At 39.8% G+C, this 72,089-nt stretch overlaps 1 protein-coding gene and 2 long non-coding RNA genes across 3 annotated transcripts; 2 read left to right on the top strand and 1 right to left on the bottom strand.

Annotated features, from left to right (window-relative positions):
- Window positions 1-23,802: 23,802 nt before the first annotated feature.
- LOC129632437 (uncharacterized) lies at window positions 23,803-45,673 on the bottom strand. The gene is made up of 3 exons (XR_008704513.1): window positions 45,389-45,673; window positions 28,326-28,429; window positions 23,803-24,898 (listed from the first exon to the last, which is right to left on the bottom strand). It is a non-coding gene; the product is annotated as an uncharacterized LOC129632437 (long non-coding RNA).
- An 18-nt stretch (window positions 45,674-45,691) lies between these two features.
- Window positions 45,692-57,572, top strand: MPHOSPH6 (M-phase phosphoprotein 6). Its single transcript, XM_055554065.1, has 5 exons — window positions 45,692-45,861; window positions 48,089-48,201; window positions 53,943-54,033; window positions 56,347-56,441; window positions 56,878-57,572. The coding sequence occupies exons 1-5, from the start codon at window positions 45,763-45,765 to the stop codon at window positions 57,008-57,010; spliced, it is 531 nt and encodes a 176-aa protein (XP_055410040.1). The 5' UTR covers window positions 45,692-45,762; the 3' UTR covers window positions 57,011-57,572.
- A 10,693-nt stretch (window positions 57,573-68,265) lies between these two features.
- On the top strand, window positions 68,266-71,566 carry LOC129632438 (uncharacterized). The gene is made up of 3 exons (XR_008704514.1): window positions 68,266-68,350; window positions 69,358-69,471; window positions 71,141-71,566. It is a non-coding gene; the product is annotated as an uncharacterized LOC129632438 (long non-coding RNA).
- The last annotated feature ends 523 nt before the right edge of the window (window positions 71,567-72,089 follow it).

Here is a 72,089-nt window from a genome sequence, read left to right as displayed (position 1 = left end):
TGCAGCCTTTATTTTCTTCAGATGTATTACTTCCTTAGAATATATACCCAAGAATGGAATTGCAGATATGAAGATAGGAGCAGTTTTAAGATTCTAGTCCTAGTCATATTGTATCTCAAAATGATTTTACCAATGTATTCTTAGAATCTTGTCAGCATTGGACATTACTGTTTTTGGTTCAAAAATAAGTGTAAGAATTTGCCTGGTTTAAATGATGGTTAATTTTCTTTTTTGTAAGAAATACACATATTAAACTTTCTTAAACACCTATTGGCTTTCTTCTACAAATTGTTAAATATTTCATTAATCAAATGAGGTACTAATTTTATTTCTTACATTTGAATAAGTTTTATACAGGATAGATATTTACTACAATAGGTATTCATTAAAACCTGTCTCAGAATAAGTGCAAATATCTCCCCTAATCTGTTGGGTGCCCTTTTTCAATGATAATTTTGAATTTTTCATTATTCTAAAAGTTTTCTATGTTATAATGGTAAATCTACCAACATTTTCCTTTGATTTTCTTCCTCCTCAAAACTATGTAAACCATCATTCATACAAATTCTTCTGATAAATATTTTAAACTTTTCTGATCATATGGAGTTGATTTTGGATGGATCATTAGATATGGACAGATGCCCCCGCCCCACCCCATACACTCTGGAAATTCATCCTCAAATACAGAATTAAACTCAGTCAGTACCACTCTCTACAATAGATAAAGAATATTTCGTGATGTCCAACACTGTAGCCACCTAGCCACATGGTTGCTGAGAGCCTAAAATGTGGCTAGTCCAAAATGAAATGTGCTCTAAAAAAGTAAAATACATATCAGATTTTGAAGACCAGGTATGAAAAGAAGAATGTAGAATAGCTCATCAATAATTTTATATTTATTACATATATTGGATTAAATATATTTATATATTAAAATAATCTCATCAGATTTATTTTACTTTTTTAATGTGGCTACGAGGAAATCTTAAATTGCCGATGTGGCTTGTGTACATGGCTTGCATTATGTTTCTACTGGAAAGAACTACTCCAACAACTACATTTTCTGTCATAGCTCTTGATAAGAAGCAGAGCTAAGCCCAGAGGATGATGGCAACTGACACAGTTCTCTTAAAGGAGAGAAAACTTGCTTTACAATTTAATGAACATGAGAGGGGACAAAAGTTTCATTAACCACTGTTGGCATTTTCTGTGTCAAGACAACCCCTGTGCTCATCTTTGAGGAAGATCCCCAAATTGATTCCTTGTTGAAAAATCTCTGGAGGCCCTGAAGAAGGGCAAGACCACAACACGAGGATTAGTCCAACTTTTAGAGTCATATAGTTCCAGCTTATCCTTGAAAACTTTCTTAAAACACAAACCAGACTGGAATTCACCTTTCAGGTTTCCACACCTAAACTTTTCCCGTTCTTCAAGGTCTTTGTATAGCTCCCTCTAATTATTCCACTTCTCACGAACTGCCCTTCATGACCAAGTTCCTGCTCACTTGGTATCTGTAACACAATTCAGCAATTGTGCTTTTTGCTAACTATTTCTGGTGACACCCAGACGCCACATGGGGCATTTTAATGCCTGTCATAACTCCAGGACAGGTTTTTCTGTTTCAGCTTATGTGGCTATTAGTGTCTATTCCATTCTCTGGCCTAAATTACCTAAAAATTTAAAGTAACAATAACCCTATATTCTACTAGTATTCTCCCAAAGTATTTTCACTCTAACGATCTCATTTAAGTCCAAATAGGACTCAGATCTAACTGGCCAATTTTATACCTCTCTGTTCCATGAAATATAATAATGCAGAGACAAAGTGAGGGATTCCAGTCACTGCTCCTCTATAGTGTACACGCCATGAGAAGTCCAGAATTAAGTTCTCTTTTTAAAGCATTTGCTAGGCTGTCATTATACAGTTGCATTTTTTTTGCTATTACTAACTTTTCACCACTTTGCCTGGCAGTATGTATTTATATGACAGTAAAAGTGATTAAATAACTAAGTGGACCTTGAAGTAAATGAGTTATTTCTTTTCTGCCATTATGTCTAATTCACCATACATTATTCAGTCTGAAGGCTTTTCAGAATCACAAGTAGCCAAGATCATTTTTCACCTCATCATCCCATTATCCGTAATGAGAAGATTTCTAAATGTCAAGATTACTCTTTACAAAGATCCCTGGTGAACACTCCTATAGACATTAGTGAAATCTATTAAATTTTTTTTTTTCACAGCAGAAGGAAGATGTAGGGGCTGCTCTCAAGAATCAGGTTCCTTCCAGAGTATAAATGGGCCCTTCAGGATGACCCTACTAAGGTGGCGACCGACGACCTCACCACAGCTCATTGCATGAGATATTAGCGGGCTTCGATTCATACCCAAGGTTTTCAGGAGGAAGGCAAGTCTAGGTCTATCATGAAATTTCCTAGGGGATGTCAGTGGATCTAACCAGACTTAGTTTGATCCCTCAGCTCTAATAACTTCTCTATGCACTTTACAGTTCACAAAGGGCTTCTAAGCATATTATCCCATTTAATCCACTACATCCTAAAAGGTATTAATACTCACATTTTTCAGGTGGAGGAAAGGAGTTTCAGTGACAATCAGTGATTTACCCAAGATCACAGTTGCAGTTAACATTACAGCCAGACTCATGCCAAGGTCTTCTGAATTCAGATGTCAGGGGAAAAGACATTTAAGGAATAACTTAAGAGAACAAAATTCCAGCACCTACTTAGCCAGTGGCAATTTGGGGACTTTGCATGAGTCACTTTCCCCAAAATGAGCTGGACCAGAATATCACTACAATTCCACAACACTTTTAATATTCTAAGGATTCTAGGAATCCAAATGTATTAGGCTGACCAAAAAGTTCATTGGGATTTTTCCATAATACCTTACAGAAAAAACCAAACAAACTTTTTGGCCAACACAATAATCCCCACTTTACGTCTGTTCATCCTGGTTCTCGTGCCGCACCTTTGACATACATTGTTTTCAAAGTTGGATTGGTTCTTTGGATTTCTGATCCATTTTCTCCTGCATCCAACAGGATTCCAGTAACTCCACTGGACCCAGTCCAGAGAAAAAGTTCTATCCAGGCCAAAAAAGCCCATTCATACCTAAGTTTCTAAGTCTGCATGGAAGGTAATATGGGAGGTAGAGCACTTCCTCTATTCGGGGATTCCCAGAACCCTGTGGTTAAAAGCTAAAGCCAAGTTCCTCCCTCCTTATTTCATAAATTGGATTTGAAATAGATTAAAATTATTTCAAGAATAATCTTTATTATTATTGACTTAATAAATTGTAGAGATTTCAGGAAACACTTGCAGGGTGGGACAGTCATGCCCTTTTCTTAAAAATAAGCTTAGGACCATCAGTCATGCATCAGATGATATAGGCTGGGTATCTAAGTACATCTACTTGTGATGAAAAGTGAATGCTCAGGTCAGGATAGATATCTGTCCTTGGTTGATTTTAACACAGTTCATTTATTTTTATAGTGTTAAAAATGTCTTTTTCTTCAGCTGCTTCCACAAAACTCTAACCAATAATTCATGGAATTTCTTACCACCCCCCCATCCAACTCCCGCAAGGGAGATACTCTATCACTTGAGAAACAAACCCATGAAAAATTTAGGTGATAGATTAAAACCAACTGCAACATTCTCCCTCTTTATTTTCTCCCTTCTTCTCTCCCTCTCTCTCTCTCCTCCAAGCTGAAGAAAAATTTCAGTAGCAAGCCTTGACTGTAGTAGACAAAAGAAACACACTGCTTTATAGTACTTAATCTAAATCTGTTTGTTTTATTCTCTTCTTTTCTGTAGCACTGGAGGTGCAAGCAGAAATTTGCTCAGGATTCTGAGTTGAATTTAGATATCATTTCAAACACTAGAATTAACATAAAAAAATTTAATCGTATCCATAAAAATGAATATAACCCAGAACTTGAGGGGAAATTTTTTTTTGAATAATCATTTGGTATGGTCCTATGCCTCTAAGCAAGAGAATTCAGTCTTCCTAAAAGAGATAAATACATCTCATGTGCCTAGGGATGAAACACTGATCTTCCCATTACTTAATAATGCAAATTCTGCAGAAGCAATATGGTATAAAAAGCATATAGGACTTGCATTTATTAGACAATGGTTCCAGGCCTGGCTAGATGTTTTACTCGCTGGCTGTATTGCCTTAGGAAAGTCACTTAACCTCTCTAAGCCTCATTTTATTCAACTTCATTACAGAATTTTCATTGCACATTTTTATTATAATGTTTATTACAGTAGAAGAAAGGCTTTTAAAAGGCCCTAATGAATTAACAGAGCTAGACATTGAATATCAATAGCTAATAACATGACATACAAATACCTAGATTATGAATTATTAAAGAAAAATAAACCTAATTCTGATAAAACCTCAAGATATAACTATGAGTTTATAGGAGACAGAGCACCATACTAAACCACATCTCAGAGATGCAATCAGCAAAATTAAGACTGGCGGAAGCTCTGTAAGATAGACAGGCCCAGTGTCTTTGATGACATAACAGAAAAAAAGTAGCAAGGGAAAGAAAAAAGAGAAAGGGGGGAAGAAAATATAAATCAAAAAGGACTTAAGAGATATATAAACATTATGTTGTATAAATTTTATTTGGATTCTGACTAAAATAAACAATTGTGGGAAAAAAGTTGTGGCGCTTCCAGTTTCCAATTAGGGATTTAGAGAGCTGGACGGAGCACTCCTCTCACCCTTACAGCAGCAACAACAGAGAAAAAAGAAGGTCAGACAACTGCAAATTCATGACTTTTTTTCAAACCTCTTAGAGAACTGAGGTCTCAGGAAAACCAACAGATCCAAAATACAAGTAGATACCTATAGGGAGAGAAGAGATGTGACCACACACTTATCTGGGGTAGATGCCACTAAATGGACCCTTCTAAGAAGAGCTCAACTAAAATAGTCGACGTACCATTAGCAAATCAGATTGAGCAGTATATAAAAAGAATAATAAATATCTCACAATCAAGTTTATCCCGGGAGTGTTGATTTGAAAATCAACCAGTGTAATTCACTACGCTAACAGAAAAAAGGAAAAACATGTCTCATGGTAAAAACCTGAATGTCCCCATTAAGAGCAAGCCAGGAATGTCCTCTCTCACCATTTCTATCCTACATCCTACTGGATGCACCATGCTGGGTACATTCTAGCCAATACAAGAAAACAAGAAAAGGAAGTCAAAGGCGTACAGATTGGAGAGGAAGAAAGAAAGTGGTCTCCATTCACACATGACATGATTGTCTACATAGAAAATTCCAAAATATATACCAAAAATATGTCTTAGAACTAGTATGTGAGTTTGGCAAGTTTACTGGATATAAAGTCAATTTTTGGTGACGAATTAATTTTTTTAAATACCACTTATAATAGTATACCAAAAATGAAATTTAGTTTCATATGTGTGCAAGAATGTGGCTTGCAAAATTTATAAAATATATATGGCGAAATTTATATAAATATATATATATAAAATATATATGGTGAAATTTATAAAACACTGAAGAAAGAAACCAAAGAAGAACCAGATAGTCAAATTCATGGATTGGAAGGTTCAATATTGTTAAGCTGTCAATTCTTTCCAATATGATCTATATATTTAACACAAAGTCATTGGTATACAGTAACCTTCTACACTGCTTTTGAAATTCTTCTATAAATCTAAAATTATCTCAAAACAAAATATTTTTAATTTATAATATAATCAGGACAATTAAGGAATTATTGTTCATTAGGGGTGAGATGAAGGTATTAAGGTTATGTCTTTAAAATCCTTACTTCTTAGAGACATAAATTTGAATTTTAAATAATTAGAAAATCACTAAATGGCAACCTCCAGTTACTTATTTCATGCAAGATTCATAAATGCTAAAATTAATGAGTGAAATTGTTATGAGAAACAAGATACATATATTGTCTCAAAATATCTCTCCACAAGACACTTACTAAATATAAACAGAATGGTAATTTTACAGTGAAGTAATATGGCAAACATCTTAACCAAGTACCTCCTGATATGATACACAGAGAAGGACACAGTACCATTTCTTGTATTCCTGTCCAAAATGCATCCTCTGACTCTTAATCATTTCAAAAGCATTACACAAAACCAAACTGAAGGACATTCTACAAAAGGACTGGGCTGTAGTCTCTGGCTGAATTACTGCTCCAAATTAAAGGAGACAAATGCAGTATGTGGTCCTGGGTTAGGGCCCGGAACAGAGAAAAATATGCTCTTTGCTGTTAAGGACATTAATGTGGCGATTGGCAACATTTAAACAGGTTTTCAGGTTGGTTAACAGTGTTGTGTCATTTTAACTTACTGATTTTGTCTTCTATATATGGTTGTGCTATTATAGGGATCACACAATGAAGTATTTGGGGAATAAGGGCATTATATCATCAACTTATTCTCAACTTATATTATATATGTAAGTATGTATTATTTTATTCTTGAATTGTTTGAGAATAAGTATATAATAGTATAATTATATTATATATAAGTATATAATATTATATAATATATAATATAGTTTTATATTATATATTATATTATAATTTATATATCATATATTACATATGTAATATATAACATATATTATATATTATATCATATAATAAATATATTATATTTTATACTATAATAATTATTCTATATTATAATAATAATTATATAATAATATATACTATATAATTATATAATATAGCAATAATATAATTTATAAATTATAAATATTTATAATATATAATTATATCACTATACATTATATATTATATAATAATAATTGATTATTACATATATTATTATATATTACATAATTATACATAATATATTATATACTATAATATGTATATAATAATATATTATATAACATTATATAATATATGTTATATATAAGATATATAATATATATTATATTATATATTATTATATTATATATCATATATGATACATATTATATTATATATTATATACATTATATCATATAATATATATTATATATTATAATACAATAATATATTATTAAATATAATATATAATAATAATATATGTAATAATTTATTATTATATAATATAATACATGCAATTATATATTGTTTATATTTATAATTTATAAATTTATATATAAATATAATATATAAATTCATAATTATTTATAATTATATATAATATATATTATATATATTTTAATATATTATTAAAATTATATTATATATAATATAATATATATAATATATTATATGTATACACAGAAATTAGAATATTTATTATACAGATAAAGCAATGTGTTGAAATGTTAACCTTTAGGAGACCTATGTGAATTCTTTTGTACTATTTTTGTAACTTTTCCAAAAAGTCTGAAATTAATACAAAATTTAAAGTTTTAAAAATTAACAAAAGAGGTTAATAACAACATCTTGAGTCTATGGCCTCCCCTACTTCCACCTTCTGTCTATGCCAGAAGAAAACCGACTCTATGACTACCATTCATTAGACCACCTCAGCCACTGTTTCATTTTCTGTGGCTGATATAACATATTACCACAAACTTAGTGGCTTAAAACAACACAAATTTTTTATCTTACAATCCTCAGGTCAGAAGTCCAAAAGAACTCCACTGAGCTATGACCAAGGTGTCAAGAGAGCTGACCCTTCCTTTCTGGAGGCTCTAGAAGAGAATTTGCTGCCTTGACTTTCCCAGCTTCTAGAAAGTGACTGCATTCCTTGCTTCACGGCTCTTACCTCCATCTTCAAAACCAGCAGCATGGCCTCTTCAAATCTTTCTCTGACTCCCTCTCCTGTCTTCTTCCACTAAAGTACCCTATGGTTTACAATGGGGCCTACCAGGATAATCCAGAATAATTTCCCTATGTTAAAGTCAGCCGATTAATGATCTTAATTTTATCTACAACCTAAAATCTTCCATGCCATGCAACATAATATATTCACAGGTTCTAGGAATTGGGATGCAGACATTTTTAGGGGCCATGTTTATCTGCCTATCACTGTTATCCTCTACCGGGAATGCCTGGAAAGTGTGCCCTATCCTAAAACCCAGATCCCTAAATCGTACTCCTCTAGAAACATGTCCCTAGGTAATTGGAAGTGTTGAGGTGATTGCTCCCAATGTAACTTCCTCATCCCCAATAAACTTTACAGATTTTAGTTATTTCTGTTTTCTGTTTGCTTGTTAGTTGTACAGTCTTCCTTTCTTCGACTGTTATCCATTGTCTGACTGAGCCTATAAATTGGAAGACTGATGCAGACAAGTAAAATAAATGTCACTGATTAGAAAACACTTCCTCAAGTCAGAAAGAGAAACACCAATAGTATATTAATGCATATATATGGAATTTAGAAAGACGGTAACGATGACCCTATATGCAGGACAGCAAAAGAGACACAGATGTAAAGAACAGACTTTTGTACTATGTGAAGGTGAGGGTGGGATGATTTGAGAGAATAGCATTGAAACATGAGTATAACCATATGTAAAATAGATGACCAGTGCAAGTCTGATGCAAGGAGCAGGGCACTGAAAGCCAGTGCTCTGGGACAACCCAGAGGGATGGGGTGGGGAGGGAGGTGGGAGAGGGGTTCAGGATGGGGGACACCCATGGCTGATTCATGTTGATATATGGCAAAAAAACACCACAATATTATAAAGGAATTAGTCTCCAATTAAAATGGATTAATTTTTAAAAATAAATAAATAATTTAAGGAAAAAAAAAAACACTTCCTAATGTCTAATTTAAATCACCTTTGTTGAAACATGACCACAGTTCTTCTTGTCCTCACTTTGGAAGTAACAGTAAGCAATAAGTCATTATTAACCTGATAAAACCTTTTAATTTAGAGTCTTTCTAATGGAAAACACACACATGCATATATAAACATACACACACAGAGATCATATGTTGACCAACCAGCCAATCCAGGATAAAAGTCAGTCAAGCTGCTTTTCAAATGTTGGAGTGATCACTCCAGGGATGGAGTGATACAGTTAAACCCTCAGATAAATAACCATCCACAAACATAACCTATTGATGCCTCCAGCTTTTCTCCCTTCACCAACATAACCCTACTCAGTCCTTGCCTGTTTCCTAAAGTGCTTATAGTTTCGGTTACCCTCTCTTAGTTCTGATTCCGTTCAAATTGGACCTGGGGCTTTTTCCTTCTCCAACTGGCAGCATCTTTTTCATCTTTCAAGGCTTATCACATGATCCCTTTCTCCCCCAAGAACAATTCACCAATCTCTTCTTCGTGCTCCCATTCGATGTGCTGGGGGGTTCATACCTCCAATACAACATGTAACTTGTGGTGAAATTCTCCTCATTACCTTCAGTTTTGAACTCATGTCTCATTTCCGGACTATGAACTCCAAAAAAAGCAGCTACTGCTGTTACCTGTTGCTGCTGCCTGTTACTATTTATTAAACAAGTCCAGGATTTCTTACTACCTCTCTGGCTATTTCTTTTTCTATTTTCAGATTAATTTTCCTTTACCTAGAGGAATTCCAACTCAGTGTTGGCATCCTTCAATACTTGGTCCTCGAGCCTCTTCCCTTCTCATTGTATATTCCTCCCTCTAGCTGACTATCCATTCCCTTAGTTTCAGTGAGTACTTTGGTTCAGATTACTCCCAAGGTATACCCAGCCCAGAACCCTCCTCTGAGACTAAACCCACACATCCATCATCTACTGAAGGCTTCAAACACAAGTTCAAGACAAAAGTCAGGAACTTTTCCATGGTAATGAGCACTTTGGTGGACATAATGAATCACAGTGATACCTTAGCTGGGGCTTCTAGAGAGAAAATTCCTCTTTCTATTTGATGGTTTGAGTATGTGATCATCTTGCTTCCCTAAGTTGTCAAAGGTACCCAAGAGACTGATTCTTATTCCACTGGTCCCAAGACAAGCCACTCTTAAGGCCAGTTTACCCTATTTTTTAATTTATATAAGTCAACTAATTATCTTTCTGGTTAAGCAAGTTCGTATTGGGTTTTCTATCAGGAGAACCACATAGAAATGGATACTTCCTCTGGTATACCTGACCTTCCAGACTGCCCCAATTCAGTGAGCAGCAGCAGCATTCATGGGCTTCCCTGGTGGCCCAGATGGTAAAGAATCTGCCCGCAATGCAGAAGACCTGGGTTCAATCCCTGGGTCAGAAAGATCCCCTAGGGGAGGGCATGGCAACCCACTCCAGTATTTTTGCCTGGAGAATCCCATGAACAGAGGAGTCTATCAGATTACAATCTGTGGGGTCAGACACAACTGAAGCAACAGAGTCAGACAACTGAAGCACAGAGTCAGACACAACTGAAGCAACTTAGCACACATGCATGCATCATTATCCACATGGCTTTAAAAGTCAGACACTAAGGAGTCATTTCCAGTATCTCCTCCCTTACCTGCCATATCCAATCTGTCACCACATCCTGTCAATTATAAGTCCTAAATATTTCTCAAATCTGTCTGTATCTTTCTACCTTTACTGTTCCCACTCTGTTCTAACTATTTTTGCCTGTACTACTACAAAGCACTAACTGCTCTACCCTCCAATCCATTTTCCACACTGCAGCCAAAATGATCTCTTTTAAGTGCTAAACTGCTAATTTCACCATTCTGTTCAAAACACTCAATCATTTTTCGTGGCTTTTAAGACAAAGACAAAACATCATTTGGGGAGTGACCCCAAGAAGCCTGAATTATGAGTATTGGAAAGTGAGTGAAACAGAGGAGGAGGAAATTAATGAGCCAGTTGACCACTGCCATGAGCAACTGTGATCAATTCCTTGAGGAACTTCTGAGGACTGTGGAGAATGTATTTTAGAACTGTCCACAAGAGACAAAGAGGGGAGCATTTACCCATAGACTTTCATCTGCCAATGGTTGAGAGTTGCCCTATGGTGCTAACTCATTGACATTTCCAAGTTGCTCACATGTGACTGCCAGTGGTTGCCTGCAAGAGCCTCAGACATGGGGACCAGAAAAGGCCCAGGCATACTTAGAATGAGGTCAGCACAGGATCAGTGGGAACTGGAATAGCACTGTCCCTCATAGCCCTGGCTGGAATCAGACTGAGGCATGAAGTGGTACAGTAAAGGTGTCTGATACTACGCATGGTCCAGCTTCTACCTTTCTCTTCCAGCCCCCTCTCATTCTCTGACTTCATATAAACCATACAAGTATTACAGCCCCTGGACTCCACATGTTCCCACCCACCAAAGGGCCCTTGAACATGTTGTTCCCTGCACCTGGAATACTCTCTCCTTCCCTCTTTGTCTAGTGCCCTCAACTTACTCATCGGGACTCAAGTCTAACATTACTCTCTGGGAAGCCTTCCCTGACTGTCAAAACCATGGTAATGGGCACTCACAGCTCCCTGTGCTTCTCCTTTGAGGCACATGTGAAAGTTGCAATTATCTACTTGTGTGATTATTCAAAACTGTCTGACTCCCTCAGGATTATAAGTAACCTGAGGAAAACTATAGAATTTCTAGCATTAGGACAGTACTTGGCATGTGCCAGGTGAACTCAATAAATCGCAACTGAAACCATAAGCAAATGTATCTTTCTATTTCCACTAGTTGGAGACAGAAATGGCAACACACTCCAGTATTCTTGCCTGGAGAATTCTATGGACAGAGGAGCCTGGTGGACTTCAGTCCATGGGGTCACAAAGAGTCGGACACAACAGCACACAGTACATTCCCACTAGTATCTGGAACAAATAGGTGCTCAAATATTTTTAACATAAGTAATTGATTAATTAATGCAGCTAATATTTTAAGAAGCAGAAGTGTTACATTCTGGCAGAATGTATCTAACTTTCACTTAATTGCTAATAAGACTTCTCTGGGAAGCCCTAGAGCAGACATTGTTTTGTTTTTGCTTTTTTTTTTTTTTAATATGTAATACCTGTAGACAGCAAATGAATTCCCCCGGAAAGAATAGTTGAGAAAGAGAAAACAGAAATCATCAATGCAGGTAAGAAAGCTACACTGTGGACTAAGTGATGCAATCTAAAACAAACGGGTAGAGGTTATTGACCACAGGAAGAATAAAATTCACTGGTATGTGAAAACAAACTCCTGGGGTCACTATGAGCTCTCCCTGTTAGCCAGCACCATCAATTATGATTATTAAGTGCCTGTTCAGCTGCTGTGCAGTGGAAGAGGCAGGGAGGTTTGGTAGCTAGGCAACAGCCTGGAAACTCTAAGGGTAGGAGTTGTGATTCTGGCTCCTCCATAAAAGTGATAAGTGGCCTTGGGTAAACTCCCTGTGCCTTGTTTTCTTCATCTGAAAAATAGCATCACCAGTCTGCCTTTCTCTTTTGAGGGAAGAAAAACAGCAAACAATACCCTGCAATTGTAGAAAAGCGAACTAATAGGGCCCAGGGAGTGAGGAACTCATCAGGGGACCAAACTTCTCAACCAAAGTCACCACTTTATTACAAATCATTTGAGCCTGAGGCATCACTGACGCGATGGACATGAGTTTGAGTAAGTTCCAGGAGTTGGGGATGGACAGGGAAGCCTGGCGTGCTGAAGTCCATGGGGTTACAAAGAGTCGGACACAACTGAGCGACTGAACTGAACTGAATCTGTGCCTCAGTTTAGCCACCTTGAATGATTCAGGATAATAGTCAGGTTCTGACTTATAATACTAATTAAAATATGTGGTCTTTATTTCTATAGATCTAGGGGAAAACTTGGGTGAAGGAATCTCTCCCCAGTAAGTGTCCTCAGAATTCCTCAAGTATCTCTAACCTGTAAGCATCTCAAAAGAAAGGTCACAGCTGCCTGGTTCACCACACAAATCCCAGTATCTGGCCAAGGGTCTAAGACACAGTTAGCACTCAATTGTGTTTACTGAATGAGTACATTAGTTATTTAAATAATATCAACTCTTTAAATAGGGAAAAGACAATATATAACTAACTTCAAGTGAAACATAACTAATCTTAAAGGAAAAAAAAATCTATTAAACAATCTTGGAGGATGTGGCCTTGATCTATACTCCAGGGTAAAGATATTCCATGTCAGGTCATGAATAGCCATGACACAAGACTATACTTTGACTAATTCTTTTGTTATTTTTACTATTATTTAGAGCAGAACCAAAAATACAGTTACAGCTCAACTGCATTCCTAACTCCAAATATAACTGTCATTCCTGTAGAGTAAGTTTCAGAAATGTTTATATATTATCAAAATTAAGTTTCAAAATGAGCTACAGTATCTGGAAAAAGGGGATAATAATATTTCACAGAAACTAATTGGAAACTTGTTTTGAAATAAAGTAGTTATTATTTCCATCATGGAGAGATGAAAGTACAGAGATTTCCTTTTATCTCACAGCCTAGTATCTTACATTATTTATTCAAACTAAAATTAAAACCTGGCCAAATCCTACTGAGGCACTGCATATCAGTTAGAGATTATTCTTCTGGAAATGAACTTTTGTTCTCAAATTTCATTATGCAGTTACAAATGACTATTATTAAAATGTAACATATAAAACTAAATCGTCTTTTTTTCCTGGCCATGCACAAAGTTCAATTTCCTATGCAGTATTATTCTTTTCTTCTGGACTTAGTGGCATGCTGTCCCTCTGCCCATTGCCTCAGCATCCAGAGAATCTCAAAACACCTACTCCACTCTCCCGGAGCCCCCATCAATGCCACTTTTTATTGCACTATCTGATGCATCCCAACAGACAGACACCAAAGAACATTCTCCACCTGGTGACCTTGCCAAGGCCCATTTTTATTTTTTCTGCAGACTCAAACCTCAGGAAAAGTGACTACCTACAAAGAAGTACCTGGAGCATGATGTTGAACCACTTGCAGCTTTCTCAGCCTAACTCTGAAGCTCTTTCTCACCCATCCCCTAGGCCTTGACCTAACCACCTCCTACTCACTTTGTCTTCCTTGATCACCTAACTCTGACTTACCTAACTCTGACTTACCTAACTCTGACTTGCCTTTCAGGTCTCAGCTCATATGGAACTTTCTCCAGAAAGATGTTCCTGCCCTACCTCCCAGCTATGAGATGAGGTACAGCCTCTGTGTTGCCATGGTACCCTGTACTGTGTAGCACTTGCAACATCTTAATTGGCTCTATGACTCACCGCCTAAATTCTAAGCCCCATGACAACAAGAATTAGGTCGTGTTGGTTCACCTTTTTTTTTCACCAGTTCTCAGCACAGTGATGGGCATATAGCAATTGAACAATAAATAGCTCATGAATTCTGGATTTAAATTCAACTCTGATATCTGGCCTCTAGGAAAATCAATCTTCCATTCAAATTCCATTCACTCTCTCTGGGCTTTCCTAGAATTGAAGTGGAAATAATTTGTGGTTCTCCTTGGTTCTTCACCTTCAGAACTCTAACTTCTCCTCTCTTCATTTCCTTCCACTCCTGGAAGGTCCTGTATAGCACTCCCAGGGTTTTCTCCTCTGGTCAATCTGTTTGAATTGTGCTCATTAACTAGCTTTTAAACCTGGTCCTATTTCTTAGTTCTTCAGTCATATCTATCCAATTTCCTGTATACCTAGGCCACCTTTTGCTTTATTTCCACTCTCTGGTCTACTCTCTAACTCTCTCTAACTCAGCAAGGATGAAGCTTAGTACGTGCACTAGTTAAGGAGAGACCTAAAGATACATCTAGGCACTGCATGGATTTTTATATGGACAACAATTTTAAGAAACTTCCAATGTGAGTTTTGTGCATCTAAACATGACCTATGCCCTTCATGCTACTCAAACTGTCCCTTGCCCCCTGGACAGTGACACTCCACTACCTCCTCGTCTAAAAAAAAAAAATAGCCTCCCACCACAGCTGCTCTGAAAGTCATTTTCCAATCAGCTCAGTCTAGCTTTCCTCTCTGGCTAGGTGCTATCAATAGCTCCTTTTTCATCACAGGCTTCTAGGCTTATTTGTTTGTCTGTTTGACCCTGATGAAAGGTAGAAATAAGGGCAGGTTTTCCCAGAGAATTGGAGCTTCCCTGATAGCTCAGTTGGTAAAGAATCCACCTGCAGTGCAGGAGACACCCAGTTCAATTCCTGGGTCAGGAAGATTCGCTGGACAAGGGACAGGCTACCCACTCCAGTATTCTTCGTCTTCCCTTGTGGCTCAGCTGGTAAAGAATCTGCCTGCAATGCAGAAGACCTGGGTTCAATCCCTGGGTTGGGAAGATCCCCTGGAGAAGGGAAAGGCTACCCACTCCAGTATTCTGGCCTGGAGAATTCCATGGACTGTATAGTCCATGGGGTCACAAAGAGTCGGACAAGACTGGGCAACTTTAACTTCCCAGGAAATAGTCAATTCCAGTTATTTTTGCACAAGCTACTTAAAGACAATCTTGGTTCATATCTTGGCTACATTTGAAGAAAGGAAGGAAAGAGTATTGCTTGCTTCACTCTTATTGTGTGCATCATTGGAGGTATGAGCAGATCAATAAATAATATCAAGTTCTAAGAATGTAGTAGGAAATAAGACAAGGAAGACAAACAAATAGGATCAAAATACCAGCATTATCATTATTACTGATAAAAACTGATTTGAGAATTTGGCTTGATGTTTGGGTACAAATGGACTTGCTAATATTACTTCTCAATTAGGCAAATTTATCCACCAATCACAGGCATCAATACACCACTGTACAACCCTCTAGAACCCTACCCACCCAGGCAGGGGCTGCTTCTGTAAGTTTGCAACATGTGTCAGTATCCTGTAGAATTGAGACCGCCAAGAAAGATGTGAGTTAAGTAGCTTTAGTTCTTTCTCCTATCAGAAAATGCGAAGAATGTGATGATTGTTATGACAAAGGAAATCTGCCACAAAAACACAAAGGCAGGGGAATGGAGAGTCTCTCCTTAGGGCAACCATTCAAATCTGTCAAAGCATCCACCAAAGTCCCTATTTATGGTCCAAAGATCTGATAGCTCAGGATGAGTGAGTGACTGCGAGTTTACCTTTTCATATTGTTATGAAACCATATTTGAGGACTCGTCCAAGGAGCGGCAGCTGCACGGGGAGGGTCAGAGGAGCTACTCCACATTCCAGGTCAGGAGGGGCGGCCATGAGGCTACCCTTCACGTGAGGCTACCCCTCGTCCAAGGTAAGAGAAACCCAAGAAAGATGGTAGGTGTTGCGAGAGGGCATCAGAGGGCAGACACACTGAAAGCTTAATCACAGAAAACTAGCCAATCTGATCACACTAACCACAGCCTGTCTAACTCAATGAAACTAAGCCATGCCGTGTGGGGCCACCCAAGACAGGAGGGTCATGGTGGAGAGGTCTGACAGAATGTGGTCCACTGGAGAAGGGAATGGCAAACCACTTCAGTATTCTTGCCTTGAGAACCCCATGAACAGTATGAAAAGGCAAAATGATAAGATGCTGAGAGAGGAACTCCCCAGGTCAGTAGGTGCCCAATATGCTACTGGAGATCAGTGGAGAAATAACTCCAGAAAGAATGAAGGGATGGAGCCAAAGCAAAAACAATACCCAGTTGTGGATGTGACTGGTGATAGAAGCAAGGTCTGATGCTGTAAAGAGCAATATTGCATAGGAACCTGGAATGTCAGGTCCATGAATCAAGGCAAATTGGAAGTGGTCAAACAGGAGATGGCAAGAGTGAATGTCAACATTCTAGGAATCAGCAAACTAAAATGGACTGGAATGGGTGAATTTAACTCAGATGACCATTATATCTACTCCTGTGGGCACGAATCCCTTAGAAGAAATGGAGTAGCCATCATGGTCAACAAAAGAGTCTGAAATGCAGTACTTGGATGCAATCTCAAAAACGACAGAATGATCTCTGTTCATTTCCAAGGCAAACCATTCAGTATCACGGTAATCCAAGCCTATGCTCCAACCAGTAATGCTGAAGAAGCTGAAGTTGAATGGTTCTATGAAGACCTACAAGACCTTTTAGAACTAACACCCAAAAAAGATGTCCTTTTCATTATAGGGGACTGGAATGCAAAAGTAGAAAATCAAGAAACACCTAGAGTAACAGGCAAATTTGGCCTTGGAGTACAGAATGAAGCAGGGCAAAGACTAATAGAGTTTTGCCAAGAGAATGCACTGGTCATAGCAAACACCCTCTTCCAACAACACAAGAGAAGACTCTACACATGGACATCACCAGATGGTCAACACCGAAATCACACTGATTATATTCTTTGCAGCCAAAGATGGAGAAGCTCTATACAGTCAGCAAAAACAAGACCGGGAGCTGACTGTGGCTCAGATCATGAACTCCTTATTGCCAAATTCAGACTTAAATTGAAGAAAGCAGGGAAAACCACTAGCCCATTCAGGTATGACCTAAATCAAATCCCTTATGATTATACAGTGGAAGTGAGAAATAGATTTAAGGGCCTAGATCTGATAGACAGCGTGCCTGATGAACTATGGACAGAGGTTCGTGACACTGTACAGGAGACAGGGAACAAGACCATCCCCATGGAAAAGAAATGCAAAAAAGCAAAGTGGCTGTCTGAGGAGGCCTTACAAATAGCTGTGAAAAGAAGAGAAGTGAAAAGCAAAGGAGAAAAGGAAAGATATTCCCATTTGAATGCAGAGTTCCAAAGAATAGCAAGGAGAGATAAGAAAGCCTTCCTCAGTGATCAATGCAAAGAAATAGAGGGAAACAACAGAATGGGAAAGACTAGAGATCTCTTCAAAAAAAATTAGAGATACCAAGAGAACATTTCATGCAAAGATGGGCTCGATAAAGGACAGAAATGGTATGGACCTAACAGAAGCAGAAGATATTAAGAAGAGGTGGCAAGAATACACAAAAGAACTGTACAAAAAAGATCTTCACAACCCAGATAATCACGATGGTATTATCACTCACCTGGAGCCAGACATCCTGGAATGTGAAGTCAAGTGGGCCTTAGAAAGCATCACTACGAACAAAGCTAGTGGAGGTGATGGAATTTCAGTTGAACTATTTCAAATCCTGAAAGATGATGCTGTGAAAGTGCTGCACTCAATATGTCAGCAAATTTGGAAAACTCAGCAGTGGCCACAGGACTGGAAAAGGTCAGTTTTCATTCCAATCCCAAAGAAAGGCAATCCCAAAGAATGCTCAAACTACCACACAATTGCACTCATATCACATGCTAGTAAAGTAATGCTCAAAATTCTCCAAGCCAGGATTCAGCAATACGTGAACCATGAACTTCCAGATGTTCAAGCTGGTTTTAGGAAAGGCAGAGGAACCAGAGATCAAATTGCCAACATCTGCTGGATTATTGAAAAAGCAAGAGATTTCCAGAAAAACATTTACTTTTGCTTTATTGACTATGCCAAAGCCTTTGACTGTGTGGATCACAATAAACTGTGGAAAATCCTAAAAGAGATGGGAATACCAGACCACCTGACCTGCCTCTTGAGAAACCTATATGCAGGTCAGGAGGCAACAGTTAGAACTGGACATGGAACAACAGACTGGTTCCAAATAGGAAAAGCAGTACATCAAGGCTGTATATTGCACCCTGCTTATTTAACTTATATGCAGAGTACATCATGAGAAACGCTGGGCTGGAAGAAGCACAAGCTGGAATCAAGATTGCCGGGAGAAATATCAATAACCTCAGATATGCAGATGACACCACCCTTATGGCAGAAAATGAAGAGGAACTAAAAAGCCTCTTGATGAAAGTGAAAGAGGAAAATGAAAAAGTTGGCTTAAAGCTCAACATTCACAAAACTAAGCTTATGGCATGTGGTCCCATCACTTAATGGGAAATAGATGGGGAAACAGTGGAAACAGTGTCAGACTTTATTTTGGGGGGCTCCAAAATCACCACAGATGGTGATTGCAGCCATGAAATTAAAAGACGCTTACTCCTTGGAAGGAAAGTTATGAGCAACCTAGATAGCATATTCAAAAGCAGAGACATTACTTTGCCAACAAGGTCCATCTAGTCAAGCTATGGTTTTTCCAGTGGTCATGTATGGATGTGAGAGTTGGACTGTGAAGAAAGCTGAGCACTGAAGAATTGATGCTTTTGAACAGTGGTTTGGAGAAGACTCTTGAGAATCCCTGGGACTGCAAGGAGGTCCAACCAGTCCATCCTAAAGGAGATCAGTCCTGGGTGTTCATTGGAAGGACTGATGCTAAAGCTGAAACTCCAATACTTTGGCCACCTCAAGAGAAAAGCTGACTCATTGGAAAAGACCCTGATGCTGGGAGGGATTGGGGGCAGGAGGAGAAGGGGACAACAGAGGATGAGATGGCTGGATGGCATCACCGACTCGATGGGCATGAGTTTGACTAGACTCCAGGAGTTGGTGATGGACAGGGAGGCCTGGTGTGCTGCGATTCATGGGGTCACAAAGAGCCGGACATGACTGAGCGACTGAACTGAACTGAACTGACTGATGAGGTATTGTGGATTTGTTTAGCTTCATCTGGGATCAAGACAAGCTTTCCTTTAGCATTTAAATTAAGTCAGAAGGCTTGGAAGTGAGTGTACTGGTTTACTTGGATTCCCTGATTAGGAAGAAATTCTTTTTAAAAAATTTCAAGCCAGATTCAAATGACAGACTTTATAAAGAATTCATCCATTTATTTTGCTGCTGCCATAAGCACACTAAGCATAATTTAATCTTTATTTGATGATTCATGGTCTTTGAATCATTATTTACATCAATTCTAACTGTTCGGTACTGGATACACAGAAACACAAGATACAAAAATCGGATTGAAGGGCCCCTAACCACAAGACAAACTGTGGCTGACCAGAAACCTCTCTGATGAGGTCAGTCTCTTTAAAATACATTTGAAAGATGATAGGAATGCATTAGAAATGATGACAGTGGTGCTGGCTGTGATAAGCACTTACTAGGCACCAAACAGAATCCTAAGCACTCGATGTGTATTAAATCATTGACTCTCAAGTCCTAGGAGGCAAGCATTATTATCTCCATTGTACAGGTGAGGCAAATCAGGATTAAAGAAGTTAACTAACCTGCCCGTGGTCTCAGTGCTATAGGAAATAGAACAGCCAGGATTTGCCCTCGGACTACGTAGTTCTGCCTGCAATGTGGGAGACTCAGGTTTGATCTGTGATTTGGGAAGATCCCCTGGAGAAGGAAATGGCAACCCACTGCAGTATTCTTGCCTGGAGAATTCCAAGGACAGGACAGTCCATGGGGGTCACAAAGAGTTGGACACAAGTGAGCGACTAACACACTGTGTAGTTCCAGAGCCTTCACTCATAACTGACGCTAAAACAAGGGAAAATGCGGACAGGAGTACTGAACTGGAAGAACATGACAGGAGTTAGGCCCTCACTGCACTGTAGTGAAATATGCTCAAACCTTCCATCCACAAACTCAGAAACACACACACACACCCTTATCAGCTATAATCAAAGTAAAAAGGATGAATCGAAGAAACACACTTACTGCTTGGGGCACATTATACAACATTAACCAACAGCAAAGAGAAAGTCATGTATCTCAACTTCTGTTGTATTTCCATCTTGCTTTATCAAGGAGAATGATCTTTAAACTCAGGAGGGTTGAATAAATGTAGTTTAGAAGGAATTGAAGTATGAGATAAGTAAGGTGATAGCAAGAGACCATCTTGCTGTTTTAAATGAGTTCAAGTCTGTAGGCCTAAACAAATAACATCCCAGAGTATGGAGAGACTTCGCAGATGTAATCTAAGAGTCACTGTCAGTAATCTTTAAGGGATCACAGAGACAAGAAAAGGCATCAGGGCAATGGAGCTAGAAAAATAGCATTCTAATCTTTCAACATGAGAAAAAAGGTGTATTCCATGATGTATACAGATTTTCTCCAATCATGTAAGATACTGTTTTCCCCTATTGTACTCTGAGTACCTTGCTTTATTTTTCTACATAGTTCTTGCAATTAGTTGATGTCACATTATACATTGGGCTTTCTTTGTGGCTCAGCTGGTGAAGAATCCGCCTGTAATATGGGAGACCTGGGTTCGGTCCCTGGGTTGGGAAGATCTCCTGGAGAAGGGAAAGGCTACTCACTCCAGTATTCTGGCCAGGAGAATTCCATGGACTGTCTAGTCCATGGGGTTGCAAAGTCAGACACATTATACATTACAGCTCTTACTATTATCTGACATTGTATTATACACACTGACACTGTATTTTACATACATATGAGGTGTCTCTATGTGTGTATGTATGTATTTATGTACATATGTCTATCTTCTCCTCTTGCAGAGTCAACAAATTCTATGTGAATGAGGTCCTGATGTTTTATGGTAGCCCTGCCCTTTTGAATGACAGCTCCATGAGAGCAAGGATTTCACTGCCTTTTTTTTTTTAACCACTATAACCCCAATCACTAGAATAGTACTAAAACACAGTCATCCGCAATAAATATTCATTTCTCAATAATATTTGATTAATTAATGGATGTCAGGCTACAGAATGGTCTCTAGAAGCTATATGGCTCTGTTCTTAGCCCTATCCAAAATATTAAATTTGACTCAGATGAGGAGAGAGAAAATAAGAGAATTGGTTCCAAGTCCAGTCACAAATAATTTATTATTATTAATACCAAAACCATCGCCTACTCAACAATAGGTACTTATATTATTGTAAATGCTCACAATAAACCTAAGAGGTAGAATTTATTATCATCTTCATTTTAATATGAGAACACTGGGCTTGGGAAATTCAACATGCCAACATGAGACAGCAGGTACAGGAAGCTGGGATTAAAAACCCAGATTGTCTCAGTGCAAAGCACATGCTTTTTTACAATAATATGATAATGCTTATGAAAACATAGGGAAAAAACTACCTAAATTTGTAGCTGACAGGAAAGCCGGTATTAGATGAAAAAAATCAAGATTTTACAAGAGTTTGACATATTTGAATGGCAGGTCAGAATTCAAAAAACATGCAAAGGTGAAGTCCCCTGTGCCAACTTTACGAATCTAGCGCACATGCACAGGGCACCGGGAGGAAGGGATGGGGAGCGCTCATTTATCTGAAACAGACCAAGAGGCACCAACTGACCACAAGCGTGAGGCAAACCAACATTAAGATGTGGCCATCGAATGAACTACAACAGTATTAAACTTTATTATTTGAGACTTTTTAAAGCAAGGGGGACCCAGTTCTATTCTGCAGAAGTTAGACTAGGAAAGCCACAGTCAAAGTAAGGTATTAAGGCTGCTAGAATGGTGAAAATCTTGTTATGAACAGAAAGATCAAGGGGTTTGATGAAGTCTGGGAGAAAAGAGACTTGTGGGGATAAAATAACAATTTGCCTATCTGAAAAGGACCATCACAATAAACAGGAGGACCTTTTCTGTTGATCTGATGAACCAGGTTTGACTAAAGATACAAAGAAGTTTACTAATAATGAGATGCCTTCTGAGCTATGAACTGCCACTCTGTCAGGGGAGATATTCAAGCAGAGGCCATCTGACAACCTGGCCCAGATACTTTAGTATCTACTCAGTGAGGTATGAAATTTAGTTGGCTTTCTGTATTACCATTCATTCACCTCCTTCTGCATACAGTGACATTATTTTCTTAACCCCAAACCAAGACCTGTGGTCCTAAGAAGACTGTGTTTCAAAGACAGTCCTGCAGATATAGAGCTATTGGCTACCAAAATATTGAGTTTCTAGGATATATCAGTGATTGAAACAATGGGGAAAATATCTGAAATGAGAACTTTCCTGGGGAAAGGGATTTATAGAACCACTCTAGGGCAGGCATTTTCCTCTCCTGGAGTTTAGTTCAGTTCAGTTCAGTTGCTCAGTCGTGTCCGACTCTTTGCAACCCCATGGACTGCAGCACACCAGGCTTCCCTGTCCATCACCAACTCCCGGAGCTAACTCAAACTCATGTCCATTAAGTCAGTGATGCCATCCAACCATCTCAAGCTCTGTCACCCCCTTCTCCTCCCACCTTCAATCTTTCCCAGCATCAGGGTTTTTTCAAATGAGTTAGTTCTTCACATCAGGTAGCCAAAGTATTGGAGTTTCAGTTTCAGCATCAATCCTCCCAATGAATATTCAGGACTGATTTCCTTTAGGATGGACTGGTTTTATCTCCTTGCAGTCCAATGGACTCTCGAGAGTCTTCTCCAACACCACAGTTCAAAAGCATCAATTCTTCGGTGCTCAGCTTTCTTTATAGTCCAACTCTCACATCCATACATCACTACTGGAAAAACTCCTAGAGTACTCATTTTTCAATCAGATAGGCAGAAACTCTTGGTTAGCATTCACTTGCTTTTTTCTTAGTACAGCAAGTTTTCTTGAACTATGGCCTCTTCTTCCAAAAACTGAGAACAAAAATATGTATTCAGAAAATCAAGAAGCTCTCAGAAAAGTTTCTTGGAATATAGTAAAAGTCCAGGCCCTCCTATAGAAGCTATGCCAGTGTTAGGGGAAACACTGACTGAAACCACTCATCCAGGCCACATAATATTCAGCAATGTAGTTATTTTATAGCAGGAGGTCCTAGTAAGGAACCCAGAACTAACAAGCTACCCCCAACCAGAAGAATTCGGGAAAAATCAAAAGGAGATACCACATGTCCTACTATACTCCCAGAGTCCTCCTCAATGGAATCCCTCTTGGCTTAGCAAGGCGTGTACCACCAGGAAGGACTCTGAGTCAGAATGACTGGCCAGAGACAACCCAGAAACTAATCCCATCACCATAAAACCCAAGACTGTGAGCCACGTGGCAGAGCAGTTCTCCTGGTTTCCCTTACCCTCCTGCTGTCTGCCCAGGCTCCCTTTCCCAATAAAGTCTCTTGCTTTGTCAGCATGTGTGTCTCCTCGGATAATTCATTTCCGAGTGTTAGACAAGAGCATGCGCTCAGACCCTGGAAGGGGTCTCCCTTCCTGCAATACCAAACCTTCCCTCATGGCATCACTTCTGCCTTTGTGGGGATTCTCTATTCTGTGCAGCTACTCAAAGTTGCAAACTATCCTGGTTCCTCCAGCCTGGACCAAAGAGCCTCCCAACCAACTCTCCACCTTTGGATTCTTGCTCCAGACGCAGGTGGGTCAAAAGAACTCCCACCCCAACCCTTGGCCAAATCTGGACTCTCTATCTTGGAATTACAATACTATCTTTTAATACCAGATAGCATTCACTGAGCTGGTATCAGCCGTTTCCTATTAGACACAATGTTCTTTTCAATAGACTACTTTGTTTCACACTGACAGTCATTTTTCACCCTGCATAGCAGAATTTCAAAGCCAAGAATCCTGTATTACACAGTAAACAAACAAAATTAGACTCAAAATTGCCTTTTTTGATTTTGATATATTAATCAACTCTTTAGGAAAGCTTCTAAACATTTTCAATTACATCAAAAACAGGCTGGCAACATTTTCCAACTTTAAAAAAAAACAAACAGGCTTGTTAAAGGTTTGTTTTCTATCCCACAGATACTGTATATTACATATTTGCAACTATTTCTGTTTTAGGACAGATTGATTAATAGCATCAGCTCTAAAATCCCAGCATGTCCACAGGGGGTAAAAAGTATTTCCGTCTGTGATCCTTATGAACCAAGGCAGATATATCTATTTTGCTGTGTTTGCTTCTTCCTTTAGCAGCAGCCTCAGATACCGGCACCTCTCCGAGACTATAGGCTTCACTGTTGCCATTAAATGCTAATCGTTGGCCAGGTGCACAATAGTGGGTTAAATGAGCCCAGGGCAAAGAAGTCTTGATATGCCGAAGGCCTGGCCTCCCTCCTGTACTTGACATCTACCTTGACTGCGCAGGAAAGCTGGCATTTGAACTAACAATGAAAACATCCTAAAAAAACAAAACAGGAAATATGGTATAGTTGACAGGGATAAATAAAAGAAAATGTATACTGGGCAATTATGTGTTTAATAAATTCGATGACAACAATAGCTGCTGCTGCTGCTGCTAAGTCGCTGCAGTCGTGTCCAACTCTGTGCGACCCCAGAGACGGCAGCCCACCAGGCTCCCCCGTCCCTGGGATTCTCCAGGCAAGAACACTGGAGTGGGTTGCCATTTCCTCCTCCAATGCATGAAAGTGAAAAGTGAAAGTGAAGTTGCTCAGTCATGTCTAACTCTCCGCGACCTCATGGACTGCAGCCTACCAGGCTCCTCCGTCCATGGGATTTTCCAGGCAAGAGTACTGGAGTGGGTGCCACTGCCTTCTCCCACCAATACCTAAAGTGCTAAAATTATGTCTGTTACTTAAAGAAGTGGAAATCATAGGAAGAATGCTACCAAGACAACTGAAATGTTTACACATTCTTCCTAAATGTATTCGTTAAGAAAAGAGCTTAAGACTACTCCTGCTGCTAATTGCCAAAGTTTTTTTTGTAACCTTTAGAGGACTATCTTGGTGGTGGTGGTGTAGTTGCTAAGTCATGTCCGACTCTTGCGACCCCATGGACTATAGCCCTCCAGGCTCCTCTGTCCATGGGATTCTCCAGGCAAGAATACTGGAGTGGGCTGCCATTTCCTTCTCCAGGGGATCTTCCCAACCCAGGGATCGAACCCAGGTCTCCTGCATCACAGGCAGACTCTTTACCAACTGAGCTACAAGGGAAGCCTCAGAGGACTATCTTATCTACTAGTTAAAACTTGCAAGTTATCAGGATTTACTGAATCCCCGCAGTTTGCAGAGTGTGTCACATGCAAGAATACAAAAGAATTAGAATACAGATGATCTGCTGATAAAGGGGGCCCACATTATAGGGTAGAAACCAGACAAAAAATTTGCAAAATACATAAGAATACTCTGAAATGTGAAAATGAATATAATCTGTTATGTAATTACTTAGGGCTTTATGTGACCCATAAAGCCTTGGGGATTTCACCTCCCTTACTGGCTCAGGCTGTAAAGAATCCATCTGCAATGCAGGAGTCTGCCTACAGGAGAACCGGGTTTGATTCCTGGGTCAGGAAGATCCCCTGGAGAAGGAAATGGCAACCCACTCCAGTATTCTTGCCTGGAAAATCCCATGGACACAGGAGCCTGGTGGGCTACAGTCCATGGGGGTCACAAGAGTCAGACATGACTTAGTGACTAAACCACACCTCTGAAATGAAACACAGAACTTGAAAGCTTTCAGCACTTGAAGGAGTTTCTCCCAGAGGATGTAGGGGCTATACAAGTAATCACTGCTCTGTCCTGTGATTTTTCTTACACACACACACACACGAGTTTTCTTGGTACTCCTTAATACAAATGAGACGTACTAAGATTTTCAAAAAGACTTATTTCACTTTGTGTAAGATTCTTGAAAAAGCAGTCAAGTTTATGGAGTCCAGCACAACAGCTACCCAAACCCCTTGACCCCAACAAATATTCACATTCTTACTCCCCAAAGGAGCTCAACATGAGGCTGGGGCCTCATAGACGCCATTAAAGACAATTTTTAGGGCCTGTCCCAATATTCTCCCAAATTTGAGATGCCTCTCATCTCCAGCAAAAACTGCACTTTAATTCTTTATAGCAAGATGGGGAGGAAATTTCAGGAGGCCAGAAGATTGAGATCACATGCTTTTCACTTCCAATCAAATGATACACCAAATAATATCTCAGTATTACTCATACTACTTCCTGAATTCTACTTAAAAGTGAAAGAATTTTAATTATCCAAGGCTGGTTTCTTTAGGGGCTGAACTGGAGGAAGGTTTCCCAGAAAGTAGACAGAGTCCTAAAAAAGGTTTTGAATTGTCTATGGACAAAAATTAAAAACCCAAAGTGACATCCTTTACATCTTCATTTTGCCTTGCATGGGACAGGAAAAAACAATTTCTTCCCAGTCTCTCTTGGAGAAGGCAATGGCACCCCACTCCAGTACTCTTGCCTGGAAAATCCCGTGGACGGAGGAGCCTGGTAGGCTGCAGTCCATGGGGTCGCTAAGAGTCAGACACGACTGAGCGACTTCACTTTGACTTTTCACTTTCATGCACTGGAGGAGGAAATGGCAACTCACTCCAGTGTTCTTGCCTGGAGAATCCATGGACAGAGGAGCCTGGTGGGGGGCCGTCTATGGGGTTGCACGGAGTTGGACACGACTGAAGCGACTTAGCAGGAGCAACAGCAGCCCAGTCTCTCCCTACAGACGTACCTACTAAAATGTACTAGTAAGCAGGTGTTCTCAATTAACAGGCTTTAAGCAGGTATTTCTTAAGCTGTATGCAAATTTTCTCTTTTTCTTCCTTATTCTAAATATACAGCAGCCTGTCTACCAGAAAAGGGGATGGGGGTTTTGTTCTTTAATTAAGAACACTTATCATCCTCTATTAGTCTATTTAACACCAAGAAAAGAAGCCATGCCAAGGGCCCAGGCCCCACCTGGGCACTTTCCTACCGGTCTTTCTGAACAGGCCCATCTGTGCAGCTCACAGATGGCTTTGCCGAGATGACTGATGAAATACCTAAGGGGACACTGTCACACTTTACTGAGACCCTCTATAATCTACATTCATGGTCTGGTAACTGATAACAAATCTCTTGATGAAGCCATATGAAAACTGACTCCCCCTTTACTATTATAGAACAGGCATACTACTCTGTCAGTAACTCTACACAGTAAGAGTGTGTGAAGAGACAGTAGCCAAAACACAGTGTCTTATTCAGTAGTGAAATTAACCGAGGAGACTTTCTTAAAGGTGGTAAGATCTCCCTGTAGACTTGATCATTCTCCAATTAACCAAATGCATTTATTTTATAAGTCTCCTATAAATTGTAACCCTGGTAATTTACATGAATCAATTAATGCCTATGTCTAGTAATCATCCAAAAGAAAAATTAAATATATTGAAATATATGTAAGTTAATTTTTTGTTTCACTTATCACAACATGAATCTTTCCTCACATATGTTCAGTCTTATCAATCTACAGCTGCTATTGCATGATTCTGTGCTCATGACTTTTAAAAAAGGAGGAAAGTTAATTTTAAGACACCCAAATTAAGCATTTTTGGTAGGAAAACACTATGTCAATTCAAAAGAGATTGCTATGTTAATGTAACAAAAGATCTAAAGCATTCCTCACACTGACAAAAGTAATCCCCCATTCAAGTTGGCCCCCAAATGATGGGGTACCCAAAAGGAAATGAAATTGCAGCAAAATGGGACCCTATGAGGATTAATAATTTTACAATTTCACAATATTTACATGATTATAACTAAAACATTAACTCCAGGTATAAAGACATGTAACTGGTTAGTACAAGTTTAAATACTTACAGTTATCAAGACAGCAGTCATTGGCAAGCGAAACCACGAGAAGAGAGGCCCCTGCTATGCCTGATCCTGCTGAGCAATTTTCAGACCTCAGCTCATTCTGGCAGCTATGAGCAAAGAATATACAGAAACCAGAATTATAATTACATGATTTTACATTGTATCAATTAGCATGCTTCCATTGAAAATAGTAAAAGGCTGAGTAAAATTGGTTTCAACAATGCCTTTTATTATATTACAAAACAAGAGGTCCACAGGTAGAGTAGCTCCAGGGCGAGTTCACTAGGTAACTCAACAACGTCAACTAGGAACCAGGCCTTTCTATCTGTCTCCTCTGCCAATGAAAGCATGCTGGCTTGTCCCCTGAGGCTGGTCCTCCTCAAAGTCCTAAGACAGTGTCTGCAATTCCAGGCACTACATAAAGATGACAACATTAAGAGACAGAAATGTTTGCTTCTACGCATAAATTTTATCCAGAAGCACCCTCCTTCCCAAAGACTCCTCTCAACTCTCATTGGTCAAAACTATGTCACAAACTCACGTCTAAATCAACTACTGGAAGGGTAATAATGAGATTTAGAATGTCTGGTTTCGACTACTCAAGATTTACCTCCCCGTCAGGTTGAGGGTTACTCCAACTTTCCCTAAAGCCTAATATCTGAGGAAAAAATAGGATTCTAATAGCAAGAAACCGTGTTCCTCCAAGGAGATGTATTTTAGGTTAGTGGAGTAGGCAGCCTAAAGTATCTGCTACATACATCTAATAAGAATAGAAATAGACCTTAACTCACTACACATGGCTCAATGCATGAAGCTGACATGAATGGTTTAACTGACAGTATCGTAGATCTAAGATTAGCCATTGTTGCTGCAGAGGTATATCTTCATAGAAACTTACAAAGACATGAATCTCTGTTTAAAAGGCAGTAATTATAATTGAAGAACAAATCATGGCTAAATCCATATTATCTATATGAACCCAGAAAAGATATTTCCTCTTTTATTGAAAAATCAAGGATTCCCTTTACGGGAAATTTCTCTTCCAATGAGTTTCCTGTAATAGTTTCACATTCCAGATGTGCATTTGTAATAAGCTTGTGTTGGTTAGTTGGGCTCAATTTATCTAATGAGCCACTGAAGTGGACAATTCTTGATGTAAATTAGGAATTGTGGCTGCATTAAAAAGTAATTTATTATATAAAGTACTATCTGAATATACTCAGACATACATCATTTAATTTTTTCCTTTCCATTCATTTATTACATGGCCATCTCACACATGGAAAAAATAGCTAGGATACTTGTTAAATATGCTCTTTTCTAAAATATTTTATCAATTCTAATGAGAAATAACAGTGATGAAATATTTTTAATGCCATATCAAATATATTTAAGTGATGTCAGGAGCGACAATGTGGCACAACCATAAAGCAATCCACTGTGAGGGAAGAAACATGAATTCTAACAGCATTTCTTCAGTATTCACTATGTACCAGGCACTGTGCTAAGCATTTAACTCGCATTCATTTATTTAATCTTCCTAATACCCCAACAAACTATGTACCATGGCTATCCCTTTTTCAGGTGTGGAAAGTGAGGCACAGAGAGATGACACAGCTGGCACAAAGTCACAAAACTAGTAAGTGGCAGGGGCAGGCTGCAGAACTTCAGAGGCAAAGCACTTACCATAGTTCAATATGACCTCTCTAGTCCCAGAACTGCCACTAGTTGCTTAACTTTGTTGGAACCATTGTTTCCTAATGAGTTAAATAAAGAGTTGGGTGGAGATCTTTAAGAAAATTTCTAGCTCTAACACTTAAAATATCATGAAAACTGTAACCTTACAGAATCATCCTCTGTCAAACTCTTTATATTAAAGTTGCATTTATCACAAAACCAAACACCCATGTCTGGATATTTACTTTCTAGTAACAATTGGAAGATAATACAGAGGAAGAAATAACTAAAAAGCCAATCATGGCATATAAGTCACAGGAAAAATACATCTCCTTGGAGAAATACAGTTGCAGCTTATCAGACCTAAATTCATGAATTTCTTCAGACGCTGGGTGTGAGACCTACCTAGAGGAAAGGTTACATAACTGGGTTTTCTACAATATGGCCTGTAAATTACCTAAAAGCTTCCAAAGCATGTACAACATTTTCTGACATTAGGCAGTGGAAAACTCTTCACCCTTCAGAGCAATAAGCCCCCTTCTGTCTGGACCTCCAAACTTTCACTTTCAAAGGAATTAGAATTGAATTATTTTAAAATATCTTAACAAACATAATTACAAGTACTTGTAAGATTCCTCAAAATAACCTCTTTGGAGTATCCAGACAGAGACACAGAGTAGAGCTATATATTTGCAGAAGAATTAATATTAAATTATTTCTCCAAGCACTGTGAACTACCCACTAGAGTGACCATTCAGCTTTTCTGAAGAGCAAAATTTTAAATCTAAATGATTAAAGTCTCAAATTTTATTTCAATAACACAACCAGGATTGGACAGTATCTTCTTTCACTGTGTGAAATACATGCTGTACTTTTTCACTATGTGTAAATGTGGTCTAAGTTCTGGAAAACTGACAGGGGCATTTTCTTAAAATCTATAGAACTCCTGTTGCTCCCTGACGGAATGAACAGAGAAAAGGAGTACAAAGGATTTCAAAAATTTCAAAACACTCATCTTTTTAAAAAGTTAATTGAATAATTTCAGCAAATTTTTGTAAGCATCAGTTTTCCTTGTTTAGAGACAGTTTTCTTTTGGAAAAAGGGCTTCCCTGGTGGCTCAGAGGTTAGAGCGTCTGCCTCCAATGCGGGAGACCTGGGTTCAATCCCTGGGTCAGGAAGATCCCCGGGAGAAGGAAATGATAACCCACTCCAGTATTCCTGCCTGGAGAATACAGTCCACGGGGTTGCAAAGAGTTGGACATGACTAAGCGACTTAACCTTCACCTTCTTTTGGATACTCAGTAATATCTCAATTATCCCCAGTAGGTAAAGGATGTAACAATATACAGAATACAGAAATAATTTTTGTATCCTACTATGTGGGTTTGTAGGTATTTTGTTATATAGGCTATTTTGCTTTCCTATTGCATTTTTTATGTTAAATAATAAGTTAATTTGTTATTCCTGAACAACAACAACAACAATTTACCCTGAGAAAGCCCAAAGCATTGTGAATGCCAATGTCAAGTTGTGAAAAATAAATCTGCTACAGTATGCAAGGACTAATCCATAACAACTTTCTTAAAAAGATAGTTTTAGCATGTTTACATATATAATGTAAAATGAATCCCAAATAAAAGTGCTGGGAACTTCTATTTCCATATACTTGTAATTCTGCTGTCCTACATTTATGGAACAGATAAATTAAGAAGAGCTTTATAAGAATTCTCAGCAAGAAAGAAAAGTTAGGTGACTGGATAACTGCACATAAAGCCGCTCTTGACACGAACCTTCTGCCTGTCATTTAAAAGTTTCTCATATTAGAAAAGCATGATGTTCTTTTGAGGTTGTTTCTCCCTTTAGGCCTCCAAGCCAGATTCTACAGACTATGGGGGGAAATGAGAGGAATTACTACTTGGTTTTGCCTGAGCTATTAAGTTTATAGTAAAATAAAATAAGGTAAAATATTGCAAAACAAAGTAATTAAAGCTAACATAGACACTAAGCAAAAAAAGAGTCAAACAAGTATGAATTGAAATAATGAAACTCATTCTGTAACTGTGAGACCTTCAGATCCAAGGGAAGTGGGACCATCAGTGAAGTGCATGGGCAGGGGAGTCCCAACACCTAATTTCCAAGCCTGGTCAGCCTCTTCCAAACTCTGGCAAGTTATTTAACTGCTCTAGATCATGTTTATTCATAAGTGAAATTGGAATACCCACTTCAAAGGGTTATGGTAAGAAACAATCAGATTGAAAGCAATTGTCAAAGTGTCTGCACCTAGCTAACACTCTATATGTGCTAACTGCTACTCTTATTAACCCAGGAGTAAGGATTATTCAACTGAGGGACACTATCTGGACAGGATAGCCTGATCTAAAAATGTCTCTTATTTCTCATATTGATATAATTTAAGTTATTCCTTTCATGAATTCTTTTTTGAAAACTTAATTCCAAAAGTAATACACATATATTTTATAAATAAAAAATACTAAAGAATAGGTTAAAAGTAAGAGTCCTATAACTATCTCTAATACCAACTGTGATTATCTTACTTTAAAGGTAACAACTATTCTTGGTTTGATGTATTATAAATGTGTCTATGCTGTTACATATTTAAACAAAAATAGATGTGGTTTTTTATAATTCTTTAAAGTAGAAACTGAATCATGTTATAAAAATTACTCTATTATTTGCTCTTTCACTTAACAACATGTCCAGGATATCCTTCAGTATATGTTACTATATGAAGATTTATGCTGTTGACATAAGTTTAATTTTAAATTTTAAATAAGGAGAAAAAATAAATGATGAAAATAAAGAGGCAGCATTCTTTCATCATGTTTAACTTTTAAGAGCAATGACAGCTTTGTAATTACATTGATTTTTAAGTCCTTTATCATTTAGAGATATCTACTGAAATATTTGGGCTTCCCTGATAGCCCAGTTGGTAAAGAATTCACCTGCAATGCAGGAGACCCCAGTTTGATCCCTGGGTTGGGAAGATCCCCTGGAGAAGGGAAAGGCTACCCACTCCAGTATTCTAGCCTGGAGAATTGCATGGACCCATGGGGTCACAGAGTCAGACACGACTGAGTGACTTTCACTGAAATGTTTACCGATAAATTATATCATACCTAAGACTGGCTTCAAAATAATTGGAAGAGGGATAGAGAGAAGGAAAATGAGGGAACAAAAATAATACAAGATTGGCTATGAATTAATAATTAAGCTGGTTGGTGAGTATACGAGTGTTTTTATTTTTCAGGACATGTGGGATCTTAGTTTACCGACCAAGGATCAAACCTGCATCTCCTGAATTGCAAGGTGGACTTTCATCCACTGGATCACCAGGGAAGTCCCCGTATGAGTCTTAATTAGACTACTCTCTTCTCTGCATTTTTAAATATTTTTGACATTTTCCATATTAAAAAAATTAACATTTTTAAATCCTTTAAATTTAGCTGCTAAATTCCAAATGGCTATGAATTTAACTTACAGTAATTAATTTCTGATTAGGTAATTTAATCAATAAAACCAATGGTTCCCAACACCCATCCCCTAAGCAGCACAAACAAACTTAGCTTCCTCATAGTCTGAATGTTGCTATAAAAATCTAAATACAATAACCAGCCCAGAGAAGCAATATTCACTAATGTTATGGGAGTATTTATCGACAAGTGTAAATTATAAACTATTATAATTATTGCTTTTTAGAGTTAATGACAGACGAAGTGTTTATCTCTTATATTGAAACTGGAGCAGCTGGATGAAAATAGAAAAACAGTTCTTTACGTATGGCCAAGAGAAAGAAAAAATCAAGAAGATAATGCTGTGTGCTCTACTCATCCAGATAAAAAGACACAATCTTTTTATCTTTCTGGTGTACTCACCAAAGCTCTGCCCCCCTGAAGCCAAGAGGAGACCTTTGTATGGCACTAGAGTAGAATACTTTTTGAATCTTTGGTTTGTATTTTTCTCTATATACACCTCAATAGTTTCAAGAAGACAGACAACCCCTTAACATCTTAAAGTCCACAGAACACAAGCTGCATGGATTCTACAGTTCTTCCTGACTCTTGGAGAGTCTACACTCACTGAAGTACATCCATGAGGCCTGACGCCAGACGGGATAGCCAGAGTACCTTCTAAGGCAGCAAAAGGTAAAAGGAAAAGTTTTCTCAGTATTGGAAACAGGTCAGAAGGATTCAGAAGGTCTAGTGAGACACAGAGCATGGCAGGACAAGAGGGTGTCTGTGTGGTGCACCCAGAGAGATTGAATGCTTGGCCCCCTGGTCCTTTCAAAGATTCCTAACACCAAGCATGGACTACAAACAGTGGTAAAACAGAGTCTAGTGCACCTAGCTAGCTGGACCATGGCATCTCCAGTGAGATCCAACGATCAATTACAAGAGCTATGATCTTCACTATGATTTGGCACCATTTAAGATCCTAAACTGGAGTCTCCTGCATTGCAGGCAGATTCTTTACCAACTGAGCTATCATGGAAGCCCATCCCAGGTTGGGCAAGATCCCCTAGAGAAGGGATAGGCTACACTCTCCAGAATTCTTGGGCTTCCCTTGTGGTTCAGCTGGTAAAGAATCCAACTGCAGTGTGGGAGACCTGGGTTGGGAAGATCCCCTTCTGGCCTGGAGAATTCCATGGACTTTACAGTCCATGGGGTCGCAAAGAGTCAGAGGTGACTGAGCGACTTTCACTCACTCAAGAACCTGAATTTTTGCACAATGTTTGGGACAGGAGAGTACTACATAAATATTTAGATTTAATTCCTGCCATCCCAGAAGTATGATGAGGTTTTACTTAGATCTGGGTTTAAGTGACTTCAAATAAAATAAATATGTGCAATAGTTTTTGCAGATCTGTGAATTCTGTTTAATTCACACAGATGACTCCAGTTAAAAAGCAATCATGCCAATAAAACTGGCTATGAAAGCAACCCGCATCCACGCTATAATGATAATCATCTTTCACATCTGCACAGTTTTGTACATTTGGTAAGGTGTTTTCATGTGTTATCTCATTTGATCCTCACAGGGTTAAGAGGGTTCGGTAGCTCTTAAACTGTTGAGAGTAGATGGTGCAGGAGCAAATGACTTATTGGAAGAGAAGATTTCTCCCAGGTATCTGGTCATTAGTTATTTCCTTTGCTCAGCTGCATTCTCTCTCTCTCAGAATAAGAGGAAAATTTTATTCAACTCTTCCTTTAAAAACATCTGTGCAAAGTTGTCATTTCTCAGATGAATTTCACAGAACCCAATGAGGATGATTTCTTAAGAGGTTGCAATTTAGGCTGCCACCCAATGGTGATAGTAAGTCATGGCCAAACCTTCTCATGATACAGAAAAACAGAACAAAACAAACACTCACAGGCACAGCCGCCAAAGAAAAAAGAGATTATACCACTTTGCAATGCCTTCTTACTATCAGAAACAGATATCTTTCTTAAAGTTAAAACTATTCAACAGACATAAAGTTTATTTAGAGAGTATTTTTCTATTTCAAACTTTCAAAGCCAAAGGATTTCACAGAAGTTGCCTGTGAGGAGTGGGAGTTCGGGGAACGAAGCAGGTAAGGTTTTCATTTCTCTACTTAGAGCACTTGTATATTTTTGTATTGGTTACAATAAAATGTATTACTTTTATAACACTAATTTGAAAACTAGATAGTTTTTAATCAGAGGAATCTAATATCTAATTCAATTATTTTCCTCTTTATCACAAAACATCATTGCTGATTCTCTTTTCAGGAACTGAAAAAAGAATACCTTCATTTCTTTAATAGTTCACTTCTGTCATGAAAAACCCTGCCCTGGCTTGTCCATGTCCTCTAGGCCAGGAATTTCCAACTGTGGCAAGAACACCAGAGAAAGACTCAGAATGAAAATTTCACTCTCCATCAACCTACACCATCTGGTGAGTGTACAAGGCTGAATGCATTTGCCATCACTTTTTCAGGCATACTCAGGGCAAACAGGTAGTAACCATCTAGGAAAGCGGGTGGGAGGCGGGGGTGGGAATTGTTTCTTCTGTAAAGTTATAACAGGAAATATTTCTCCAAAAGGCAAAAATGCATTTTAATGTCTGTAAAACTTACTACAGATAGTAAATAAAATAACAATAGCTACAAACATAACTTTCTTTGTAAGAAAAACAATGGGCTTTTTATTTTTGCAGTGTGGGACTCATATTCTTAAGAGTGACAGAGGGATATGAAACAGTGAAAGCCACTGATTTGGCTTGGTTCAAAGTCCCAGCAGCCTCCTTTTCAACTACTGGCTTTGACTTCTATAATTTTTTTCATGAGTAAGAACTTGTCATAGGTAAAGAGAAAACCATTTAGTCTCTCCAGCCCTCTGTTTTAACTTTTCTTTTGTTCTTCCTTATTATTAGTAAACACACAATTTTCCCTTGAAGAAAATAAACACCCATCTTAACTGTGTCTTGACTTCCACCACCATAACATGTTCCCCCAACAATTCATTCCCACATTCTTTTTCCCTCTGTGAAACCCCTCCATCAAATAAATGTCTTCCAGGTTTAGACATGGTAGCTTCATATGCATAAATTTGATCATATTTTTAAATATTTTGTCTTCTCAATCCCCATAGCAACTGGCTTCTTTAGAAACTTCCACAAAAAGTCCAAAGATATCATTATCTTTTAACTGAACAGAATATTTTGAATAGAATTAGTTCAGGAAAATAAGGTGGTTTCATTACCACATCCCTGGCCTTTCATTTCTCTTTTTTTTTCTTTTGTAAAACAAAAATTTAAATGCCAATTTCGCTAGATAGAATTGGTTAGGTGTTCTGGGGTTTATCAGTTATTAAAGAACGTGTGTAATTTTCAAAGATGCTATCTCACCCATTTAAAAAAAAAAAAGTTTTTCACTTACTGATTTGAGTAAGTATTTATTGAGTATACTAAGAACTGTTTGAAGCTTTGAAAGATTCAGGCAACTATTATAGCTCAGAACTGCCCTCCGGTACCTGCAATCATTCAGAAAACTAAGATCATGGCATCCAGTCCCATCACTTCATGGCAAATAGATGGGGAAACAGTGGAAACAGTGGCTGACTTTATTTTTCTGGGCTCCAAAATCACTGCAGATGGTGATTGCAGCCATAAAATTAAAAGACGCTTACTCCTTGGAAGGAAAGTTATGACCAACCTAGATAGCATATTAAAAAGCAGAGATATTACTTTGTCAACAAAGGTCCATCTAGTCAAGGCTATGGTTTTTCCAGTGGTCATGTATGGACGTGAGAGTTGGACTATAAAGAAAGCTGAGCACCGAAGAATTGATGCTTTTGAACTGTGGTGTTGGAGAAGACTCTTGAGAGTCCATTGGACTGCAAGGAGATCCAACCAATCCAGCCTAAAGGAGATCAGTCCTCGATGTTCATCAGAAGGACTGATGTTGAAGCTGAAACTTCAATACTTTGGCCACCTGATGCGAAGAGCTGATTCATTTGAAAAGACCCTGATGCTGGGAAAGATTGAAGGCGGGAGGAGAAGGGGACGACAGAGGATGAGATGGTTGGATGGCATCACCGACTCCATGAACATGGGTTTGGGTAGACTCTGGGAGTTGGTGATGGACAGGGAGGCTGTGGTTCTGCTAAGTCGCTTCAGTCATGTCCGACTTTTAGCGACCCCATGGACTGCAGCCTACCAGCCTCCTCCCTCCGTGGGATGTTCCAGTCAAGAGTACTGGAGTGGGGTGCCATTGCCTTCTCCGGCTGTGGTTCATGGGATCACAAAGAGTCAGACACGACTGAGTGACTGAACTGAACTGAACCTGCAATCATGTTAGGTGACAATAAAAAGCAGTGTGTAATTAAATACTGAAACTGTAAAACAGCCCTATCAGCAGTAAAAGAAAAAAAAAAGAAAGTCATCATTTTTGGTTGATGTAAGAGTAATATGAAATTTGAATTGGGTTTTGAGAGATAGGCAGGATTTGAAAAGTTGAAAAAAGAGAAAACATTATTCCAGGCATCATTCCAGAAATAGAAGGCAGTATGAATATTTACATGGAAGGTGAATATGAAATGTTTGGAGGCACAGCAAGTAGATCAGTCTGGCTAGAGGAAATGAAGTTGAGGCATACAGTTCAGTTCAGTTCAGTCACTCAGTCATGTCAGATACAAGACAGGGCCAAAAAGGTAGGAGATAAGGCTAGAGGGTAGGTGTAGAAAGCCTTGTAATCAGTCTAGATTTTATCTAACAGATGATAGGATAAACTAGTTAAAACAGGAAATTAAAAAAAATTAGGAAGATTATCTTTTTTTCTTTTTCTGGCTGCACTGAGTCTTCACTGCATGCAGGCTTTCTCTAGCTGAGTCATGCAGGGGCTTTATGCCTGGGACAGATGAGATCTTAGTTCCCAGATGAGGGATCGAACACACATCCCTCACATTGGAAGGCAGATTCTTAACCCCTGGACCACTAGGGAGTTCCCAGGAAGAGTAATCTAAAAGAACATTTGAGATTACTTAAGGGTTAGACTTTCTCCCTCTCTTGTTTTTTTTCTTCCTCCATTTCCCTACTCTACTTTCAGTTAAAAGTCAGTCTCTAAACACTTTTCATTGAACTATAATTAAAATAGATAAATAAACTATTAGTTTCAAGTGTACAACATAATGATTCGGTATTTTTGTTCATTATGAAGTAATCAAAATAAAACCAGTTACCATCTATTACCATATAAAGTTGTTACAATATTATTTACAATATTCCCTATATGCACATTACATCTGCATGGCTTATGAACATAGGGATACAAATGATCATAGGGATACAAATGCACATAGGGATACAAATATCTTTTCGAGTCTGTATTTTCTCCAGGTAAATACCTACTAGTGGAATTGCTGGATCATATACAGCAGTTCTATTTTTAGCTTTTTTTGAGGACCCTCAACAGCCTGGAAAATCCCATGGACGGAGGAGCCTGGTAGGCTGCAGTCCATGGGGTTGCTAAGAGTCGGACACGACTGAGACTTCACTTTCACTTTTCACTTTCATGCATTGGAGAAGGAAATGGCAACCCACTCCAGTGTTCTTGCCTGGAGAATCCCAGGGACGGGGGAGCCTGGTGGGCTGCCGTCTATGGGGTCGCACAGAGTCAGACATGACTGAAGTGACTTAGCAGCAGCAGCAGCAACAGTTTTCCACAGTGGCTGAACCAAGTTACACTCCAACCAACAGTGCACAAGGGTTCCCTTTCCCCCACATCCTCACCACCACTTGTTTCTTGTCTTTTTGAAAACAGCCAATCTGACAAGTATGTGGTATCCCACTGTGGTTTTGATTTGCATCCCCCCCATAGTGATGTTGAGCACATTTTCATGTGCTTTTTGACCATATATTTGTCTTCTCTGGAAAAATGTCTACTCAGGTCGTCTGATTTTTTAATGGAGTTGTTTTGGTTTTTGATACTGTGGTGTATATTTATTTTGGACATTGACTGCTTGTCAGATATATCATTTGCAACTATCTTCTCCCATTCCATGATTATCTTTTTGATCTGTTGGTGATTTCCTTCACTGTTCAAGTTTTTTACTTTGATACAGTCCCATTTGTTTATTTGCTTCTGTTTCCCTTGCCTGAGAGGACTGCTAAGACTGGTGTCAAAAAGTTACTGCCTAGTTTTCTTCTAGGAGCTTAACAGTTTCAGGCCTTACTTTTAAGACTTTATTCCATTTTGAGTTTATTTTATATATGGTGTAAGAAGGGATCCAGTTTCATTCTTTCTCATGTAGCTGCCCTATTTTCCCAACACCATTTATTGAAGAGACTATCTTTCCCCTATTATATACTTTAGCCTCCTTTGTCATAGATCAATTGACCATAAGAGCATGGGTTTATTTCTGTACTATTCTATCCTATCGTTCTATGTGTACATTTTTGTGCCAGTACCATAATTTTGATTACTAGAACTTTGTAGCATGCTATAGTTTCAAGTCTAAGAGTGTGATACTTTCAGCTTTTTCTTTTTCAAAATTGCTTTGGCTATTTGGGGCCATCTGTGGTTCAATACAAATGTTACCATTGTGTTCTAGTTCTGTGAAAAAAGCTACGCAAATTTTGAAAGGAACTGCATTGAATCTGTAGATTGCTTTGCGTAGTACAGACATTTTAAGGATATTGATTCTTCCAGTCCATGAGCATCATATCTCATTTCATTTATTTGCGTTGTTTTCAAATTCTTTTGTCTTTGTCTTATAGTTTTCAAAAGTACACATCTTTCAATTCTTTGGTTTAATTTATTCCTAGGTAATTTTCTTCTTGATGCAATTGTAAATGGGACTATTTCCTGCATTTCTTTCTCATAGTTTATTAGCATATAAAAATGCAACAAGTTTCTGCATATTAATTTTGTATCCTACAACTCTACTGAATTCATCTATTACTTCTAATAGTTTTTGGTGGTCAGTCAAAGTGGCTTCCCTGATATCTCAGAAAGAAAAGAATCTGCCTGAAATACAGGAGACTGGGGTTCAATCCCTGGATGGGGAAGATTCCCTGGAGAAGGGAATGGCTACCCATTCCTCTATTCTTGCTTGGAGAATTCTACAGACAGAGGAGCCTGGTGGGCTACAGTCCATGGGTTGCAAAGAGTCAGACACAACTGAGCAACTGTCACTTTTTCTACTTTCAGAGTGCTCTTAAGATGAACACAATTCTATTGTGCAATCCTGAAATGATGCCATTGTCCTGGTAAAACAGTTTAATAGCTTCACAGGAACTTTCAAAATCCTACTGACTTAACACATGGCCTTTGAGATCTGGCCCTAGCTTGCCTCTCCACACTTGTCACACAATTGCCATCATTGAAAAAAATTTCCATCTGAATTAAGTATCTCCTTCATTCCTCCTGCCGCTTTCCCTTTTTTTCTCTGGCATACGCTTAATTTATCTTGAGGTCTCAGCTTAGGTGTTACTTTCCCAAGGAAGACTCTCCAAACTCCTGAAATCCAGATTAGGTTTCCTGCAATAAGTCTTATCTCAATGACAGCATTTAAGACCTATATCCTTGTCTACGACATACCATTAGGAAGAGGTAGTTTCCCTACCACCTATCAAAGGGCCAAGAGCATAACACATATTTAAAAATATTTGTTGAAGAATGAAAAAGGCAGAAAAAATAGGAGTCTATGATTGTTACTTATATAAAGGTAGTAAGATTTGGCAGCAAGAGGGAAAACATTTTGTGAGAAATAATAGATCTGACGTTGTGTGTCAGTTTCCTAACTGATGCTCTTTATTTGTCCTCCATGGCTGTATCAAAGGAACTCTCTTCCTTCCTGCCTCAAATAGATACTAACCTTGGCTTTGCTGTTTGGACTATTACAATGATTATCTTTTCTTTAGGTTATACACCCAATTTCTCTTTATACACCCAATTTCTCTTTAAAAAATTTCCCTCCCCATTGTGTATAGTCCTAAAGGGACTATAAATCAGGTCTTGCCCTCTCTTAGCTAAGATTCAATGAGATTCTCTCCTTGACTATGAAAATTTGAAAATCCTAACAGCAATCATCTGATGCTCTTTATTCCTGCAGTGACACTAATTCCCACTTCCTAGATACCTGCGTTGCCCTGGTTTCTTTCAACTTGCCCTTTTCTCCAGCCTTGTTATAAACTACTAGAAATGTCCTTCTAATAAATCCCCATTTTATTTAATAAGCCATGATCAATTTCTGGTACTTGCAAAAAACAAAAAGAACAAAAGCTAACTGAACGAAATAAAAAAGAAAGAAGGGGAGTGAAAGGGAGATAAAGAGAGAGCATAAAAGAGAAAAGAAAAAAGAAATACAATAGTAAAATAAATTATATATATAATTTTAAATTTCCTAGCAGATTCATTAAAAAAAAGAAACTGATGAAATTAATTTTAATGCTAGGTTTTATTTAGACCAATACATCCAAACTCTTATTTCAACATTTAATCAATATCAAAAATATAAATATTTTACTCTTGTTCCTTCCAAGTCTTTGAAATGTAGTATATATTTTACACTTACAGCACATCTCAACATAGACAGGCTAAAGTGAAATACAGTCCTGCCAAAATAATAAAATGTGTAAAACAGGAAGATATTTTACACTGCTATAGTTTTTAAATTTAAACAAATATTCCATTTTGCAGTCACATTAGCCACATTTCAAGTGCTCAGTAGCAGCATATTAATCATAGGTTTACTGTACTGGGCTGCATAGCCTTAGAAATGATCTGCTCCAAGAGCGAAGAGACTCAGGGAACCTTTTCTTAATGGGTCTAGTTACTGGAAGTAATTGGAGGTTTTCACTCGTCCAACCAATTCCATTATGAAAGGATTCAGAATTGTGTGAAAACCTATGAAAATATCTCTTCCCCCCAAATGATGTTTCTTTGGCTGTGTAACTAAAACAGGTTAACACATTATTGAGTGTGAAACCTATCCTCTGTATTCTATAATTCAACAGCAGAGAGACATCAAGGAGTTATCTTCCCTGTCTGCAAGTTTAATTCAAAGTTAAAATTACATTATTACTCTTAAACCACTTTTCATTCATTACATTTTGATAGGTAGAGGCTTTGGGGATTTGTTTTAATTATAAGTATTTTCTATGTCAAATAAAAATGCATAATTTTGAAGGTTGAGAAATTTGACCTTTATCCCTCAGACAACAATATTCACTGTAAACTGTGGAGTAGGAGAGTGACCATGATGAAGCCAATGTTTCGGGAAAAGGAATCAGAATCCAGTGTCCAAGTATATTGGTAACAACAGAGGTCCAGAGGGGAAGTGTAGAGCTTCTAGCTTCCTTAGCTGGTATGCATATGCTCTTATTTCTTCAGGAATTGTTTCCCTCTTAAGTCTGACAAGACATGCGCCTATCTTTCAAGATAGTGTTCATAGTCAGCTATTTCCTGGATGCCTGGATGCAGATGGCAGAATGGATCACTTCTTCACCTTGGCTCTCACAGAACCTCTTTCAAAATGCTGAACAGAAGTCGAATTCATAGAGGCAGAAAGTAGTATAGTTTGCTGGGAGGAGAGGGAATGAGGAGTTTTTGTTCAATGAATAGCGTTTCAGTTTTGCAAGATAAGTTTTCTGTGGATGTATGGGAATTATGGTAGCACAAAACTAAATGACTAGAAGGCTTTTCCTCAGGCTAACTCCTCCCCCTTTCAGATCTCAAATGTCACACATTTAAGAGAACTTCCTTTTCCAGGCCAGAATTGTTTAGATGCCTTTTCTATATCCTCTCATGAGTCCCATATTTTCCACGTAGGGCTCTTATTATAATTGTAATCGAGAACTAATTTGGTGTCATAACAAAATAGTATGACCAGGTGGCTTAAGCCACAAAACTTTATTTTCTCACAGTTCTGAAGGCTAGAAGTTCGAGATGAAGGTTTCGTTTCTCCGGAGATCTCTTCTGGGCTTCCCTGGTGGCTCAGAGGTTAAAGTGTCTGCCTGGAATGCAGGAGACCTGGGTTCAATCCCTGGGTCAGGAAGATCCCCTGGAGAAGGAAATGGCAACCCACTCCAGTACTCTTGCCTGGAGAATCCCATGGAGGGAGGAGCCTGGTAGGCTACAGTCCGTGGGGTCACAGAGTCGGATAGGACTGAGCGATTTCACTTTTCAAATGGCCACCTTCTTGCTGTGTCTTTCCTCTGTACCTGCGCAATCCTGGTATCTTCCTGTGTATTCAAATTTCTTCTTATCAGGACACCAGTCAGATTAGATTGCCACCGACCCTAAGGGCCTCATTTTAATTTAATCACCTCCTTAAAGGTCCTGTTTCCAAATGCAGCCACCTTCTTTTAACCTTTTATTTTATATTGGAGTAGAGCCAATTAACAACATTGGGATAGTTTCAGGTGAACAGTGAAGGGACTAAACTATACATATACATATATCCATTCTCCCCCAAACTCCCCTCCCAACCAGGCTGCCACATAACACTGAGCAGAGTTGCATGTGCTGTACAGTAGCTCTTTACTGGTTACCCATTCTAAATGCAGCAGTGTGTACATGTCATCCCAAACTCCCTATCCCTTCCTCTTATCCTTCCCCCTGGCAACCAAAAGTTCGTTCTCTAAGTCATACAGCCACATTCTGAAACAAAATTCTGATGAAATTTGGAGGGACTCAATTCTGCCCATAACATGTGATTACCTCTACTGTTCCCACTTGGTAAACTCTATGACAACTCATCTTGTTCTCATTACAGGACTTTCACAGTTGCTATTCCCTCCCTTTGGTACACTCTACTCCAGTCTTTCATACAACAATTTTTTTTTTCAGCTTCCAAGCATAGGCACTATCATCTGACAAGAGCAATCCCAGATCAGCTTATCTAATGTCACCCTAAAAGTCCCTCTAACACATCATCCTTTTCTTTCTGCCATGGCTCTCAGCAGATAGTCAGCTCCAAGAAAGGCAGGTCATGTGATTTCATGCATCAGTGTAGCTCAGAGATGAACCCAGTGTCTTACACACAGACACGAATGAGTAAGTTTCTATACCCGCTTACCATATTAAAATGACTTTTTTTCCTCCTCTGAGAAAACCTGCCAGGGAATGACTATTTTATTCAAGTGTCAGCTCTGTGATCGATCTTAGCTCTAACACTTACTAGCTGTGTAAACTCTGGTAAGTCCCTTAATCTCTGGGCCTCAGGTTCCCAAACGATATGAGGACCACAATACCTTCTTCAGAGTTCTTATGAGGATGAACTAAAGTAATACACACTCCCAGGGGAAAAAAATAAAATATAAAATTAAATTAAAAATAAAAAAAATTTTTAATAATAAAAAATAGAAGACATGCGGTACTTAGCACAAGAATTCATTATATAGTGCACGCTATCAGCGGAAGAGCTATCAGGATGGGTGTTTTTCAAAGTGTGGCAGCTATGAATGGCACGAAAACTGTCTTTAGATGGTAATGCGCAGCATTAAAACTATCATCTTGGCAAAGTTATTTTAACTCTTCCTATGAAAATAAGGTCATGTTCTCATGCTCGTGTATTTGACATACACCTCTCCCTATTCTTCCTATTTAACTGGCAACTTAGGTTTAAAGACGCACACTCCAGTCAACAGGTGGATTTGACACTGTAAAGGCCATTCGGCAGCCAGACTGCCTGGGTTTACCCCCACCTCCCTCACCCTGACTTTGGGCTGGTTCTGGAACCTCCCTGTACCTCAGTTTATTCAACTGCAACAAGAGGATAATGATGGCCCCGTGGGGTTCTCAGGAAAATGAACTTATTACACATATGGAGTGCCACAGAAAACCCGCCAGCCACGTTAGAAACACTGAGGGGGAATGGTTGGTGCGGTCACTGTCTCAAAGTTCTCACCAAGGCAACTGGGTCTGCGACGCGCGGCCAGACGGGGTCTGTAAGGCGAGTGGCACGAGGCCGGTGCTCAGCCCTGAGGGGACCAATCGAAGCCCTCAGGGAAGGTCGACGGCGCCCAGAACTACGGCCTCCTGAGGCAGCAGCCGCTTTGGGTTCTCCCTCTCTCTCGGCGTCAAGTCGCTCTCACTCCTGCTTTGACAGCCGTGTTTACCCTGGGCTTCTGCGCGAAGAAAGCACCTCCTGAGACAAATGCGCCCTGAGGCGACAAGCAAAAAGCGCGGGCCAACTCAAAGCGCGAGAAACAGGGGCGGAGCCGACGGGGCGGGAGGACGCACGCTACGTATGACGGCGCCGACGCACACGCAGAAACGCGCATGCGCGGTGGGTCCAGTTGCAGACCGCGGCGCCCGGTGGGAGTCAGTATGGCGGCCGAGCGCAAAACTAAGTTATCCAAGAACTTGCTGCGCATGAAGGTGCGGGGACGCGAGGGAGGCGGGTCGGGCGGTGGGGATACCTAGTCTTTCCGACCTGGCTGGAGCCTAGGCGGCGGGCGTACGAGGGCATTAGAGAAGCCCCGGAGGACCTACAGCTGTCGCCTTCATTCATTGACTGAGCAGCGCCTGCTTTGCTTTAGGCACCGGGAACTGGATTATAAATTCCGGCGATTCTTTCTTAAAACCGGCGGTCGGATAGGAGAGACAGACGCCTAAGCAGGCACTTAAAATACAGTGTACTCAGCGCAGTGGTGCTAGAAGCGCCGGAAGCCCCTGGAACTTACTTGGGCTTTTACGGGTAGTGGCATCTAGTAGACACTGAAGGGTAGGTGGGCGGGTGGGGGACAGAGCGTCACAGACTGGGGGAGAAGCGAGTTCAGAAGTTGGTGAGGCAACCCTCCACCCCAAATCCGTAATTTCAGAGAACTAAAGGTCATTCAGTCTGTCTGGAAGGCAAGTAGCAAGAAATGGCCCTGGAAAAGAAGCCAATAATCACAGCATGCAAGGAAGGAATTTTAGGGCAGATTAGGAATTTTTTTTCTTTATCTTGTGAGCATTGGGAAGCGATTGAGCACCGGGGCGAGTATCACGAGCTGTGCTTAAGTTTTCACCGTTACTTTCACTGTCCTGTGGAGAATACATTGCTGACAGAAAGACCCGACAAAACTGCAGTCATAACGACCAGCTAGGACTGATGATCTGGGTGAGGGATTTCAGTGGTGGTGGGAACAGAGAGAATTTTAACAGTTTAGGTGAAGGTGAAGTTATGTCACCAACTTCAAACAAAATTGATTTTCAGATGAGGTGTGCGGACAAGGGTAGATAAAATGAATATAGGAATTAATACAGGAGAAACATGTAAGCCTTAAAACTTAAGTAACGGTATTAGCGAACATTTCTAGCTCTATGTGCTAGACACTGAGTGGTTTGCATATTACAAGGCGGGAAAGCCACATAATAACCGATTGAGGTGGGTACGATTATTATCCCTCTCTTACAGCCAAGGCACCTGAAACAAGAAGTAGGTAACTTGCCCAAAGTTACACAGTTTATACATAAGTGTAGACAGGGCTTAAACTCAGGCAGTCTGGCTCTGAAGCCCCTGCTCTTACTTATCAGTACAACTCTGTACTGCTTGTCACTGAACACCACCCTCTAGATGCAAACTGCTAGATGTCTTATTTACAGAATAATGGAATTTGCAGTGAAGGGAAGCAGGGCATAAATAATGTTTTGAAACATTGGAGAGTAAATGGCATGTGCAAGACCTGAGTGGAGTTGAGCTGGAGTATAACCTGGGATGGATAGGGTGAGTGAGAGCAGAGGGTGAGTAGTAATGTAATTAATCATTTTTGAAGTACTTCTTTGATATGTATTAGCAAAATTTGGATCTTCAGTAAACAGAGGGCGTTCTTTCCTTATGGTCTGTAGTCATAAATTTCAGGGAAGTATATTGGCAAAGCAGGCATTGGGAAGATTTTAGCAGTTGTTTTAGTCTTGGAATAAGTCAAATGAAGGTATGCTGGCTGCTTAGGGCTCAGACCAACAATCTGACTCTGTAATTGTGAAGGAAGAAGTTAACTTAAAAGTTATCTACCCCTGCCTGGGCGGTTGGGGAACACTCAACTGGACACTTGAAGCAAAGGAGACAGAAACAATTACCCAGCTTCTCTGGCAAGTTTGGCCATTGCCAACAAAAAGCCTTCTGGCAGAACAGCAGGAGACACAGAGTATACAGATAAAGTGGGGTATCCTATGAGAAGCAAGGGAGCAGCTGCTTTAGGTTTCCTTATCTAGTGTAGCTGTTCAGCCAGAGCTAAATATAGAGCAAGAATGAGAGGGTTGAGGATTTAGTACTGAAAAGACTCTGATGCTGGGAGGGATTGGGGGCAGGAGGAAAAGGGGACGACAGAGGATAAGATGGCTGGATGGCATCACCGACTCGATGGACGTGAATTTGAGTGAACTCCGGGAGATGCTGATGGACAGGGAGGCCTGGCGTGCTGCAGTTCATGGGGTCTCAAAGAGTTGGACACAACTGAGTAACTGAACTGAACTGTTTATTTTCTAGTGTACTGGAAGTCCTCTTGTCTTGGCCAGCTAAGCTGCTTGGTCACCCCACCCCCACCCTTGAGATCGGATTCCCAGAGAAATGAGGTTGTTGGGGAAAATAGTTGCAGACTCTGATTTTGTTATGTTTTGACAGTTCATGCAAAGGGGACTGGACTCGGAAACCAAGAAACAACTAGAAGAGGAAGAAAAGAAAATCATTAGTGAAGAGCACTGGTACTTGGATTTGCCTGAGCTGAAAGAGAAAGAGTAGGTTTTTTATGATACGTTGGACGTTCACAACCCTGTAAATATGATTCATCATTCCAGTGACATAAAACCCATGAACTGATATCTGTTCAGTTTCTTGAGTTAGCCCTGCAAATATTTTTTTTTAATCATTAAGTCTATAAGAGTTCTACTTGCATTTATATGTTTTTATTGATTTTGTCATCATTTATAACAGTGTTCTTTTTTTTATATTCCTTACTTAGAATAAAGGAATCTAAGCCATATGTCTCTGGTGATAGCTGGGGACCTTTTAAGAAAATCTGCAATGTGCTGTCTGTTGTATTAAGTTCTGAAGATTATATGTGTACTTCAGGTCTCGCCAGTTTTGTTTCAGTAACAGAGTTCTCCATAGATTGAGCTTTGTAAAGTCAAGAGTGTTTTGTTTATTTTCTTTTTAATTTTTACTGTTAATACCAGTCATCTTAGCTAACATGTACTGAGTCTTTAGTGTATATACTAGGACCTGGGCAAAGCACTGTATGTCTCTTAATTATTTAATCCTCACAGCAAACTTGAGAGCTGGCTACCATCATTCCACCCATTTTATGGTTGAGGAAACTGAAGCTTAAGGGAGGGTAAATTGCTTAGGGTCACCAGATAGTTATTACTGAAACAGGATAACACACTAGATCACTTCTCTTCCACCTCTAAGCTTGGTTGATGCATGGTAAATTTTTAATGAAGGAGTGATGATTCACATCATCAGTTAACTTTTCTAAATGTTTCTGAAAGCTGTTTATCATTCCTCCTTGACTCTTTTTTTACCTTGATAGCCTCTGTGGTACAGTAGTTTTACTTAAATTTTATCAAGTGACTAGTTCAGTTCAGTTCAGGCTCAGTCGTATCCGACTCTGCGACCCCATGAATCGCAGCATGCCAGGCCTCCCTGCCCATCACCAACTCCCGGAGTTCACTCAAACTCACGTCCATCGAGTCGGTGATGCCATCCAGCCATCTCATCTTCTGTTGTCCCCTTCTCCTCCTGCTCCCAATCCCTCCCAGCATCAGAGTCTTTTCCAGTGAGTCAGCTTTTCACATGAGGTGGCCAAAGTACTGGAGTTTCAGCTTTAGCATCATTCCTTCCAAAGAAATCCCAGGGCCGATCTCCTTCAGAATGGACTGGTTGGATCTCCTGCAGTCCAAGGGACTCTCAAGAGTGTTCTCCAACACCACAGTTCAAAAGCATCAATTCTTCAGCACTCAGCTTTCTTTATAGTCCAACTCTCACATCCATACATGACCACTGGAAAAACCATAGCCTTGACTAGATGGACCTTTGTTGGCAAAGTAATGTCTCTGCTTTTCAATATACTATCTAGGTTGGTCATAACTTTTCTTCCAAGGAGTAAGCGTCTTTTAATTTCATGGCTGCAGTCACCATCTGCAGCGATTTTGGAGCCCAAAAAAATAAGGTGTAACACTGTTTCTGCTGTTTCCCCATCTATTTCCCATTAAGTGATGGGATGGGATGCCATGATCTTCGTTTTCTGAATGTTGAGCTTTTAGCCAACCTTTTCACTCTCCTCTTTCACCTTCATCAAGAGGCTTTTTAGTTCCCCTTCACTTTCTGCCATAAGGGTGATGTCATCTGCATATCTGAGGTTATTCCAGCTTGTGCTTCTTCCAGCACAGCGTTTCTCATGATGTGCTCTGCATATAAGTTAAATAAGCAGGGTGACAATATACAGCCTTGACATACTCCTTTTCCTATTTGGAACCAGTCTGTTGTTCCATGTCCAGTTCTAACTGTTGCTTCCTGACCTGCATATAGGTTTCTCACTAGAGATGCTGCTTATTGTCTTCAGACACACTTATGTTTTCCCTTTTTATACCTTATAATTTATTTTTTTGTTTCTAACACAGTTGTTGTCCATTGTTTACTTGGCTGATCTTCTCTAGATCTTTCTTGGGAGGTTGAATGTCCTTCTCTAAAGATAGAAAGTACATCCCACCAGGAGGGATGGAAGGAAAGTACTTTGTTTTTTTCTGTTTACTTCTCAACTTGCTTTTCTCTTGCTTCTCAGAGGAGGCAAGATGTCAGTGAGGAAGGAGAAGATGCTGCTGAAGGTGGTATGGATTTGGGAGCAGGGGTTGGTAGGAAAGGGACTGTTACTGGTAGGGAGGTATAATTTAATTTTATGCCTTGGCTAAACTTGCTCAAGAGTATTCCAGATGTTTTGTTACTTATTTTTAATGAAAAACAAGACCGTTTGTATCTTGTTTTCAGTATTCTTTTTTTCCCCCCCAACATAGCATATTAGTCCCAAGAAAATGACCTTTAGATTCCTTTCCTAGGGAGGTATGTGACATAGTCTGTTCAGGTTCTGTAACAAAATACCACAGACTGTGTAGCTTATAAACAACGTAAATGTATTTCTCACAGCTCTGGAAGCTGGAAGTCCAAGATCAGGATATCAGCCTGGTCATGTTTTGATGGTGGTCCTGTTCCTGGTTCAGAGCCAGCACCTTCTTGCTGTATCCTCACCTGGTAGAAGTGGCTGAGGATCTCTGTGGGGTCTTTCCTAAGGCCCTAAACCCATTCATGAGGGTCCCACACTCATGACTTAAGCACCTTTCCAAGGCCTCACCTCCTAATACCCTCATCTTTGGGGGTTAGGATTTCAATATATGAATTTGTGGGGGGACATGAACTTTCAGATCATAGCAGTAAATATTAATAATAACCTTTTGCCATCATTCAGTGTCATGTTTATGTTTAGAAATGAAGATCAGTTTGGGACATCAGCTGGAAGAGATGAAGCTGTCAAGTTGGGTAATTTGAGGAGTGTATAACAGAGACCACCAAAGTGTGGGCAGAGGTAGGGAAGCAGCTGTGGACAGTGCAGCACCTCAGTGGCTTGTGTAGTAGAAATAATTTCCCCCAGGCCTGAAGGGTCAAGGGGAGGGAGTGGTTACTGACTCTGAAGACGGGCTGTGTGGAGGGAGCGTGTTGCAAGAGTCGCCATCTTTATCTGAGGGCACAGCCAGCCCAGTAAGCCTATGGAAGGAAGCCGTTCCATGTGTTACATTCAGAGCAGCTTCCCAAGGCACTGATGGTGGGGGCTATGGGGGGTGAGAAGTAGACCAGGAAGGGCAAATGGATGACATGGCCCTGAGGTGTGTGTGCTTTAACACCCCAGATAGTGGGATGGATTGGCTAATTTAGTGCATGGGCTCTGGAGACAGACAGACCTGGGTTTGATGCCCACCTCTGCCACTTGATTACTTGTGATCTTAGACAAGTTATTGAACCTGTCTCTTGTCATTGGTATATTGGGTGTGATAATATGAGAAGAAAATGAGGTAATACATGTGAAGCAGTGACCACAGTGCTAGGCATAAAGCACAAAGTGTTAGCAGTATATATTTCCTTATATTTGAGTGTTAGGAAATTCAACCACTCTTTCTGCTCATTTGTGTTTGTGAACCTTTACTTGGTAGTACCATCTGAATTATTCCAAAGGGTTACCGATCTCCTTGAAACTGAAGATTTCATTGTGTATATGCTCTGGGAATCTAGAGGTTGCCATTCAGCTATATTGGACTATAACTCAGTGATGACCATTAGGACTATTCAGGGTGCATGCCTCCCTTAGCCAGTGACCAGGCTATGTAGGTGGATTAAGACCTGCTTGCTTTGCCTCAGCTTGAAACAGCTGCAGAGCTTCCTAACTCTGGAGCTCCCTGTAGGGGCTGAGGTCTTGGTGTAGCCACGCTGCAAGTCAGCTTCTCCCTCAGCCCAGTCTTGCAGCCCTCACTTCTGTAGAGGGGTGTCTCCCAGCCAGCACTCCCCAGTGAAACTTCTGTGCAGAACTCTGTCTCAGAGTCTGTTACCAGGGAACCTGATACTTAGTCTAGAAGTGGAAGTTAACCAGATCAGAGATTTTGCTCTGTTGTTGCCATGTTGTTTTTCTCCAAAGGATGTGCTGTGGTTTAGAGGATGTGAGTACAGCCAGTTTAATGACTCGCCTGCCACAGGATGATGTTTAAAAAGTATTTTTGGCTACTGTGCTTCTTGTGCTTATGTATTGTGGCCTGGTGAACTTCGAGAACTGTGAGGTCTGAGATTGACCCTACTTGCAAACTAACAAGTCAGCCTGCTACAGTTTCACAGATACTGGTGGAAGGCAGGAGTGCTCTGAGTCAGAGACAGGACTTTCATTACTCACAGCACAGCAAGCAGCTTGAGCATCACGTTGGCATCATTTCCTCTTATCCCAGGAAGGATGACATGGTACCCACAGTAGGTTAACATCAGAACAGAGAAGTCTGAGCTTAGGAGCCCCGAGTCTTTGATACTGAACTGCAGACAGACTTGCCTGTGGCCCCAGGGTAGGCAGTATCCTTATTTTGAGCCTTAAAGCAAGTCTGTGTATTGCTCCAGCAGGAGAACAGAGACAGCCGCTCAGCCTTTCAAAGCTTTGCACTGTGCGTGTATCCTTGAAAAGAACGAAAGCACATCTAGGGCCTCACTCACAGGCGTGCGGAAATGAAGGAGACCCACAGAGACTAGCTCCCCAGCAGTGAGTTTTTGCCCTGTTTTGCAGTGCTTGTTATTCGTGGCCCTAGGCAGGTGTGTCTGTTTTTTCCTGAGCAGTAGTTTCTCATCTGCAATAATTGACAAAATTGATAATTTCTTGGATGTGTTTTAGCTCTAAAGTTATGGATTCTGATTAATGAAAACAGGAAAATTAAAATACAGAATGTTTTCAGCTATATTTTGGAATATTTCCCTTATTTGCTAGCTCCATGAGTGTCCCTCATCATTGAAACTATGCTTGTAGATAACAAACCACCTTTTCATACTAATGTTATTGCGTCAATAGAAATGCATGAGAAAGCCCTCTGAGGGGCCAGTGGTCCTTCTGCGAATCCTTTGCTGGCATTTGGGTCCATCTTTTGACTTAAGTGAAGGCTTAAATGCATATGTATGGTGCTTTCCTAAGGGAGGTGATTTACTTGAGACATTCGTGATGTTTTATCACCTGCACTCTACAAGAAACCAGATTGGCCAGTTGAAAGGGAATCTCAAGTTCATGAGAAATGCTGAACAAAACGTTCAGGAGAACATGTGCTGTCGTCGGATGTGCTCACTTGGGATGGGGGTTATGCACCGGTGACTCGTGGGAGAATCCCTTCGGACACTGAAACATCCACACCTGCATCTGGATGCCCTCTGTGGTGTCCAGTGTTGAACCCTCTCAGCAGCAGCGCCGTTTTTACTTGGATGATGTTTGGTGTGAGGTCAGCCACCTAGCCACTCTTATTTCTGCTCATTTTCCAGTCCCACTCATCCGGCTCTCCCAGTGTCTGTAAGATACCCTGTATCCTTAGGGTAAATTACTTCTCTGCTTAAGTCATTCAACATCAGTCGTTGTTATATATAGCTGAGAGCTCCAACTTAAGACACTCACTTAAACCTACCTAGGACACTGATTTCTGCAAATTTAATAAAAAACTTGGGTAGGGAGCATAAACATCAAGGAAACTTCACTTTATGTTTGGAAAATTCAGGTACCCTCTTTTCTTACCTCACAGTGCTTTTGTTGACCAAAGCAATCCGTTTTTATCTCTAACATTAGGTTAGAAAGCTTAGTGTATTTTTCCTTGATTCCACTGAGAACCATAAGATCTATTTTTCATTTGAAATCTTTACTTTTATTTGCTGTGCTTTGCTACAAGTAGACATGCTATTAATACAGCTTTATTTTCTCATTTAGGAGTTTCATTATAGAAGAGCAGAGTTTCTTGTTGTGTGAAGATCTTCTCTATGGAAGAATGTCATTCAGAGGATTTAATCCTGAGGTTGAGGTATTAAATATAATTGCTTCAGATTTAAAATTTTTCCACTTGAATTCTTTCTGCTAATGATTAGGTTTAGGTTTTTTCCCAACAGACACCATTTCTCCTCATTATATAGAAAGTAACAAGTCCTGAAATATTGCCATAGCTATTTAAAGAAATCACAGGCATTGCAGTCTAGTTTTATGTTAGAATTGAGTAGATGATTTAATTTGGCGGATACAGTCCCTGACAGTGCCACTGTATATATTAGGGTTTTAGCTCAGGTCTTTTACAGGAATGTCAGGATTTTATTCATTTGCTGCCATTATGAAAAATTATTTTCTGGCATCTATAAATCTATCTTTTCTGATGGAAAAAGTGTTACTTAAAAATTGAATAATTTGACTTTTTAATGGACAGCTTTTAATTCAAGCTTGTAAATAGATTGTTAAATGATTCTTTAGAAAGTTTGTCTTCAAAGGAAGTATTTACCTTGTGACCGAGCTGTTTATTTTAATCTTTCTGCCTCAGGTTTGTAGAGAAGCACAGATTTGTCCATTTAACAAATAATTATTAGAACTCTGGCTCAGATACTGAAAGCTCTCCTATCAGTAGTTAGCCAACCACATGGAGGTTTGTGATACACAGCTTTCGTTTGGTAACTGTCTCATGAAGCTGTAGTTTCTTAGCCCTGGGACTGTTGACACTGGGGCTAGAATTGCCTTTGTGGGGGGAGGGGGGGGGCTTCCTGTGCACTGTGGGATGTTGAGCAATATCTCTGACTTCTGCCCCCTACCCACTAGACACACACATACACACTCCAGCTGTGACAACCTGAACTGTGTCCAGACATTGTAGACATTGCCAGGGGCCCCTCGGTGAGCAGAATCATCCCTGGTTGAAAACTGGTTCTCTAAGGATGCCTGGAGCAACCACAGTTAGCCAAACTAAACACCAGTGTTTATTTATAAAGACTGCAGGTTGATTTTCCTTTGTCTCGACTTTTTTTGAGTGGGTGTGCTAATTAAGGCAGTAAAATCGACTTTACACAAAATCAACACTAGAAGTGTTTGTGTTTAATATATCTCCTGTTCTGGCCTGCTGAAAGCTTTAGATTAGGAAGAGAATGAGAGCAATGGGGTAAAAGATTAAAAAAGATAGCAAAGATGATGAGCGAATGATGCCCAGAGACTAGGGTATTGGGTGGGCAAGGACTCCAAAGTGATGCAGTGGGAAATAGTGTTGATCTGACCCTCCAGATTTGATGTGGGACGTTATTAGAAAGTGACTTTAATTACCGGCACTCTAAAACACTTAATATATGCTCTCTGGGAAAAGGTTTTGAACTGTTTGGCGTGCAGGTCTGAGCTGTCATAAATTGTGAGAAAAGTTCAGTGTACCTGGCTATAAAGAGAATTATACCAACTTGGGAACACTTACTTTATTACAAGCAGGATGTACTTAGGACACATTTCATAGTATCTGTGTGTTTCTGGGGATGCCTACCGTGGGGTTTATTCAGTAAATATTTACTGTGCACCTGTGGTGTGTCAGCCCTGTGGAGGCACTGGAAGTGCAGCAGGGAACCAAAGGCTGCGCCCCCACAGAGCTTGTACTGAGACTGCTTCATCTTCAGTCCTTTAAACGTTGGAAAAGCTAGTCAAAAGTGATTTCTGCTTTCCTTTCCTGGTCCCACCTTTCTGGTAAAGAGGATATTGTTTTTAAGTCTGTCGGTGGATACCTATCAAGAAAACATTAATGTGAGAAAAAGAAGCCAAGGAAAGATCCATGGCATGCAGACATCATGTGGACATGAGTGTGTTATCCACCCACATGTTTAGGGGTGAGGAGGCCCCCCACTGTTACACCAGCGCTGGTCTTCCAGCACTTTGCTGCTCTCCTTCCCCAGCTACCACCCAAGCTGCGTTTAAAATTACTCCAGACTGTAGTGTTTCTCCCATTTGGCTCAAAAGTGGGAAGTTCAGAGGATGCATGAAGTTTACTCCTCCTTTCCCCACTCACTACAGTGTGTTAGCAGTGTGCCTGCTTTAGATAGAAGTAACTAGTACATTTCTGATCTAAAATACAGTTTAAACTCATTAACAGTAAGTCTAATCTAGTGAGGCTTTGTCTTCTTGTTTTTTTAATTCAGAGCTGGCTTATATCAACATATTGTGGAGTAAAGTTGGTTAAATTTTACAGAGACTCCCTTAATAAGTTTTGGCTAGTCCTGTAGATTCTGTGGATTCTGTGTCTCTACCTTCAAATGTGTCTGGCACTAGTTCCTTTAACAAGCTTTTTCCGACCCTGATAGTCACCACCGTAGTGTTTTTTTTCCAGAAATTAATGCTTCAGATGAACACCAAGAACAAAGCAGAAGAAGTTGAAGAGCAAACAGTGGAGCTCGATGTGTCAGATGAAGAAATGGCTAGAAGGTAAGTGTTATCTTAGACCAGGTTTATAATCTGAGCCCAGCATTCACTGACTCACGCTTACACTCCTTCTGCCCAGTGATGGGTCTGCCCTATCTTTGAAGGGAGTAACCCCAGCAGAAAGGGGACTTCCTGCTTTTTCTAACATGACCTGGGGTGGATTCATACCTGTCACAGGCTGGCAGCTGAGGGCTAATTTCTAGTGCTGCTTCTAATACATATTTTAAAATATACATCTTAATTTATTAGGATAATGCAAAACCAAAAAAAAAAAAGAATTGTTCGCAGAGAAATTCATGAATTTTAAATCAGATTATTTCTTTTAATCATAGTTTTGGTTTTTCTTATTCTTTGTTGTGTATTTGATTTTATATTCTTGACAAGCTTTGATTCCTTTTTTATTTGAAACTAAACTTTTTCTGTTTTATCATCTTAACAGATATGAGACCTTGGTGGGGACAATTGGGAAAAAGTTTGCCAAGAAAAGAGACCGTGCCATTTACGAAGAAGATGAAAATGGAGACATAAAACCAGTTAAAGCAAAGAAGATGTTCTTAAAGCCCCAAGATTAAAGTGGAGGTCTTAAGATATAGCTCAGGGATGAGAGCATATTTTGGAACTCAACTCTGTAGGTTCCTCTATAGTTATTAATGGCGTAATGTTTATTTGTAAAGAAATGTATACTTTTGGAAACATGCTGTTTTTGGAACAGACATGTGATGGATGTTATACATCCTTTGCTTAACAGTGTTCATCAAGAGTGGACTTTAAACCCTTGGTCTTCAAATGTACATAGGTATGTGATAGCTTCCTAAAGAATATTTTATCTCAGATTTTTTTTTTTAATATAACTCTCCAGTCACTGACCTTAAATTGAACTCGTGAAAACTAATACCAGTGTTTAAATTGCCCTTATGTTTATAAACATGTCAAGTCGGTTCATACATATATTTTGGAATCAGGTCATGAGAATTTATTATATGTTAATTCATCAAGAACAAACTTGCCTCTTCGGGCTAAGTATTTTCATGCTACAAAGTCAGTGTCAATGTGTGGAATTATGTTTTTTGTTGTTGTTTAAGCCTTTACTTAATTTTTAGACGTGGTTCTATAATAAATACCTGTTTTCATATACTTTTTTGTTCTCTTATCAAATAATTGTAGTCTAATTCAGTATTGGAACTTTTGTCCAATTGGTAATGTCCAATAGCCATTAACTTAGAATATGGTGATATATTAGATTGAAACTTTTACAGGCCAAAAACAGTGATCAATTTTTGATAGTTCAACCCAGTAAAATTTACCACCAACCACACTGCCTCTCGAAAGTGCAAGTCACTCAGTCGTATCCAACTCTTTGTGACTCCATGGACTATCCACGGAATTCTCCAGACCAGAATACTGGAGTGGGTAGCCTTTCCCTTCTCCAGGGGATCTTCCCCACCCAGCGATCGAACCAGGGACACCATCTCTTAATCTGAACCTTATTCTATATAGTAAATGAGAGGCCCATGGAATTAAATGTGTATGTGTGTCTGTCTGTCTGGAGATGTTTACCTAGGACATCTGAGAAATACTGATTTCATCTAATTATGTTCTAGCAATTGAAAGAGGTGCTTTCCTCCTCTCTCTCGGAGTCTCCCTAGATTCAGACTGCTCTGTGACCGCAGTTCTCTGGTGAGTTACAAAAAAGTTGTGGCTTTGAAGTTAATTTGGCTCTGAATTTATCGTGAAGGTAAGAAAGGCGCACCTTCCTGCTCTCTCCCTCCTGAGGCACGAGCTGGAAGTCTCTCACGGCGCTTGGCCGGCACCACAGTCCCTGAATCTATGGAGCATCTCATCCACCCTCATGATACTCTGATGTAAGAGGACAGTGCAGTGGTCTACTGAAGGCGCAACGCACCGAGGCCCTAGGTGGGATACAACACTCTTATCCTACAAAATGTTACTGATGCTTTGAGTCACTGAGCACTCAGATGGGTCTTCTGCTCTCCCCATGGTCAGAACATACCGTCTGGAATCAGCGGAGGCAAAGGGAACGGCTCCTCTCACTGCTACACCCACTAACCCACACAGACATTTGCTTCCTCCCCCTCGATTTTGATCTCTGTTGTTTGGAGCTCTGGGTTCCCAAGGAAGGTTTGTTTCCACTAGGGAAGACAACAGTGGTCCCAAGAAGACAGAAATTGAAACACTCTGTTCATTTTACCACTAAACCAGCAGGCAAAAAAATGTTAACTCTCCCAGCTGGTGCTTGTGATCTTGGGAACAAAGGGACATTTGTGTTGTTCCTGCAAGATAGGTGATGAAGAAGGATGTCAAACCCAGAGCTTCCTCTAGGGCGTGGTTTTTAGCACTTCCATGTCCAGTGATAAGTTTTTTGTTTTTTTTTTCACTTTTTAAAACTTAAATTTATTTTTAATTGAAGGATAATTGTGGAAAAGTACAACCTCAGAAGTGAAAAAGATTTCAACCCTTTAGACTCTGTAGTCTTGGGTCGCTCTAGCAGGTGTCAACCCTGAGCAGTTGAGATACTGGCTGAGGAAAGAGGAAGTATGGAGTGTGTAGGGGGAAAAATGAAGTTGATTAACTTGCAACCAATTACAGAAACAAGTTACCAAGCAGTTTCACACATTTTCTTTCTTGGTGTGTGTATGTGTGCTAATTTCTCCTTCCTCTTAGTATTGTGTCCATTTTTTTAAAGAGGGTTAACTTTGCTATTTAGCCTTGAGATAACAATATTCAGATGAGTCTGATGAAAGTCTGGGTAGAACTGACAGGAGATAAGATGAATAGTATGACTGTTTCCCAGAAACAGATAGAATGTCCACTGAGATTTTGGAGAAGAGAGTGAGAACCTCTTTTGTACAAAGGATATTTGCAATTTATTTGGGAGAAATGGAGTGTTTCTTCTGGGAAGTTTAATCACATTTAGAAGCATGTGCGTACGTGAATGTTGAATGGCCCACTCAGCGGACTGTAGCAGATTCTAACCTGTTGTTTCTCAGATTCAAACGCTTCTATATTCAGCTTTGATGCTGGGCTAAGTGAAGAAGTGAAATGAAAGTCGCTCAGTCATGTCTGACTCTGCAACCCCATGGACTACACAGTCCATGGAATTCAGGCCAGAATACTGGAGTAGGTAGCCTTTCCCTTCTCCAAGGGATCTTCCCAACCCAGGGATCGAACCCAGGTCTCCTGCACTGTAGGCAGATTGTATACTAGCTGAGCCACAAGGGAAGCCCGAGAATACTGGAGTGGGTAGCCTATCCCTTCTCCAGGGGATCTTCCCAACCCAAGAATTGAACTGGGGTCTCCTGCATTGCAGACAAATTCTTTACCAACTGAGCTATCAGGGAAGCCTTCTGCAAATCCTATTTCTTTTTTGCCAGCTGCCTCCTTACTGGAATCTGCCGATGAAGCCCAAAGGAAACAGCAAAGCTACCGGAGGGGGAGGGGCTCAGTTCTTTCTGTCTCTCTGCTTCCTATTCCTTTGCCCACCGCACCCATCCCCCAATACCTCTTCACCCCAACAGAGGCTGGCGTTCCAGTCACGGTTGTCAGTAACACTTGATGCCCTCTTATGTCTATCTGGTACCCTGGCCCACAGGACCCCCCACTCACAGCTCGGAGATGCTGGTTTTAACTGAGCAGCTACTTGTCAGAGGATCTTGTATTTCAGCTCTCCAGGGTCCTCCAAGCTTCTAAAACTGAACAATTACAGCCTCTTCCCTAAGAGTGGCAGTTTCCTGCATGATAACCTTTAGTATTCTCTCTCAACCTTTTTGGCTTTTTAATACCCCATTAACAGTTATTTATATTGAATTTCCCCTGTTAAAGGAAGGGTGACTTATCTCCTGACTAGATTTTGACAGATACAGATAAAACAGTAATATCTGTGAAACTGTGGGCTTGGTAGAGCTTGAAATCCTTTTTTTCCCCCCTTTTCTTCCCTTCTTTATTGATTCATAATTGACAAATATGAATTATATGCCTTTAAGGTATACATTTTGATACATGTATACATTGGTATATGATCACCACAGTCAACATATCCATGACTTCACACAGCTACACTTCCCCGCTTCCCTTGCCCCTTCCCCTCCTTCCCTCCTCTCTTTCTTGGTGGGAACACTGAAGATCTACCCTATTAGTATATTTCAAGTACACAACAGGATTATTAACCCTATTCAGAAGGCAATGGCACTCCAGTACTCTTGCCTGGAAAATTCCATGGACGGGGAGCCTGGTAGGCTGCAGTCCATGGGGTCACTAAGAGACGGGCACAACTGAGCAACTTCATTTTCACTTTTGCTTTCATGCATTGGAGAAGGAAATGGCAACCCACTCCAGTGTTCTTTCCTGGAGAATCCCAGGGACGGGGGAGCCTGGTGGGCTGCCGTCTATGGGGTCGCACAGAGTCAGACACGACTGAAGTGACTTAGCAGCACATTGCATACATTAGATGTCCAGAGCGAATTCGTCTTGCCTAACTGAAACTACACCTGAACCAACACCTCCCCATTTCCACCTCCCTCTAGCCCCTGACAACTGTCGTTCCACATTCCATTTCTAGGAGTTTGGCTCTTTTAGATTCTATGTGTAAGTGAAATCATGCAAGTTTGGTCTTTCTGTAATCTGGCTTCCTCCACTTAGCATCATGCCCCTCAAGTTTACGGCTATTAAAGTAAAAACATTCAACCCTCTACACTTCCTGGAGGTTATCTCATGGAAGCCGTAGTTGGCTTAACACTTTTTGAAGAACACTGCCCAGCACAGTAACGCCCATCAACCTGGTTGCTGAGTTGTTCATGTTCATCTCCTTAGTTGTCAAGCGAATTAATGTCCTGTAAGGCAGGAACTCTATATTTTTTCATTTGCCTCTGCCCCTAGCAAGGAATATGGCTCATATGAAAGGTTGTGATAAATGTTTCTTAAATGAATGGATGAATGAATGATAGTTGGATGATTTGGGAACCAGTTGGTCTACAGAGTGTATTTAAGCTACACTGCTAGGTGGCGCTAGTGGTAAAGAACCTGCCTGCCAATGCAGGTAGACGCCAAAGACAAGGATCTGATCCCTGGGTCACGAAGGTCCCCTGAAGAAGGGCATGGCAACCCACTCCAGTATCCTTAGAGAAGCCTACAAGATGGCAGGCTACAATTCATAGTGTCGCAAAGAGTTGGACACGACTGAAGCAACTTAGCACACATGCATGCTATGGAATTAACAACCAATCAAATGAGAAAAAGACTTGACTCTGAACTTGCTATTTAGCAAGGGAGTCAGCCACCATCACTTGCGCTTTGGCAGAGACTCAAAGGGAGAGCTTTACAGTGGGGAAGAAGGGAAGGGTTGAGGATGCCTTGACTGGCGGCTGTCAAAGCCTTGAAAAGCCCTAGGCAGCCAACTAGAAGCAGTATATTGTAAGTCACTGGTTAGGGTCACATATTTTATCTTCTCTGGTGGGGGTGGTTTAGTAGCTAAGGCATATCTGACTCTTGTGACCCCATAGACTGTAGCCCACCAGGCTCCTTTGTCCATGGGATTCTCTAGGCAAGAATACTGGAGTGGGTTGCCATTTCCTTCTCCAGGGGCTCCTCCCGACCCAGGGATCAAACCCATGTCTCCTACATTACAGGCAGATTCTTTACCACCGAGCCACCAGGGAAACCTATTATTTTCTCTAGTTGGTCCCAAATTGGAAGTGGGGACAAAAATTAGGTAAGATAATTGTCAATTATTAATCAAGTTCTGACTATTTGGGGCTGACTATTATGAAGTGTTTTTTTAGCTCACTGGAGATACTGACTTCCTGCCAAGTCTGACATTTAGCAGGCTGGCTTCCTAAGTTGTTTATTATAGATGAAGGTTTGATTTCTTGGGCAGGTTACTGCAGGTTATGAATCAAAGTTCTGTTTTTATATGTGGCCTGCCCATTGTCCATTTGTGTATTCAGTCTCTCAACGCGCAAGTTTATTTCTAATTGTACCATAAAATACCATTTCATCATGTCTCTGAGAAAACATGCACCCGATTTAAAAACAGAATGCCCCCGATGGGATCAGGGATGTTTGTGGCTCCAGCCGTTAAGGGAGCTGTCTGTGTTGGAGGCAGACACTTAAGTTAATGCCGCAAAGACAAAGCCACCAAATCAAGCAATTAAAACCTTTTACCATCCCAGATCTTGGGGAGGAAAACTGAATACCACTGGCTAACGGATATAAAATTCAATTTAAAAGATATCATCATTCCACTCACAGGTATACAGCCATCCATTCACTAACATTAAAGTTGGTTGACGAACTTTATCAAAGTGAGCTATATTTGGAGAGGAAGAGAAGATATAGCTCTAATAGTAATTTCAAGAAAATCCGCAGAGAACCTCACTGTTTAATATGTCTTTTATGAAGAAAAATCAGTTTCTCCACTTACCTGCCAAAACACTCTTTCATTTTCCCAATCCTGGCTTCAGAGAACACACAGGTACCTTATCATTTGAGTCCAAGGTGTGTTGGCAGCTTCTTAAAGAGAGTCTGTGGTCTGACCTCCCCTCTCCGTATAGGCATATCCTTCCATAAGCAGTTTACTAAAATTATCTGGTGGCTCTGTAAGTTCTTACAGAGCTATAAGCTTCCCACTACACGGTAAATTCTAATGTTAACTTTAGTCATTGTGAAAGTCATTAACCCATAAATGTGCCCTGTTTAGCTGTGTTTGGACAAAGAAACTATATGCACAGAGAGGATGCTACTTTCTAAACCAGCAGCTCAATTTCATATCCTGGAGTTTCTTTCCAACATATTTAGCTTGTTTTCCATATGGCCCTATGTTTTCACTTGCCGCGGGATAAAAGACACACTGGGTTTCAGACATTTGTTGTAAAGTAGGAGTCCCTGGAAGCACCCTACAAAGTCACAGTGTTCTCAAGGCATATTTAATCTGGATAGTATCTCTTGCTAAACTTCCTCTTTCATCAGTACTGTCTGGATGGGAGCAAACCCTGTCTGCCCAGCAGTATCAGGGGTAACCGTATGTTGTTGCAAAATTGCAACAGGATCAAGCAAGACCATCCAGGTAATGCAGATGACAATCTGACAAATACTGGCAGAGGGTGACTCCTCGTGACTTCTCTCGCTCGTCTACCATTCACCTGGGTTCTCACGCCCACTTCCCCTTCTCCGACCTCTGCTCTGATCATTCTCTCTGTGTCACTTAACCACGTAAGACACCCCTGTCAAACAGATCCTATCCTCCAACCTGACACTTTGCCGCTCCCACCTCAGCTTCTCATTTGACCTCATTGGAATGGCAACGGCTCAAAAATGGAGAAGAACACTAAGCATGCTCTTCAAGCCGTGGACCGATACTGGAGTCCATGGTAACAGAACACCAGAACTAAGTCAGGAGTATGAAGCACAAGCCCACCTTGGGTCATCAGAGACCCTAGCAGGTGTCCAACCAAGACGGGTGCTGGGAACGGAGGACCCAGATGTCATCTGGAGAAAAATAAGTCAAAGAAGAAACAGTTTCTCTGATACCACAGCAATAACCATGCAGAGGAGATTTGTCATTACATGTCAGCCATGTGCCAGGAATATTTCTGAGATTACTCCACTTATTGTCTGTTTAATAAATGTTGAGTTCTGACACTCAGCCAGGCACTGCCTTGTGGGCTGGAGACGTAGTTTACCAACTCCATTTTATCCAAGAAGAAGCTGAGACACAGAGACATTCACTGACTCGCCCAATGTCACACAGCTTCTAAGTGACAGAACCAGGATTTGAACCCGGATCTACTAACCTCAAAGCCCACACTTTTCCTCTCATGTCACTACAGGCAAAAGCAAAAGAACAGAATTAGGAAATAGGCATAAAGTAGCATAGCTTCCCAAGACCCTGATTTTTTCCAAACAGAATCATTCAGAAGTACAATGTACTACCTTATTGTTTTTAATATTTCCTTTTTTCCTGAATTTATTTTTCCAGATGGTATGCATTCAGTTCAGTTCAGTCACTCAGTCGTGTCCAACTCTTTGCAACCCCATGGACTGCAGCACGCCAGGCCTCCCTGTCCATCACCAACTCCCAGAGTTTACTCAGACTCGTGTCCATTGAGTTGTTGATGCCATCCAACCATCTCATCCTCTGTCGTCCCCTTCTCCTCCCGCCTTCAATCTTTCCCAGCATCAGGGTGTTTTCAAATGAGTCAGCTCTTCACATCAGGTGGCCAAAGTATTAGAGTTTCAGCTTCAACATCAGTCCTTCCAATGAACACTCAGGACTGATTTCCTTTAGGATGGACTGGTTGGATCTCCTTGCAGTCCAAGGGACTCTCAAGAGTCTTCTCCAACACCACAGTTCAAAAGCATCAATTCTTCGGTGCTCAGCTTTCTTTATAGTTCAACTCTCACATCTATACATAACTACTGGAAAAACCTTAGCCTTGACTAGACAGACCTTTGTCGGCAAAGTAATGTCTCTGCCTTTTAATATGCTGTCTAGGTTAGTCATAACTTTTCTTCCAAGGAGTAAGTGTCTTTTGATTTCATGGCTGCAGTCACCATCTGCAGTGATTTTGGAGCCCAAAAAAATAAAGTCTAACACTGTTTCTGCTGTTTCTTCATCTATTACCCATGAAGTGATGGGACCGGATGCCATAATCTTAGTTTTCTGAATGTTGAGCTTTAAGCCAACTTTTTCACTCTCCTCTTTCACTTTCATCAAGAGGCTCTTTAGTTCTTCTCTTTCTGCCATCAGGGTGGTGTCATCTGCATATCTGAGGTTATTGATATTTCTCCCGGCAATCTTAATTCCAGTTTGTGCTTTCTCCAGCCCAGCGTTTCTCATGATGTACTCTGCATATAAGTTAAATAAGCAGGGTGACAATATACAGTCTTGACGTACTCCTTCTCCTTTGGAACCAGTCTGTTGTTGCATGTCCAGTTCTAACTGTTGCTTCCTGACCTGCATACAGATTTCTCAAGAGGCAGGTCAGATGGTCTGCTATTCCCATTGCTTGAAGAATTTTACACAATTTGTTGTGATCCACACAGTCAAATGCTTTGGCATAGTCAATAAAGCAGAAGTAGATGTTTTTCTAGAACTCTGTTTTTTCGATGATCTAGCAGATGTTGGCAATTTTATCTCTGGTTCCTCTGCCTTTTCTAAAACCAGCTTGAACATCTGGAAGTTCGCAGTTCATGTAATGCTGAATCCTGGCTTGGAGAATTTTGAGCATTACTTTACTAGCATGTGAGATGAGTACAATTGTGCAGTAGTTTGAGAATTCTTTGGCATTGCCTTTCTTTGGGAGTAGAATGAAAACTGACCTTTTCCAGTCCTGTGGCCACTGCTGAGTTTTCCAAATTTGCTGGCATATTAAGTGCAGCACTTTCACAACATCATCTTTTAGAATTTGAAATAGCTCAATGGGAATTCCATCACCTCCACTAGCTTTGTTCATAGTGATGCTTCCTAAGGCCCACTTGACTTCACATTCCATTAAATTCACACTAAAAATCTGTTTTCAACACAAATGATTTACTTTTTAAATAGGATATTCTCAACATCAGTAATCCTGTAGTAAGAAAGATTTCACATGTGACTCTCTATGGTAATAAAAACAATTGGAAAAGCAATTGAGTGACTACTTGGAATGTAACTGTATGTCATCACATATTTGTTTAAGTCATCTTCTATGAAATATTACCTAATTTGAAAGCAGGGGTTATGCCTCACTTTTAAAGTCTTTATTGAATTTATTACAATATTGTTTCTGTTTCACAATCTGGTTTTTTGGCCTCGAGGCCTGTGGGATCTCAGCACCCTGACCAGAGATAGAACCTGCACCCCCTGCATTGGAAGGCCGAGTCTTAACCACTGGACCACCAGGGAAGTCACCTATGCCTTACTCTTCTTTGTCTGGTTCCAAGCCAAGTTCCTCAAGCAGTCCTTTGTTTAAAAAAAAAAAAAAAAAAAAAGTAGGTAATTAAAAGATAGTAGACTTTAAAAAACTGTTTTTCTATTTACCTAACTGCACATAATGTTTTTAGTGACTCCTGTGAAATTTGTTTAGTAAATATTGGCTCCTCGAAGATTCTGCATACTTTACTGTTTTGCAAGATAAATCTATCTGCAGGCATATATTCACAAACTCAAAGTCTTCAGGTGTTCAGTGCTCAAGAGTAATGGAGAATTTCCGAGTTTTCTCCAGGAGATTAGAATTATGAAAATCTTAGTTTAGGATGTACTTCTCCTTTCTGATTTAATCCTGGTGCCAGATTCTACTGTCTCTGTCAAGCAGAAGATGCAAGGTTCTTCCCAGTATTAACTACAGGGCACACTACATCTGGTAACATCTGGTTGGGGACATTCCCAGGTAAAAAGTTAAAGGTGACAGATGGCTTCTTCTTGATGCCTATGATAAAACAGGTCAATGTGTTTTTTTCTTAATTAATTAATTTATTGGAGGCTAATTACTTTACAATATTGTATTGGTTTTGCCATACATTGACATGAATCTGCCACAGGTGTACAATGTCGTTTTAAGAAGCCAGATAGATGAGCTACAGAAGGAACTGTTTAGTTTTGTAGCAGAATTTACAGAAAATGTGAGAGCCCAGAGTAATCTTTCTAGCCAAGCAAAAGGCCCTCAAAGTAAGAAAATGCAAAGATTAAATCTGCAGAGTTTTCAATAAAATTTGGTCTTAGAATAAATATTGAAGTAAATCATCAAATTCAAGGATGCATCTATACGATCATTTTCTGATTTTGAGATGTCAGATTTGAAGGCGGAAGAATTGATGCTTTTGGACTGTGGTGTTGGAGAAGACTCTTGAGAGTCCCTTGGACTGCAAGGAGATCCAACCAGTCCATTCTAAAGGAGATCAGCCCTGGGTGTTCTTTGGAAAGAATGATGCTAAAGCTGAAACTCCAGTACTTTGGCCACCTCACACGAGGAGTTGACTCATTGGAAAAGACTCTGATGCTGGGAGGGATTAGGGGCAGGAGGAAAAGGGGATGACAGAGGATGAGATGGCTGGATGGCCTCACCGACTCGATGGACGTGAGTTTGAATGAATTCCGGGAGTTGGTGATGGACAGGGAGGCCTGGCATGCTGCGATTCATGGAGTCGCAAAGAGTCGGACACGACTGAGTGACTGAACTGAACTGAACTAAACTCCTAGATCTTCTTTGTTATGTAAGAGAGATTCTAAGAATCTTAAGGGGAGTGGTTTGTTATGCAGCCATGCGTAACAGATGTCGACTTTGAAACATTTGCCAATCGTATGTATATGAGGTATGGGATCTTGTTTCTTTCGTCTACATTTCCTGGCTACAAGTGAGTTTAGGAATCTTTTTATTTGAAATGTGGTTGACTTACCATGTTTTATTAGTTTCAAGTGTACAGCAAAGTGATTCACATATATATTTTATATATGTTCTTTTTTATATTCTTTTCTGTTATAGGTTATGGTAAGATATAGCATATAGTTCCCTGTGCCATACAGTAGATTCTTGTTATCTATTTTATATACAGTAATGTATATCTGTTAATTCCAAACTCCTAATTTATCCTTCCCTATACCCTTTCCCTTTTGTTGGAGAAGGCAATGGCACCCCACTCCAGTACTCTTGCCTGGAAAATCCCATGGACGGAGGAGCCTGGTAGGCTGCAGTCCATGGGGTCGCTAGGAGTCGAACACGACTGAGCGACTTCACTTTGGCTTTTCACTTTCATGCATTGGAGGAGGAAATGGCAACCCACTCCAGTGTTCTTGCCTGGAGAATCCCAGGGACAGAGGAGCCTGGTGGGCTGCCATCTATGGGGTCGCATAAAGTCGGACACGACTGAAGCGACTGAGCAGCAACTAAGTTCATTTGCATCCCTTTTTTTAGATTCCACCTGTAAGTGGTACCATATGATATTTGTCTTTGCCTGACTTCACTTGGGATGATAATCTCTAGGTTCATCCGTGTTGCTGCACATGACATTAATTCATTCTTTTTTATGACTGATTAGTATTCCACTGTGTGTTGGTACCATCTTTTTTATCTATTCATCTGTTGATGGACATTTAGGTTGCTCCTATGTCTTGGCTATTGTAAACAGTGCTACCATACATGCATTGGGGTGCATTTATCTTTTCAAGTTAGAGTTTTTGTCTTTTCTGGATATATGCTCAGAAGTAGAATTGTGGGATCCTATGGTAACTCTATTTTTAGTTTTTTAAGGGACCTCCATACTGTTCTCCTTAGTGATTATACCAGTTTACATTCCCACCAACAGTTAGAGGTGTTGGGAATCCATTTTTTTTTAATCCCTGTGGGTACCCCTATACCTGTACATTGGATAACAAGGTTTGGAAGGGGGAAAAAAACATGTTTCTCTGAATTACCCAGGAGAAATCAGCTCTGTGGGATAAACTACAGTGCAGATATTTCTGGAGAGAAGTTTCAAGGGAAGTAAATAATCCCAGAATGTTAGGTTGCTGGCTAGCCAGTTATTACACAGGATGCTGCTTATACAGGACGTTGGTAACACTGTAGCTGATTTCAGTCATAACACTGTTCAACAGATTATGGCACCCATGCCCTTGATTCTGGGAAAGTTGTTGTCTGGATTTTTAGACATTATAATCCATAGGACCAAATGTGCAATTCTGAGTGACTCCTGTCCTCTGTAACAATAGTGGCAGAAGCCCCAGAGCCTCCCGCAGGAGTCAAATGGGAAACCACTGGGTCAGAAGGCTAGCTGGTACAAAAGAAAGTGAGGCTGAAACCGGCTGTCCTAATGTTGAGGCAGAGACAGCTGGGTGGCGGCAGAGGGTTTCAACACACCCTCCAGCCCCCTGGATTGGCAGTCGGGAGTTTTCAAATCAGAAATGATATGTTTCCAAGTGTTTATAACCTAGGAGCAGAAGAGCAAAACTAAGAAATGCCTGAGGTCTTCTGGAGCTTATTTCGCCCAGATGAAGAGATTACAAAAAACCAAGAAATACATGAAATAGATGCCAATGATACCAAAGGTAGGAGGAAGTAATAATTATGAAGCTAAGAAAAGCTGTCTCATGAATGTGAATTATGCATGTTGGAGGCTTATGGGTTTTAATACTTTAAAGTGTTAGAATTAGTAGTACTATCTTGTTCCAAAAATTCTAACTCATATTAAATCAACTCTGAATATAAAAAATTGACTATAAACTCACTCTTCATCTCCTTGATGGAGAATACTTTCCTCCTTAAGAAGAAAATGAAGGTGGGGAGGAAGTCCTGAAAGCTCTTTTTACACTGAGCTTCCCTGAGAAAAGGGGCCAAGGAAGAAACTGGCTTCAAGCTGAAGGTTTTAAAGGTAATTCTTTTCAAAGGTTGAGTCATTTTATACATCCCTTTTATTTTGACACTCTGTCTACTGGTAAAGGGATTTTTTTTTTTAAGTCAGCATTGGAATATAATGTACATGTGATAAGATCCACCCATTTTAAGTGTATGGTTTGATGACTTTTGACACAAGTATTCACTTTTGACAAAACCATCACCACAATGAAGATGTAGACTGTTTCCATCCACCCTAGAAAGTCCCTCCTGCCTCCCTGTGGTCAGTTCCTGACCTCCTGTCTTAGGCAACCACTGATATGTTTCTGCCATATTATGTTAGTTTTGCCTGTTCTAACATTTTATAAAAAAGGAATCTTATAGTGTATATTTTTTTGTACCTAGGTTCTTTTGCTCATCCTAATGTTTTGGGATTTATCCATGTTGTTTGTATATTTCCTGCATTTCCAAAAGTAACTGCTTGCACCTGAACCCTCATTAGGGTCTCCTTCTGGGGCAATCCAAATTAAGACAGCAACTCTGAGTCTACTCTGAGATACTAGAACAATTGTTATTGACAAAGTAAGGATAGATTGGCAAGCAAACAGATAAATGATAGGTAGACAGATAAATAGATGATAAATAATACATAAAGTCAAGAAAAGAATGATTGGAAAGCAGAAGGATCACAGATATTTTTATCTGGAAAGTTCGTATTGATTACATTCATATTTCTTATTGAATGTTTAAAAATGGCAAATTTCAGTTTCTTTCAAAGATTTTTATTGTGGAATTTCAAATCTATATAAAAGTAGACAGAATAGTATCATATATTTTCCACTTATGGAAAATTTTCCATTTTCCAGCTTCAGCTTTCTACCTACAACCATTCTGTTATATTTGTACTTTCATCCACTACCCCACTCTATATAATTTTGAACAAAATACTAAATGTCATACCATTTCCTCTATGAAATGGCTAAAATATGAAATATTTTAGCATATACATCTAAAAGGTAAGGTCTTTTGAAACAACTATCACACATAAAGTAGCAATTTCTTAATATCATAAAATATCAAATTAGTATTAAATTTCTCAACTATCTAACAAATGCTTTTTTATAGTTTGTTTAAATCAAGATCCAAATAAGTGCTCTACATAGCCACTCATTGATATTTCTTTCAAGTCTCTTTAATCTATACTCTCCCTACTCTATCTCACTCTGTTTCTTGCACTTCATTTATTAAATAATTACTTGATATATTTTAATTTGCCAAGATTTGGCTAAATCTAATGCAAATTACATTTTGCTTCCTTTGAGTCATGCAATGTATAACCCAGGGTTAATCCAATGCTTTAACATGATTTCTTCTTTTTTGCAGACTAATGATGGAAAGTTTTATTTGTATTTCGGAAGGCATTCTCAAAATGTAAATGCTTTGGAGGCTGTGGAAACAGACATATGTATATGAAAGTAAAATCAGGAGCACTTAGAAGCTGGATAAGTAAAGAGAATGAGAAAGCCAGCAAAAAGTGCCAAATTACTTTTTAAATCTAGAAACCGATCATGTCACTTTCTCAGCTTAAAATGTTTCTGTGGTTCTCTATCACACTGAGAATAAATTCAAAACTCCTTACCCTGGCCCTGTGTGACTTGGAACTGCCTTTGCAATCTCACCTTACTATCTAACTCTCTTATGACGATACGGTCAATCAGATGGCCTTCTCGCCATACTTCTCACCCCAGTAGGGTTTGTGCACTTGCTTTGTCCTCTGCTGGGTAATGCTTTTCCAGAATGTAAACAAGTCTGCTCAAAATGGAGGACTAAACAGATGCAGACTATGCCCCAAGTTTAAAAACACAGAGCCAAACCTAAAAACAAAAGACAGTGTTCCCATGGCCACCAGGGGAATTTAGCCCCAGTAACAAGGAGAAGTCAAAACCGTGTGGCCTGGGAATGCAAAATGGGACAACCGCTTTGCAAGACGGTTTGGCAGTTTCTTACAAAACTAAAACATGTTCTTACCATCTGATCCAGCAATCATCATCCTTGGTATTTATCCAAGGGAGTCGAAAATATGTCCACCGAAAACCTGCACACGGATGTTTACAGCAGCTTTATTCATAATTCACCCACCAAACTTGGAAGTAACCAAGATGTCCTTCAAGTAGGTGCAGGGATAAATAAACTGGCACACCAGACAATGGAATATTATTCATTGCTAAGGAAAAATGAGCTATCCAGCCATGAAAAGACATGAGGAAACTTAGATGTATATTACTTTGTGAAAGAAGCCAATCTGAAAAGGCTACATACTGTATGATTACAA

Source organism: Bubalus kerabau, chromosome 17 (assembly GCF_029407905.1).
Source record: "Bubalus kerabau isolate K-KA32 ecotype Philippines breed swamp buffalo chromosome 17, PCC_UOA_SB_1v2, whole genome shotgun sequence".
Lineage (NCBI taxonomy): Eukaryota > Metazoa > Chordata > Mammalia > Artiodactyla > Bovidae > Bubalus > Bubalus kerabau.
This window is presented reverse-complemented; position numbering and strand designations above follow the sequence as displayed.

Excerpts from the sequence above, each read along its gene's own strand:
- MPHOSPH6 (XM_055554065.1), top strand. The coding sequence starts at position 45,763 with ATGCGCGGTGGGTCCAGTTGCAGACCGCGGCGCCCGGTGGGAGTCAGT. Across the intron at positions 48,202-53,942 it reads CCTGAGCTGAAAGAGAAAGA|GAGTTTCATTATAGAAGAGC; the intron begins GTAGGTTTTTTA and ends TTTCTCATTTAG. Across the intron at positions 56,442-56,877 it reads GATGAAGAAATGGCTAGAAG|ATATGAGACCTTGGTGGGGA; the intron begins GTAAGTGTTATC and ends TCATCTTAACAG.